This window comes from Dreissena polymorpha, chromosome 8, assembly GCF_020536995.1.
Source record: "Dreissena polymorpha isolate Duluth1 chromosome 8, UMN_Dpol_1.0, whole genome shotgun sequence".
NCBI lineage: Eukaryota > Metazoa > Mollusca > Bivalvia > Myida > Dreissenidae > Dreissena > Dreissena polymorpha.
Genome location: NC_068362.1, coordinates 35,068,950 through 35,141,038, shown reverse-complemented (window position 1 = coordinate 35,141,038; position 72,089 = coordinate 35,068,950). Strand labels below are relative to the sequence as shown.

The 72,089-nt window shown below is 34.0% G+C and overlaps 2 protein-coding genes and 1 long non-coding RNA gene across 5 annotated transcripts; all 3 read right to left on the bottom strand.

Moving 5' to 3' along the window:
• Positions 1-31,828: 31,828 nt before the first annotated feature.
• LOC127842969 (uncharacterized) lies at positions 31,829-34,231 on the bottom strand. The gene is made up of 2 exons (XR_008032011.1): positions 34,182-34,231; positions 31,829-32,388 (listed from the first exon to the last, which is right to left on the bottom strand). It is a non-coding gene; the product is annotated as an uncharacterized LOC127842969 (long non-coding RNA).
• A 463-nt stretch (positions 34,232-34,694) lies between these two features.
• Positions 34,695-56,755, bottom strand: LOC127840440 (CUB and sushi domain-containing protein 3-like). The gene is made up of 17 exons (XM_052368856.1): positions 56,702-56,755; positions 53,623-53,671; positions 52,102-52,446; positions 49,836-49,949; positions 49,367-49,480; positions 48,873-49,004; positions 47,696-47,872; positions 47,156-47,332; positions 46,643-46,819; positions 44,824-45,000; positions 41,548-41,643; positions 40,375-40,439; positions 37,689-37,889; positions 36,804-37,490; positions 36,549-36,593; positions 35,122-35,214; positions 34,695-34,790 (listed from the first exon to the last, which is right to left on the bottom strand). The coding sequence occupies exons 2-17, from the start codon at positions 53,669-53,671 to the stop codon at positions 34,695-34,697; spliced, it is 2,745 nt and encodes a 914-aa protein (XP_052224816.1). The 5' UTR covers positions 56,702-56,755.
• A 3,541-nt stretch (positions 56,756-60,296) lies between these two features.
• LOC127842793 (E3 ubiquitin-protein ligase MIB2-like) lies at positions 60,297-71,409 on the bottom strand. 3 transcript variants are annotated; one of them, XM_052372505.1, is made up of 20 exons: positions 70,882-71,409; positions 70,504-70,619; positions 69,838-69,951; positions 69,411-69,582; positions 69,240-69,325; positions 68,738-68,935; positions 68,385-68,572; positions 67,549-67,653; positions 66,967-67,069; positions 66,439-66,672; positions 66,018-66,235; positions 65,597-65,745; positions 65,256-65,412; positions 64,673-64,830; positions 64,322-64,448; positions 63,888-63,990; positions 63,390-63,481; positions 61,949-62,133; positions 61,282-61,517; positions 60,297-60,915 (listed from the first exon to the last, which is right to left on the bottom strand). In XM_052372505.1, the coding sequence occupies exons 2-20, from the start codon at positions 70,616-70,618 to the stop codon at positions 60,854-60,856; spliced, it is 2,802 nt and encodes a 933-aa protein (XP_052228465.1). In that variant the 5' UTR covers position 70,619; positions 70,882-71,409; the 3' UTR covers positions 60,297-60,853. The 3 variants fall into 3 exon arrangements, with proteins under 3 accessions (XP_052228465.1, XP_052228464.1, XP_052228466.1); XM_052372504.1 differs by lacking the exon at positions 70,882-71,409 and having other exon boundaries at positions 70,504-70,631; XM_052372506.1 differs by lacking the exons at positions 69,240-69,325; positions 70,504-70,619; positions 70,882-71,409 and having other exon boundaries at positions 69,838-69,950.
• Between the last annotated feature and the right edge of the window lie 680 nt (positions 71,410-72,089).

Genomic DNA, 72,089 nt, shown 5'->3' with positions numbered 1-72,089 from the left:
CCTCGAGAAGATTATTAAATAGTGTTTTTCTTTTAATAGCATATTTGAAACTTGTGTTCAAAGAATAAACGATACAAAACCTCTTACGAATATATTTATTAAAGAAGTCACATTAGAATTGCATTCGTAAATATCCTCCCTTGAATAGTTTTGCACATAACAAAAACAAAGCTGAGTCATTAATATGTACAAATTTGCAGTTTATCGCGTTACCATTACAATAAACACACTTAAATACATTTCAGATAACATTTTTGTTCGAATTCGATGAATGATGGAAGTTGACTGAAGCATTAAGTCATTTCACATGCTACAACTGACATTTTACCGTACCCATGTGACCTTCATCCCCCGTCCTCATATCCCTTCCTCCATTTTAGACCACTACCAACGCCGATTCCTACTTATCTACATATCCCTTATCCTATACTTGTTCTGTATATATAATAATATGGCAGATAACACTGCACAGTTATGCGAGCATTAATACGTTTGCCAATATTCTTTACACTTCCGGATAGTATACCTGTAATCAATGAGGTTGTCAACGGGTTTTAAATGTAAAGATAGTCGATTTATTTTACCAAAATAAAAGGATTGTTCAAAGATTTGCTATAGATGGGATTTTTTAAATAGAAGAATACAAAGATTAATGCGTATGCAGAAGATGACTGTGTTAAAATTTGGTTATTGGCAACTGAATGAAGCTCTGTAACGCGAACTATGTATTAGTACCTACTCAAGCAAGATTTCAAGAAAAAATACCTGCATAAAGGATTGAACATTTCAGAAAATAATTAAATTAATTATTTATTAATTATTATTTAAGTATTGTTTAGAAAAAGAATAAAGCGATATTTAACTTCGTATTGAGATTAAACATTAAATCTTAATGCAATATCCGATACATTTTGTCAAAGTATAAGTTGCATGCGCGCGCAGTCACTCGCCTTTATTGTATAATAACCAAGTTGGAAAAATGGGGAAAATATGCATAATGATATTGTAGGCCCACCCATTTTATCATTATTTTAAGTAATAAGACGTATTAAAGGCATACAATAATGGTAGTTTTGACCTGAGTATTATAAAGCAAATACTTGTTTGTACTACAAATGAACTTAAATCAACAAGGGTTTGCAATGCATAACACAAAACATACACTCAATTAATTAAACTCTTATTGGAAATTGCTCAGTAATTTAATAGCTTTTTTTCTCGTATATGATCACAACCACCCGATCCCACCCTAATCGAAAAATATGTTACTTAACTGCAGTGTTTCAGTTCGTGTTAAAGCATTATCACGATAATACAGTAAGAAGCGTGATTAAGAGAATCTGTGATATTTTACATATTTCACATAAATACTTTTGATGTTCACACTTAAAGATTAAACATAATTAATATGTATGTTACAGTGTGAATAAAATTCCGTATAAATTATCTTATTTAAATTTGTTTGATGAAAAGTTAATTGTTTCTCTATGTTTAAGCATCAAATGTATATATTTTATTGGCAATCGTTAATAAGAACATATGCATTGAAAAATATACCTGTTTGTGTGTAACTAACAGTTGTTTATGGTGTAACAAAGTACTACTTGATTATCACTCAAATCAAAAAGAAAGCTCAGTTAGTAAAAACCGTGTCGGATAAACTTACGCTGAAGCTTATATGATACAAATGTAATGGTAACTCTCTTTGAAGATTGTAAAGCGATGTGCATGACACTAAATAATTCTTAAAACTGTGCATGCCGATATTGAGTTCATTCAAGACAGATATTCCGTGTATAGCTATTTTAAATAGCTATGGTCTTTTTTTTCCAAAAAAACACAGAAAAGACGTTATTTTGTTCAGTTTCAAACACTTCACTTATACACTGTCATCCTCTGACTCCCCCCCTTCACTGGAAGTGAAACAGGTTATAACATGTCAGTAAAAAGCAGTGTGTCGTATATTTTTTAATATGCATTGCTCTTCAATGGAATACTTGCATCGCAGACATTATTTGCTTTGATTCCCTCTGTTCCCTTTGTTCGGCTTAGAAAAACAAAAGGAAGTCTTCTTTGATACTCATTGTGTTGAAATTTTACATTACAATTCCATAATTCAGTAATAATGACACAGTAAAGGCATTAATGTTTTGATATCATTATGCAACGTTTTGCAAACATTGTCAGGTAAAACTCGATTATTACACACCGCAACTTATACAGTTTTAAGTAGAATACATTATTCCTAAATTTGTGTAAGACAACATACTGAACTCTTGCACTGTGATTGATGGAAACGATAATTTGCTCTTCTGGTAATAAGAATATTTCCATTTGCATCCCTTATAAACACGTCTGCTCCATATTTAATGAGGAACATGCTGAGTCAGTTCTTTCTCGTATTTTCCCAATAGTACTGTTCAGATTTCTCACCTCTTTAGGCTGGAACAGATGGTTTCGTACATAGATGCGTTTATTGTATTTTTATAAACTAAATGGGATTAACGTTCTGAGCGATACAATTTCTATTTCAGATACATTGTAGTTTGCATTAGCAAAAAAACAACAACAAAAGCGTTGATATCTCAAAATGCCCGTATAAACAAGCTTACTGCAACGGAAAGATGTTCGTCTCAACCGCATCAACATTCAGCTGAAATAAACAAACTGAATGCATATGGACGACTGTCAAAACAACAGCATACATTAATTACTTCAAACCAGGAAAGTTTATCAATTGCGTTGATACCTGGGTAAGTAAGCGGACAACATCTGTATTATTGTTGGTAATAGCTGCTTGCAGAGCTTCGTTTGCAACGACGGGGTGTTTATGCGCTGGGCATCGACTAAGAATAACTTTAACTGTTCTGAAAGGCATTATAATTAGTGTTCTAATTTATCGCACGCGTACCAAATGCAGTTTGACCATTGAATCAAGAACGCAATTCGACACTTTAATAAATGCAGAAGGTTGTATTCCAGACATATTATTAAAGCGATGTTATCCCAATTGAACATACTGTAAAGATGCGTAAATTATTACACAATCCTACTTTATATCATTTTTTTATTGCAGCAAGTAACAACGGAGTCTGCCGGTGTTTGTTCCGAATGAGTACATTGACCCTTTAACATTGTAGCAGATCCAATATTGATGTGGTATTGCTATCTATAATTAAAACATGCAGGGTCGTGTTTCAATTTTCATCCAACAATGATACATGTGTCGAAAGTGTTTAAATGGCTTAATAGTTATAACCGATTAATGTTTTATTAGCAGAAAAAAACATCATCGTTTTTCAAGAAACTCATTATAAGCAATTAAGAGCACATTCTTTTATTTTAAACAACAAAACCTATAAACCACACACATTTGCAGTATAAACAAAGATTTCGCAGCTATTTAAAGCTATAATAAGTATTTTCTTTTTGCTTATGATCATACTTTTTAAGAACACAGATTAAAAAATAAGTAAGTACATGTTGACTAAGATATGTAAGATAAGTCCACTATTACTTGGGATGTTGTTCTTATTTTGGACTAACTTGCCTGTGCATTTGGATCGGCATTACGCGCTATCAATTCCTAAATAACGGATGTTTCTAATTTATAGGCGGTAATGATCATTGTATTTCTATCCAGCTCTGCACCTTGTTTTATTAACATAATTGCGATCTCCGAGTGACCTCTGAAATAGGAATATAAGATAAAAGAGGAATACTATAATTTATAGTTCTAAATTTGTGACACAAAATGCATAGTAGGTGTACAATAAATATTAATCGCAATTATGGGGAATCAAATACACATATCCCCATGGAAAAAACATATGTAATGTACCTATTACTTTTTCTTAACATAATTAATCTTAAATGATTCGACAGTATGTATTTACTCGATAATGGCCAACATTAGCGCTGTCATTCCATTTTCGTCCGCTATATTTGCATCAGCAAGTGCATTGAGTAGAATCTGCACAGCATCTCTGTAGCCTTTCTGGCACGCCAACATCAACGAGGTTAATGTTTGATGTATGCAATTTTTCTCATTAATGTAATATATAAATAACTTCAACGTGTTAGTATCACATCACTGTCTTAAACGGTTATGGTGACGTAATCCCTTTCGAAACTGCATTTTCACTTTCATTTAAGCACTACCGATATGTCCCAAGGAAGCGTGCCGTTTAAAACAACGTTTAAAAAAGTAGGTATTGTTCTCTTGTTTGTATTTATATGATAATACTCTGAAAGTATATTTACATAAGAAAGACTCTTTACTTGCTGTTAAGACTTTAGATACAAATATTGACACATACAACATGACACAAAATTAATGGAGAAAATAGCTAGTAGTACATTTTTTATTCCAGTGAGGAAAACTGATCGCTATAACAAACACTACCGCATAGTGATTTGAGGCAACTGCATCGATAAGAAATTTTGGCGGTACGTCTGACATCGAGGGAAACACGGTTGAAAAATGTTCAAACAATTTGTTAAGAACCTCTGCAGTTTCCGAAAATGCACTTGCCGGATGCGTGTGTGAGACCTTGATGGCAGTGTCTGCATGACGATCATACAATTATTATATAAAATATATTTAATAAATGCAGCACAATTGTGCATTAGAAAAAATCATTCAAATTGCAAGAGTATACATTAAAAATGTTCATTTTATTGTCACTGATTTCTGCAAATAAAGTAGTAATTAATTGAGTATTGAAAGATGCACACTGCATGGAATCTGAAACAACATGTACCTTTGGATTATGTCGCGCTCGTAGTAATCGATGTCGCCTGTTTCTGCTCGGTGGAAGCCTCAAAACAGGCCGGCAAAACACTCAGGCTTTATTTCCAAAACTTACCTCTAGAGAACCGTCTACGTAAAATCTACGTTTTTGATAATGTCAATATTTTATAGAATAAGTCGTAACAAACAATGGTGAACGTTATTTTTTTTTAATTTGAAACATAAGTGATTGATAAAATAAATTATTAATACGCGCACTATCCGATAAGCCGTAAAGCGACACATTATAGTTTTAATTCCTTCACTAACACACTTTAAAACTGTGTTTGGTTTGCAATTACTTGTGTTCGTTATGTTTAATTGATCATACATCTGCAGATTTTTAATTTTAAAATACGTTGTTGGGTTCCCTTATGGAAAATCTAACTGCGTATTGATCCATACTTGCTTTGCGTTGTTTTTTTTTGCGTTTCGCAATTTGACATTATTAAACAAACATTTTCAGTTTGATACCCAGACATCGATATCAATCATCTAATGCATAAAAGTTACAATAGCAATTCCATTCTGGTTAATGGCATTTTGTCACTAGTTTAACTATGTGTATGTAGAATAAACCGGTCGATGAAAATGCTGATGTTGATACATATGCAATGTTGATTCTTTTGTGTAATAGATTTTGCAAGCATAATTATATATAAAAACAAGCCATATATATGATTAATTTCATAAATGTATAATTATATCGTCGGTTTAAAATTTCAATGTCTACACGTTTAAAATAAATCTCAAACGGCACGAATCATGCCTTATAAAGTTCCATCTTATATTCAATTCATTGAAAACTCAAGCCCTCGCCCATGATTTATACTTTAAACCATACTTATCTACCTGACCATGAATATAAGTGCATCTTGTGTGCATCTTGTGATCGATCAATTTATGTACCAATCAATTCAAACATCAATTTATTCAACCATATATTATTCAATCCATATATGCATGTAAGCATTCATCAATCCATCTATCCATTCATCCATCCATCCAATCATTCATCCAACCATCTATCCATAAATATATTATTCCATCCATCCATCTCTTTATACTCGTATTCATCTATGCGTTCATTCATGCATTCATACATGACTTATTCCATCCAGCAATCAATCCATCGATTCATGCATGTATGCATACCTGCATCAATCATTCCATCCATCCGTCTATACATCCATTAACTTTTCCATCATTCAATTAATCCTTCCATCGCTACATCTATCTGATAATCCATGACTATAATCATCCATCAATCTATCGCTTAATACATTTATTCACCAATCCATCCATTATTCGATCCATCCATTCATCCTTTCATCCATCTACCAATCCACCCATCTATTCATTTATCAATCCACCAATAAATACATCCATATATCAATAAATCTTGTAATCCACGCATTGGTTTGAATGCTTGGAACCTAGCTGTGTATACCATCATGGCGCGATATTCGTAAGGTTTTCAATTTTCAATACCTTGCTCGATATTTGCAATTATTAGAATATCCAAAAATAAAGCCGGGTGCTAACACATGGCTCGCAATTCGATAAAGTTTGCATATACCATATACAGCTGGGTATAAGACCCTGCATCAATATTCACCTTGGTTCGATACCTGGCTGGGTATTCAACATTGGCTGGACATTGAATTCCCAAATATATATCAAACTAAAAAACGGACCTTAATTGAGAATCGTATTATTACCTCTTTGCAACGCTCAGAACCACTTTAAACTAACATTTTATTAAACCGCATGATTCTTCAGATAACGCATATTAATAAATTGAACTAGAAATGGCGCGGCAGAGGCCGACGCGTTTCCCCACGCCGCATGTTTGACCCATGGGCGCCGCAGGGTTGGTAACGGGGCCATGCATAGTTGAGATTGATCGTATTGTCATAAGAGAGGTTCAGTATCAATTTGAAATGAATCGGTGTTGAAATGAAGAAGTTATAGTAAAAGGCACTTTTGGGTGGGTGTGGTCTATGTGGGCGGGGCGCCCCAAGGTTGGTAATGGGGCCATGCATAGTTGAGATTGACCATATTGTCATAAGAGAGGTTCAGTATCAGTTTGAAGTGAATCAGTGTAGAAATAAAGAAATAATAGTAAAAGGCAATTTTGGGTGGGTTTGGTCTATGTGGACGGGGCGCCCCAGGGTTGGTAATGGGGCCATGCATAGTTGAGATTGACCGTATTGTCATAAGAGAGGTTCATTATCAATTTGAAGTAAATCTGTGTAGAAATGAAGAAGTTAATGTAAAATAACCTCAAAAAATGAGTGAAAATCTCTGACCCGGCCCCACCCTAACCCCCATTACTTTTGACCCAGAGGTCAGACCAAAATTCCAAAGAGTGCAGGGTCGCACATCTGCTCATAGCTACCATGTGTGTAAGTTTCAAGATTCTAGTGTAAATAGTGTAGGAGGAGATAGTGGCCAGGACGGACGGACGGACAGACGGACGGAAAGACGTCGGAGATATCCACAATATCCCCACGCTTTTCAAAAAGCGTGGGGATAATGAACATTTGTTGTTCAATTGTGTCATGATAATAGGTGGAAAAAATTACCATAACATTTATACGAGTGTATTGTTTGGTAAAGAAAAAGAGAATTAGGTTTGTATTGCCATGTCGATTTTTCGTAACGTTGGTTTTTCTTAACTGATTTTTTTAAATGTTTCGTTTTAAGACATTATATCAACGGCAAGCTCATCATGAAAACATAAAACCAATACCATTACAACCACATACGACTTTAACCCATATTTTTGCTTACCGTCTGCGTATTAACCGCTGTGAACATTGACTGCATTATGCATGTATAAATCATGAATGATTATTAACACAGTTAATTATGAATTTCTGTGTATTCTTTAACAGACTGAATGGTATTGGTTAATGTTTGTACAGGTACATAGTTCAAATAAAGCTAAATACGTACCTACAATAACTGTAAGCGATATCCGTAATGAATGAATGCATTGTTGTCACATTTGCTAGTAAACAATACAATATTTATAAAACAAAAGTTTATCTTACGAAATGCACATAATAGTTCTCCGTTAACTTATTTATACATTAAGTAATATTTTATCAATTATTCATATTTTGAAACAGAAATTACCAACTGTAATGGCAAACCACAAATGTTAACTTGTTTACATTTGTCATGTTCAAAACACTCAGCAAAATCGATAAACCCATGTCATGTGTAACTTGATATAACCTTGTAAAGAATGTATATATTGTAACTTAGTAATCATGGGATTCCAAAATATTTAGGTATCGACATTCTATTTATAAGCTATCAATAGTAGAGAAATATTGCATACAGTCAGTTAATATGATTATCATTCCAATACAGTGAGGTTATGGATTTTGTTCCGGGATTAATTTTTTTAGAATCCCTAAAACTTCATTCAGCTGAATTTTAGGAATTAATTCTTTTTCACATATTTCATCTGAATTCAACCAATTCCAGCGGTTTTTGGGGATGAATTCATCTCTTGAAGGGATTAATCTCTACGCATGCGCAGTTATAAGAGGTAAATTTGGATGAAATAAGACTAACCTCCACAAATGTGCAGTCGATGGCAAGGATGAGTTGAAATGAAAAGGCGGATTTAATTAGTGATGTCAACGAGAAGGCGAAGCGTAAACTACTGTGTTTAGATGCAGACTTTACTTTTGTCGGTGTCATGCATAATACAAATTTCAATATTATGCTACACACATAATAGTGTTCTGTAGCATTAAAAAACGTCTTTTGTGAATTCATGAAAGAAAGTTTTTTTTAATAAATAAACACCGAGGATTCCAAGAAGAAAATTTGCAGGGTTTTTAACACGATACAACTAGGATATTTTTCATGCAGCACACAAATCGTTCATTTCAATCTACAATTTATGTTCTTGGTCATGTGTCTTGATTCGCGCTGTTTGAAATCTTATTATTGCGGCAAAATTTATCCTGAAATATGTTTTCGCGATGTATGAATGTTTTGTCGTATTAATTTGCGTTTTAGATAAATCATGGGACAACATAGTTCAAATAATAGGGATAACAGAGATTGGCGACCGTCTAAAATTATAGTTTAATATTTGAACAGCCTCTATATACTTTAACTTAATTGGATGAATATAAAATCTGTTTTACCGATGCTCATCATAATTATTTTGTATAATACTATCTTCCTGTATTGAGCAGTTAAGGGAACAGGTAAAATACTTTCTGAATTAATGCAAACAATGCCGCAATAAACGATTGACCTTTGAATATTTATTTAGTTCCCGTTTAATAAATGTCAAAATTGTTTATTTACAGCGTGTTTAACCACGCAAAGCCGATAGTCCCATACAAACCTAAAAATTACATCAACTACTCGCATTGTTTACCCGAATAAAGACATCATATCTGAAAAGCAAGAGTATATGATTGTAATAGGCATAAGGCCAACACAATTTCGCAAATTCGATTCACTGAACATATTTGTACAAACTGTAACAGTAATTTAACTTTTGTATAACTTCTATTTAAAATATTTAAGAAGTTTTTTTATCGGTAAATCTTTTTAAGAGTAACATTGACACGTAAAAGTGCTCATGAATTTCATAAATAAAAAGGTTCGCAATTTGTTCAAATAAATATATGGCAAATATATGTTACTATTTAAAGATTTGATAAAATTTGCATATTTGGGCTGCTGAAGTAATTCATGTGATGTCACTCTCGCCAGAAATTTGCCGCATGACTTTGAGGTACTTTCTGTAGACTGTTAAAAATGTTTCAAATGTTTGTATATTTATAGATTTGTATTCATATGCACATTGGCATCTCATCTGGATTTCCAAGTTTATTTTTTAGACACGCTGTATATGAACAACTTCAACGAATTTATATTTTTCAAGCTTTATATTGCATTGTAGTCACAAAAAGCATTGATAGTATAATATATTCAAAGAAAATATTTACAAATATGTAAACTCAACAAAAACCAGTTTGCTCTAAATATTTGGTATTTTGTGATAATCATTTTGTCAATGGTAAATATATATAGATGATATTTGTTCATGTCAGTGCATGATCGTTTGTTATTTCAGATTGTCAATGTACCCCGGTACCTGCGACCCGAGACACGTTTTCGGGTCAACCTCGAGCCCTGAACAGTTTTGCTTGACATAAACAATGGTCCTTGTTGTTAATATTAATTCTTGATATAACTTATTCTGTTCGCGGAAAAGATAGTCTAATATGATTTTTTGTGTTTAATATTTTATAACAGAAAAGTAAGATTAAAGTCGCTGCAAATACAAAATGAAGTCTGCACAAAGACATGTCTGGAGACAAGCCATAAAACTATAGCTATACAAAGCAGCATTTTTTCCTTTTGTTTTATGACAATGAAAGCAGGACCTGATCATTAGCTGTTTTATTGCCAAAGAGGAATTGACGCCTATATAATTGTTTATTATATACCTGCTTAATGCTTTTAACAAAATACAGGTTGTATCAATCGTTGAAATAAATCCCGTATTATTCTACTTGCTGTTTTCCAATTCCGTATTACCAACTAGCCAGACTACCTTCTTCGACCCATTTAATGACGTCACATTACGCGCACCGAAAATAGGAAACCTCTATTTTATATTACGAAATTTATTACGTAGTACATCGTGTGACGTAATTTCTGTGACGAAACACAATAGTTTAATTTTAACTCTCTGGTATTTAAGGACATGTCGGACGTGGTGTTTTTAACAGAAAACTATTTGTTTAAAACATCGAACGAATGCAAAACGTATTTCGGAGAGTGTGTTTACCATGCATAAATGTAAATTTCGATAGACATACAATACAATGGTGTGGTTTAAACTAAGTTTCGATAAAGACATGGAAGAATAGAAGTGGAAGTGCATATCGTTTCAACGTTTTTGTTGTAAACATTGGATTAAAGTTGTCAACATAATTATTATAAACATTGGATGACGATGTCATTAAAGTAAGCGTGTCGGAAACCTGTGTTTTTTCCGGTTCAAATGTTTACACGTTAATTTACATAAACTGTATTCATACGCGTCTTAAATAAACTATGGCATACCGTTTTAGTCATTGTTTTGCCAGTTTTGTTAAAACAAACAAAATACAATTGCTAACTCTTTTCGCTAGTTGTTGTATATAATAAAAGAAATATTGAACTAATCAATTGTTCCAAGTGTTTGTATCAGTCTCATGACTTGTGCTCCGCATCTCGTGTGATACGTTATCACACAAGCCACTCGACTGATACAAACTATTGGAACAATTGACTAGCGTTATATGTTGTATGTATTAAAGAAACACGAAGAAAATACCATCAACAATGATTTACTTTACACAATTGAACAACACAAATGGAGAGTTAATTATTATTCTTTAATATCCCTTGTATGTTTTGCATTTGTGATTAATTGTATTACTGTTGTTCTTTTTTTACTTGTATACTGATTGTCTTATGCCATTTAGACTAAGAACTACATATGGTATAAATAACTAATATTATTATACAATCGCCCCATCAATAGGGATATTTTGTGATTTTAGGACCATACTCGTAAATATGTGTCTACAGTATACTCATAATTAAACAATTTGAATTATTTAATATGCTCAGGTATTAAATTATGATATTTTTGCCAATCAATTTAGGTCGACTTTATTTGAAAACTGGTGATCAGTTCATATTTGCTTAACACTAGAGATACTGTCATATGTTTGTAATTAAAGAAAAAGGAGCCTTTTTAGGCTAGAAATGTCATTTAATTTCTTGTTCATTTGTTTATGACTTTTTCTTTTGTTCTAATCTTACATGTGTACACTAGAGCTTGGAACTGTGGATGGGTATATGCGCGAGACGGGGCTAGAACTAGTCATTGCACTTTGTTTGCAAAACTAAGTATAATTTAAATAACATGCAAACTAATTTCATTAATGTACCAGCCACTTAAGATGCACCATTGTTTCACTAAATACAATTCAGAAAACTAGGGTCAAGTACATGTATTTATAATTGTGTAGTTATTTTAGCCCTTTAACAATCATTTTAACATAAACTGTTGACCATCGGTACTCAATCATATTGTGGTACTTTAATATTCAAGAAAATATTTGCGTTATTATATGTCACTTATTATAATCTAGTATGATAAATCCAACAAAAACCCATATTTGTCCTCTCTTTTTATCAACGTTTAGGCTTACGCCTTCATCAGGATAACACAAATAATAACAGAAAGCGGATTTTACGTCATTGACTTAACGTACATTAAATTGCGGGAAAATGTACGTCAATAAAATAAACGTGAATTAAATGAATCTTAACTTTCGGATTCAAGAATTCACAATTTCCTATCAAATTATATATAAATATACTACTAGGAAAAAACAAAAGTAAGCTAAATTAAATTACAAAGCTAGTTTTTTATGTTAAAAGGAAATTTGTTATTCATACCATTAGGGTATAATGTTTTAAGTCTATGTATCCAGTAAGTTTCTTTACACAGACTATTTATGTTGTTACTAACAACATCCATTGGCATAAATGAAAAGTCATTTGCACTGTGCTGATCTTCATTAAAATGCGATACGACCAATGTTGAAAACTCAGGGTCAGAAAAGTTTGTTACGTCAACTCGATGACTATTGATTCTCTTTGACACCGGGGGCATGGTTTTTTCAATGTAATGCTTCTTACACTGTTTACATGTAATGAGGTATATTACATCTTAAGATGCACAGATCATTTTGTTTTGGAAATTAAATTGCTCGCCTGTTACTGTACTTTTAAATTTTTCTCCAACGTGTATGGATTTCCAATGCGAGCAACGTGTTTTTCCGCAGGCACTGGACGCACGTGAACTGTTCAAATTGCTCGTAAATTGAGCACGTGTAATGTAGTCTCCTTTATTATTAGGCCTTTTAAACACCAGTATGGGCTTATAAGTTTCATACACAACTCTCACTTCTTCTTTCTGTGACATATTAAGTATGTCCCAATACTTGTTTGTTGCGGCTCCTATGTTTGGCAATGATGGATTATATTCCACTTTAAATGGGATTACTTTTTTTTATTGCAGGACTGCAATGTGTCTTCTTGAGCTAGAGCAGAAACTTTTTCAAACGCACAATCGATAACCATTTCGGGATAATCTCGCTCTTTGGAATGATGCTTGAGGTCTTGAAGTGACGATTTGAAACTGTTGTCATCCGATATAATACGTCTTTATCGCTTCGCCTGACTGTATGGTATCCCGTCCTTACACATTTTAGGGTGACATGGCAAATAGTCAAGATATTGGTGGTTATTTGTCTCCTTTATGTGTATATTTGTTTGAAGTGTTGAGTCGTCATTAATAGAAACAGACACATCGAGAAAAGAAACGATTGTCATAGAAGCTGAACACGTAAACTTTATTTAATGATTCAATAAACAACTCAAGCTTTTTTAAAGAGTGGTTCCCAAATCATAAATATATCATCTAGAAAGCGAAACCACAGCGTCGGTTTATTTTCGCATATTTCAAGGAAGTCTTTTTGAAGTTTTCCCAAATATAGCGAGGCATATGCTGGCGCAATTGGACTAGCCATAGCGGTACCAATATTTTGTAAGTAGAACTCATCATCAAATTAAGAATAGTTATTTGCAAGTACAAGTCGTAACAACTAAGAAACTATGTTGCTATTAATGTTGCCTTATGTGGAAACTCCTCACAATCATTGATTCCATCGTCGTGTGGGATGCTCGTGTAAAGCGATGACACGTCTAGAGTTACGAGGTAGGTTTCCTTACTATTGACTGTCTTATCTTTTAGCTTTTTTATGAAGTCACTTGTATCTTTGATAAAAGACGGCAATTTAAACATATATGGTTTGAGAAAAGAGTTAATATATTAAGCCCAACCCTTAGAAGAAGAGGGGGTATATTGTTTTGCACATGTCGGTCATTCCATCAGTCGGTCGTTCTATCTGTCGGTCCGTCTTTCGGTCCGTCCACAAAATGGTTTCCGGATGATAAAGAAGAACGCTTAGGCCTAGGCTCATGAAACTTCATAGGTAGATTGATCATGACTGGCAGATGACCCCTATTTTTTTCAGGTCACTAGGTCAAAGGTCACTGTCAAGGTCAAGGTCACGTTTGGGGGGGGGGGGGGCAAATGTCTCCGACCGCGAAACACTTGTTCTCCGTAGGTGAATTAGACGCTGACACTATTGGACAACCGGGGTATTTCAGCGGAAGATTGTCATTTGTTTCTTTGTGGATCTTTTGTAAAATGTAGAAAAATGGAGACCTTATATCCAGTGGTAACGCATCAAATTCGTTTATAATGATTGCATGTGATTTTTGTATATCTTTTACATTTTCTGATCGGTCGCTGGGTAGTTTTTCGTAATGAGCTTCATTTTTTAGTTTACGTAAAACTTCATTGTTGTAATCTATTTTGTTCATAATCACAATAGTGTTAGATTTGTCGGCTTTCTTGATAACAATGCTATCATCTTGGGACAGTTTTCAAAGTAAAGCTAGTTCCTCCTTAGTAATATAATATGTACTATACTGTCGTTTTTTACTAGCGGACTGTAATATTTCTTCTGTGATAGCTGCGATATAAAAGTCAAGGTACATGTCTCTACCTGCGGAAGAAGTAAACGTAGATTCGCGTTTATTGAAAAAAAGCCGTGAAAAGTCTTCATCATTGTTAAAAATAGTAGACTGGGTATCAGGATTATTTATGTCATTGAAAAATTCGTTAAGTCTTAAACGCCTACTGTATTAAAATGTTTCTTCGGCTAACTTAATTCTATCATGAGAACGTATCTTGGGCCAAAATTTTAAACCTTTGCCCAGCAGGATATACTCATTATCAGTGAGACGCTTGGATGAACGGTTTAATTTAACTGTCTTCTTTCCTTTCTGAATTTTGCGATGCCGTTTCTTTGTTTTTCGCCATGTTTGTGGTCGGAAACACGGACAAAACGTCTCTGTCGTTTCCCATTTGAGCCGTTGCTGCTACTAGTTTCGCAACGGTTTTTGTTAGGCTGTCCAACGATGTTTGAAGAGTTGAAATATTATACAGTTATACAGTTGTAGATTTTATTCAATTAAATTATTAAGTAAAGGTTGTATAAGAATTGAGTATTGACACAAACATTCCCTTATCTGCAGTGACTCATTATTTTCCTATTATTGACAGCCATATACAGAATGTTAACCTTAATAAAGAACAAGTGTTTTACCCTAAAACTGAAGTTTCCCCCGAGCAATTCTAGGGTTTAAATAAAATAAATTCGAAGTCCATTTTTTAACAAAGCACTATTGCAATGTGTAAGTTTTTTGTGTTTTTTGGGCGAACATTACATGAATTAAAAAATACAATAAGGGGTTTGTAGACTTGGCTACATAATAAAACAAGCCCTGAACTAAAAATTACCTAACATTTTGGTATCAAAAAATTGACAGTCTTGATGTATATGAAATTCAGTACATATGTGGCTGCCATATGTACAAATATTACAATGTGATCAAATGACATCTTATTGTGTTTAAATCTCTTTAATAACAAACATAAAACTTTGACTTATCACACAAAAACATTGTATCATGTCATGATTGTCAACACATAATAAACACTGCATAGAAACAGAAAAGGTATCAAATATATAAGCAAATGAAAATCAGGAGTAAACAGGATAAACAGTTTTTATACATAAATTTGATATATAAATTTACCATCTGATCAACCACAGATGGGGGTCCTAACATAATGCAGCCTCAGGCAAACTGGGACACACAGACACATCATTAACTAAAACCAAAATTAGTCAAAAGTCTTCAATTTATTAGATATCCATGTTGATGGGTTGAGTCATTCTACAAATTGGACGCGTCATTGATTTAAATGGTATTTTTCACGTTGTAAAAGACTTAGATTATACAAATGCAAATGAAATGTGTTTTATTAAAATAATCAGCAGGTGGCTATCTCAATATTCTGGACTTTAAATGTTAACAGCTTGAGTATGAAATCAAGTATCAGATAACCTCAGAGATAGTGCACCACAAGTAGTTAGTGGGCATCCTACTGTGCACTGTCTTTGGTCCCGAGCAATTAAATCACATCTGTGCATATTCAGCCTCAGCAAATATCTGTCACTTTAAAGATGGTTTTATACTCCTGGTATTTGTCAGCATTTGTATTATAATTTAATGCAATATATAAAAACATGCAATTTATGTTTGCACATTTTATGTAACGATTGTTACAGCAGCCCTAGTATAATTACTTATTTATTATGAAATTTAGAAGTTTTTTGAAGGCATAAATATTTATGTATAATATGAAGCCAATAACAGTGTATGCAAATAAGCACTTTTAATTGGACATCTGCACAACTTTCGTCCTGTCAAGTGCAATCACTGATTATAGTTCAAATAAAACATATATAACACAAAATGCATATATATAACATGACTGATTAAAAACAAATAGTGACATAAAAATATTTTCATAATCAGTTTGTTCACAGGAACAAAATAAATGGTTTTTCATCTACTGTTTAAAAATAAAAGTTTGATGGAAATATAATCACCTGTATTCAAAGATTTTTCACGCAGTTTTTGTTTTAGTGATAGCTCGTCTTTAATAACCATTTGTATTATTGCAGGCATGTTTTATAATACTCTTTATGTTGTTTTTTTTAGCTCATCTAAGCACAAAGTGAATTATTTTACAGTGACACCAAGCTACGTGAATTGCACTGTAGAAGCTCCAGTTTAATAAGACTTCATGCACAGAATAATAAGATATTTACGTAAAATGTATTTGAGGTTGAATAGTTTACTAGTCAGCATTACTTTTGAATGAAAGCGGGGATTTCCTTGTCGTTTTGGGGTAATTGGGAATTTTTATATATCAATAAATGGCGAACAACGGTAAATATCTGTCAACATATATTGACACATCAGGTCTTATCCTGGCTATTTTGTTGAAACATGTTATTTTCATTAAAAGTCCACGGAATTGGGAAAAGCTAATTTAACTCTTTATAATTCAAGTTAGGAGAACATAGAATTTATAGATATATACTTAGATAATTATGAAATTAAACTGAAGTATTATGATAATTGTATACGTCTTTCTAAACGTTTATTTGGAAATCGTTATTTTATTATAATTTTTGGTTGATAGGGACTGTTTGTTTTGTGATCGGGTACCTTTTTATTGCCGTTTTCCATAGCAGAAAAATCCCTTGAAAGATACACATTAATTACAAAAGTGTAATGTCGAACAATATATCGCAATTATATGTATTTAACAAATTATCATCTAACTATTATTAATTGAAAGACCATGAATGTTACAAGTTTGAAACGATCTACTCAACCTGATTCTTAAGGATAGAAATAACAAAACAGGTTAAAGGGGCCTATTGACAGCACGCTATTTTATTTTATGAAATAACTGTTTACATACATTGAAGAAGAAAAAATAGCCATTAATGAAATAAACTAGAGTATACCACTGCTCTTTGTCCTGTTAATTTGAGTTCGAATACTATTGGAAAAATGTTGAGGATAATATTATAACTATATTTCTTAATCATTTTTCGTAAATTTTTGAAAAATGCCTTTATATAGGGAAATCGTGTTGATATGCACCTCTAATTGAATATAAATAATAAATACAAATACATGAACATACTATTAGTATAATACAAATAAAGATGACAAGCACCTGGATCTGAATCGGTAAGAGAGAATCCAAATCATACCCTATGGAGTTGTTTGTGTGTGCAAGAGACCAATTGCCAAACAGTGTTTCACACAATATATGTACTAGGCACGACTTAAATAGGATCACCACCTTGGGCCAGACCATATACTAGTATAGAATATGTACACATTCACATAAAGATAAACTACAAATTAATTACTAAGAAAACTGTTACAATTAAAACGTAACACAATACCTGTCTACATGTTATTGGTCCCAACATTAATTGTTTTAAAACCCCCTGTATGTAACGATAGAACCCATTTCTTTGTTATTTAATGTTAAGCCTCATTTGTAAAAAACTGTATATTTGTCATTTTAAGTTTTTAGACTTTTCTGTTTGGTGGTTATAATAGGGATTGTAAGCAAGTTTGTGTTAGGCACATTATTCAGTGTGGTAGAAGATACATTTTAAGCCAAAACACGATTAAAAACGTTAAGTTTTAAGAAACTTCGATCTTCATATTTTTGTAACTTGTTATGTTTTTCTGTAAATCAAAACGTACGGGCCTCAGTAATTCACGCTGTAGTCGTACGATATCGGACCATGTGTACATGATCGATTTATGTCTATTTTGATTGGTCAGTGGTAGAAAAGTTGTTCAGTTCGAGTTCATGGAAAGCATATTTCTCGCTTTGGCGGTAAACGCTGCTGGGCGATTACACGTATACAATAGGCAGACTATTTGACATACACGGATAGTTACAGCATTGCGACTAGAGCACTAGCTGGGAAGTAAGTGTCCGCAACATACGTCATTAGGGCAAGTGATATTATTTTCTATTACATTTTTTATACTCGTTTTCGCTAGGTTGAATTTTTTTTTTGTTTTATTTAAATATTGCAATTTATGCTAACAGGTATAAAGTCAATTAGTTTTTGCATTTTTACAAGTAAACGCCGAAGTCGTGTTTCTTTTATAGAATATTTGTCAAAGCGGAAATTTGCATGAACCTGGGTAATAGTTTGTTTTTGTACATAATCCTAGGTATGCTAGGCATGTATACTAATAACTTTGTAAATGTCTATATCATTGTCTTGTGTAGACGCTTTATGTATTAGTTGATTTAACAAATCATTAGAGTTTTATTTATTAGATATCACACATAACGGTGGAGTATAACATTAAAATTCAGATGACATTTTACCACATATATTTATATGGTACGACTGTAAGACAATCGTTAATGACAAAGTATTTACTAATGTAATATATTTTAGCTATTTCAACGTGGTGAATCGTATGGCATAGTAGACGTCAGGTTGTCAACGCACCGATAGCGTTACGCCTGTGCTACATGAACATCTCAAGTCTACAGGGCGCCATACTCGTTGATAAGACCTACGACATCTCATTATTAGGCGACGATAACGGGAACCGTTTGCACCGGTATAAGACCGGTCACGTGATACGTCATCAGTACGTTCTACTTCCGGGCATAGTCTGCTCGGTGTCTGTCAACTTCTACTTCCGGGCATAGTCTGCTCGGTGTTTGACATAACACTACTTCCGGGCTTGATACAGCTCGGGTACGGCAGTTTTTTTTCCGGGCATAGTCTGCTCGGGTATCTACAGTCTTCTTCTTGGCTTGATACATATCGGTTATCTACAGTCTACTTCTGGGCTTGATACAGCTCTGTTTATCTGCACTCTGCTTTCGGGCTTAATACATCATGAACTTTGCTACTACGCAGAACACTACGACCGGTGCTCAGTTCCGGCTCTGGTCATTTACGGCTGGACATAAGTTCAGGTCGTGACACTCAATTAAGCAAGCAATTTAGAGACCACACAGACACATGTTTACCTTGCACTGTATATTTAAATCATAATACAATATTAGAATACGCATTTTCAAGTTGGTATTATCAAGCACAAACTGAACAGCATACTGTAGATGGTGGTGTAAATATTTCATATAGAACTATGTAATAAACAAAATGAATATGTATTTCAAAATGAAACAAACTCAAAATGTATTACTGTACAATAATAGAACATAGCGATAAATACAAAAAGTAAAGAGAATATATTTATAATAAAACACCCGTACAAACAAGCAGTGAAAGTGTACACAAAAGGTAATAATAATAATAATACTCAAGTACAAATAGATATGGCACGTGTACATATATTTTCAATGTTAATATTTTCCGTGTCAGCTTGTTTGATTGTTTAATTCACTTCTATTTGGTTGTAATTCCAATCATTGTCTTGTTCAGTCCGAATAAGACCTTCAAATCGATCCTGTTCCGACATTATGCCACTATATGAGAATAACATAATTGAAATTACATATTAATTATCGATAAACATTAAATTAAAAATATTGGCATGCATTCCATGTGGTCTAATTTTTTTTTAAATGTGTCAACTATGTATTGTATTAAAATGGTGAAGAAATATTGATATATAGTGATAATAGTATTCACTTAATAGTGGCTCTTTCGTGTTGATCCAGATGGCACATCAAACAAATATACTGTATTTAAAATTATACCGATACCATACTTACGTGTCAGTATATGACGGTTGGGCTGCCTCTGAAGCTAAATTTGAATAATATTATCACGCATGTAACAAAAACGGATTGGTAAGTTAATCTGATATTTATCAAGTTTATTTTCATTAGGTTAAAAGATCCCCGAGAGCAATGTAAATACACACATCTATGACAGTAATGTCATGTAGCGAATATGTTAACACACTTACAAAGCGACTGGGTTGCACTGATTTATATTATTGCATTCACAAACACATTTACCTTCATTAAAGAACACGTCTGCTATAGGTATTGGTGGCGACGGCGGAGTAATATCGTAATAAATATCACTTTCTTCTCTTCTGTTTCCATCTGTCACTTCTAATAGCTGAACGCTGGCAGGAGCGTCACTGACATTCGTTAAGTAAAACACTTGGTGACTATCGTTTGCTACATTTATGAAATGTAAAATCAATACAAATAAAATGAATCATATACGTCAAAAAGTGTAACATTTATGTAACCTGACCTCTAAAGTCTTCTCGGAATAAGTATGTAAGTTGTGCACAAACAATTTATTATACACTTACATGTGTCAGCTTCCTGTCTGCAGTGTTTAAATACGCATGTGATAACCACACACATAATTATTATGATAATGCTACTGGCAGATGCAGCAATTATGGTGATATCATTATTGTTTGTATGCGATGCTGAAATGTTTTAAATGTTATTTTAAATGTTACAATAACTCACAATACATATTCAGAGTAGATTCGACAAAGCTACATAAAGATTTTGCACTAGCAAAAACATCAAAATAATAATTAAGTCCCATTAGTACGGCCTTAAAACGACGTTACCATTTATTCACAATTGTATTGATGGTACTAAAATTAAACATGATATATTTTCAGGATGCATTGATTGTCCATGTTACAAGATTGCGTGTTTCTAAGGTGGTTTACGTTTTATACAATACATTTGTCAGTACAGAGTCATGTTAAAACAGCCCAAATTGCGTTGACTTACCGACTTGCTTAATATAGTAAATTTCCGTATGAAGTTTACCGACACCATTGCTGACATGCAAAATATACATGCCATAATCTGCTTCAGTAACGTTAGTTATTGTAAGGTTTGAATGTGTGCCATTTGTGTCTATAATGACACGTTCTCCAGGAGAAAGCGGAAAACATTCGCTAGATTCAGAGCATTTGCTCCAGGTGAAGTCGGTTCTGTTAGGAGGTGGATTGGCCTTTCCAAAGAAGGTAAATGTTGCTTTACTGTATAGTTGAGCATGTTCAACGTTTCCTGTGTACGATTCTGAGTAGAGTTCTTTATCTTTCCTGACTGAACCTTTAAAAAACAGCATGTAAACGCCATTCTAAAAATCATGGATCAAGAAAAGAGAGCAAACTTCAGAAGATAAATACGAATTAAGTGTGTAAATACATGGTTTCTGAAACAAGATGAAATGTATGTATCTATACGTACACAACACATTTAAATACAAATCTTTCCCGTTTATTCCGTTTGTGTTAGATGCCAAACAAGTAAACTTTCCACGATGTTCACAAACAACTCGAGAAATGGTATGCTTGATACTTATATAAGTGCTTCTGGTAGAAATGTCAGAATAAGAAGCCAAAACAGTGTTGTCTTTGCTGAGCTTCAAATCAGGTGGAGGATAGCCGTCACCGTCGCATTTCAATGTAACACTCTCCTGTTCCATAACGGTTACGTTTGACAACAATTCAAATGTTTGGATCGAAAATCGTTGAATAGTTGCTGTGACTGAAACATTTACAACATTATGTTGATTGACAATAAATACGCTCTTTCTGAGGATCAATTGATAATACTATGAACTAATAATATAAAATATTAATAATACAAAACATAATAGCTCGAAGTATGTTTACTAGTTATTACATATCACATTCAAGTTAAACTTCTCGTAGCTGAGTCCGGTAAAGTTTGAAATCCCCGTTTTATCGCGGTTCTTAGCCTCGCAAGTGTACACTCCTGCATCTGATCGGTTCACACGTGCCATGAATAATGGATCCAGTAGAAATTGTTTAGGTTCATTTTCTTTTATCCATCGTATGTCTGTATTGGCAGGAGTTCCGTGTTGATATATACACGTTTTGTTTATAATATCTCCTTCATTTATAAATATGTCATCCATTTTAGAAACAGTTGGTGGACCTTACAGATGTGTGAAGAAATATGTTGTGTGTGAACATATGTACTCATATAGCAACAGCTAAACTCGACTTGAGTATATCTTACAATTTTCTGATATATCATTTGCATACATAAATTTAATTTAAAGTCTCTATAACGCTCAAAATCAACGAATATTTCGTAAAGTATTTCGTAAAATAAAGTTAACATCTAAATAATCAGTTTTCCTTATGTAAATAGCAACAATTTCAACGCTAGATGTGGTATGATTACATAGATTTGTGTAGATACAAAATGTTCGTTTTTATTTATTTGTGACAGAATAAATTTCATTTTAATTCCCCGCGAGTTTATCTATTCATACGACACACGAACACCATGTTAGTGTTCATGTACATCGTTGCGGGAAATTTAAATGGAATTAAATATGAAAACAATAATAAAACGAGCATTTTCTATCTACAAACATCTATTTTACCAGACCTAATTAGGCGTTAAAAGTTCGGCTATTGCCATACGGAACACTGAATTTTAGTTGGTTAAGTTTATTTTACTAAAAAAAACGAAATTGTTGTTGATGTTGAGTAGTAATGTTACTTTAATACTTGGAAACGTCTAAATTAAAATACATAAAAAGCATAACAACATTCAGTTTTAATTACATACGTATGCGCAAGCATCCAAAATTGATAACTACGCTACATTTGTTTTCGTATTAAAGGTATTACATATTTGTTCGCCTAATACATTATTTAGGGAAGTCAGTAAAATATTATTATGTCATTCTAAAATCTTGCTTCGTTTCTCAAAACGCATTTGAGCAAAACAAATGCTAATTAACGTGAACTTTGTACTCACGAGCTGGTTTCAGCGTAAACGTTTTCTTAAATGGTAACCCGATACCATTGCTTGTGTGGAACTCATAAAGCCCGTAATCTGTTTCGATAGTATCATGAAGCTTTAGCTGGCACATTACCCGATTCGTTTCTAGAACAGTTTTGGTTCCAGCTAGTATTGATTTACATGTGTTATTTTCAGTGCATGTGTGCCAAGACATGTTTTCTGCATCTGGTAGAGGATTTGCTTCTATTGTGATAATGAGAGTAACGTTCCCATGTAAAGGCACAAAGGCTTCGATGTCTGGATGTCTTATTTCATACTGGACGTAGACTTGTCTTACAGGATCTAATAGAGAACAGACATCACTTGCTCTTTTATATTGCTCGATAATTTTACCAACGTTTAAAACTTAAAGCATTCATTTTATTAGAAACGTAGTAAACTGATGAGTAAGTAAATTAATTAGTAACATACACAAGACGTTCAAATACAGGTATTGTGTTGCATTTGATCCGCCTTCACTGGTCGCGGTACACGTGTAACTGCCCGTGTTATGAATAGCAAGTTGCCCAATCGTGTATTGTAGATGAGCGTTACTGTCATTGGCCATGTACGCGTGAACCAGTACTGTGTTATTATGCATAATCCACATCCCAATTCCTGCATGTTGGGAGCTTCGGCAGTACATTGTAACTGTGTTATTTTCTGTTAAAGTTACATTGGCGATGTCTTCAAAATTTTCTACGTAAAATGATGTAATTATTGCGGTATCTGAAATAGTTCGGAGAAGGAAATGAACGACTACACACATTTAGCATGGTTTCCTCATAACTAAGTGCATCGGTCAATAAAAAACACAGCCTGACATTGCATTAAACTAACCCGATATTTACACAGTGTTATTATGTTTGGTTTTGATAGTTAATCGGATTTAATTCACGAGTGATCCAAATATGTCAGACAGTCAAAACTCAATAAATATTATCAGTAGATATAGTCTTTTTAACACCCGCAAGTCAGTCATTAAATGCAAATGACCAATTGCATATACAATAGATGGCATCATATACATGATATAAAACATAACAGTACTTTTAAAAATGGCTTCTTCGCTTCGGAACGGTAAAGCATTAGGGATTCAAACCGCTTTGGAGGCACACCGTAACTGATACGTAGCTCAGCATTAAAGACGTTAGAGACACTTCACACAATTAACCGTACAGATTTTACAACAATACACCAAATGCACCAACATCATTCCGTTTTATATTACCGCCTTGGAAAGGACAATCCACAACTATATTGGGGGCTTAAACCTCTGTTGAATGGCGCATTACACCTCATATTAGGCCAATAATGAATCACTTTCAAACACAAGTAATAAAAAGGACGTTCATACAAGACAAACGTCAAATCAATAAAAGGTAATTTGATTTCAATGTAATTGAACTTGTATTACTTAGTGGTAAACAAGTACTACAGCAAGGTAATCACAACATTTTGGCGCAAATGTGAAACGACAAAATAATTTGCGAAACAATCCTATTTTCACGAATGACGCATACACAAGTAACAATAACCTTGTCCAACTGTTTAAGTGAATAAATATAAGTGACCTACTGAGACCATGAATTTTCTTTTTATTGAATAATTGTTGCATTTTTTTATTTTCATTTTATAAAATGTATATGACTACCATTAAAAGGTAAATTTGGAGGATTGTCTCTAATTTTAATTGTTATGTTTTACTGTTTTAAACAATGAATTTATATTTTAAAAAACTTATATTTAATTTGATTTCACAGTAAATCATAAAGAAATTAGCATAAATATTATAGGCGAAGACGACTAATAGATCTTAAATATCATCACGTCATGTCTATAAAAAATTATTAATCTGTATTACCACTATTATTCGTAGTTGCCGTTTCTGTATATTCAGCAATTGAACATGTGTATGTACCAGCAACTAAAAACATAGTTTCAGGGACCAATGGTGCATCTTTTCTTGCCGGATTAATGTCTTTGCGATAGATACACGTATTGTTCATTTGTTCATCCACTGTGCTGCCTTTAATTATAACAAAGATAAATCCATCTTTATTGAACAGTTTATACGTTCAGCCAACATAAGTTCTTGAAAATGTCAAACCAAGGCAAAGCCCGTTCAGAATGTGTAAAAAACAATGACTTGTTTTCACATTTTCTATTTGAATTCTTCTGTAGACAAACCTTATACATAATGCAGTATTTATCGTTATTATTTAGTAACAAATCCCATGTATACATGCGTATGAAGCGTTTGTTATAATAGATAATGTTTAATAATTTGGTATACTTGTTAATGTTTTCACTACATAAAGTTTGCTTACTCACTGTTATACGCTGCGGATAAGGTGTTGCTAAACATGATTTTTCCGCTGACTGGAATTCCACACTTCCATTGATGAAGCTCATTACTCTCTGTCATTGCAGTAATATTGCACCCGGCAATATTATTTTCAAAACATGAACAATGAACACTATTTTCGTCGAGCGAAGTTTTAAAAATACATTTCTGTCCTAAGTTAATTATCTGTATGACGTTCTCAAAAATGTATTCCGATTGGTTAATTGTACTGTTCAACGAAGTTACGGTGGTAATATTCCGGTAAAATGTAAGTGGCATCTTCATATCATAGTATGATTGACATATAACTTCCAATAGTGTGGGCGGCTTTAAATTTCTTAAAATATCTATTTCAAAAGTCCCTACATATAAAATTTAAGATCTTAGATAACAAATAAAGATACACAATAACAATTAAACATGGCATAATTATGGAATGTTGAATCATTTTTTTGTTAAGCATAATTTTAAGAAAGTATATGTATATTATAAACACTTATTTTCTATTATTCATCTTTGTGAAACTACGCGTGCAAGACACAAGCGATAGTAAATTCCAAACTCAAGGCACTGCTAAAACTAATTTTTTATGGTTGTTGTAATTGCAAATGAAAATACAAACAAATACGCACACAAATTGACAGGTAAGCAAACCATCCACAAAAGGAAAGAAGTTGGTAAATGCATCTTTTCGGTTAAATAAACGTCAACACACGCTTAATTAAACAAAATTCGGTGAAAATTTAATCCGCTCGCATGAAAACGTCTTATTAAAATATGTTTATACTTTTGACATAATTTCATTATAAACCTGCTAACAATATTTAACAGGAAAATAAGTTTTCATTAGTGATTGTTAGTCCAAAGTACTCTTGAGAAACCGGATTCTATGAATGTGTGTATCTAATTGCATTCATCCATTCAACGTATACTTTGTTCAGTTTCATAACTGTTTATCCATTTTCTGATGACTCTTTTCATCAAATAATAACTATCATTTGATGTGGTTTGTGCTAAATACATAACCGTTTATACGGACGATTGTGTTAAGATGGCGTTTAAAGAACAACGGGAGCTAGTATTATTTAAACAGGTTATTTTGAATGAATATGTCGCATGTCTGTGGTGTAGTCTTACTGCCAGCCTAAAAAATTATAAAACTTTTATATGTTTAGATATGATAAAGCGAATCATTTAGCGTCTCATTATAACACAACTTGTAGCCATGTGCAAACAGCTAATTTGATTAAGTCGATGATTGATAATTCAATATAATGTTTACCTTGTTTTGCGTTCGAATACAAAATGAATATATGTTTATGTTTGTCGCTTTAGTTTCCACTTAGTTTAATTTAAAAACTGCTTTATTTACAAATATTCTATTGCGAAACCTGCCCATTTTATAATAAGTATATTGATTGTCTTATAAAATCAACGAAACATACGTAATCATAACATCGCAAAATGTAATTGATCCGTATTCATGACATGAAACTTGTAATTAACAAGAAGTATTAAAACCACGGCATGAAATGTGAGATTCTTCGTTTTGGAAATTCATAAACATATGTTGTCTTTCACCCGATTTTATATGAATATTTTTTTCATTTATAAACCGTGTACGTTTGACATCGAACACATCTGTTTATAGGCTTATGAAATATGAGATTGATTTAAATAATTCAAAGATAATTATGTTAATATATGTTTACTGTTTTTTAACTAATTGTATTGTAAATTTATTCAAAAGCAAAATGTATACGAATATTATATGTGGATTAAATATATTAAGATACCTGTAATATTCATATATGTCAAACAGTTTGTATATGCCATGAATTATTCCCTATTCGTACTGACATGTAGGTTTTTACGCAACGGTATTTATCATTTATCAATCAATAGCGTATTTTGCAATAGATAATACAGTTGTTTTAGCTTATTTGTTGCACAAATTGGTGTATAGAACATACCAAGTTAAATTGTAATACATCATGTGACTTGTCCGTTTTACATTTTCATGAACACATCGCACGACAAATTTAAATATCGCAAGGATAATTATATAATGATCCACTCGGGTAGAGCTTAAGATCGAATAGGATTTTGTCCCCATCAAAGGTAAAGGTGGCAATTGTGTCTAAAAAAGGACTCATATTTGGTAAATGCTCTTTCAAATTGTGTGATCAAACGCTCGCATCATTTAACAAACAACAGAGCGGGTAGAGCTTAAGATAGAATAGGATTTTGTTCCCATCAAAGGTAAAGGTGGCAATTGTGTCTAAAAAAAGGACTCATATTTGGTAAATGCTCTTTCAAATTGTGTGATCAAACGCTCGCACCATTTAACAAACAACAGTAAATGTTTTCACGCAAACGACATTAGCTAACACAGCTATTATGGAACACAAATCATTCTAGAGAAGCGTTTTGCTCTCTTTTTTATATATGAAAATGAACAGATAATTAAGGTTACGATTTAGAGAGAGAGAGAGAGAGAGAGAGAGAGAGAGAAAGAGAGAGAGAGAGAGAGAGAGAGAGAGAGAGAGAGAGAGAGATAGAGAGAGAGAGAGAGAGAGGTGTTTTGTTTGACTGTTTCGACCAATTAGTTCTTTATGTAGAATCAATATTAAGAGGCTTTAGTTGTTCCAAAACCATGACTTTAGCTTTTGAATAATTGATGATCTTTAATGTCCAAGCCTTTGGTCTTTACATAAGTGACCTTTCATAATGGTTAGGTTATTAATCGTGCATATGCTTAGTAATTTATGTTCCGTTGTATTGGTTTTATTACATGGTGAATAACGTTGGAGTGGAATACGTAGTTGGAGTATTATTTGTGATGTGATACCATTGTTCATCGAGTCTTCATCGAGTGTTGAGATTAGATATTATCGAGGTGAGTGCAATCGGGCAAGTTTGATGTGTAACCATTAAAGTCGCAAAATAAAAGGATATCATCTAATTGTGTGCATGTATTGGTGATTTAATTTTCTAGTAGAAATAATTCATCATCATCGTGGAATCTTGATTGTTCTTTGGATATGTACACATTACTTATAATGAAATGTTCTTGCCAATTACTTATTTTTACCCAAAACAATTTAGAGTATAATGTTCTTACAGTTAAGTTGTGCATAATTTCATTTGTAATAAAATATCGCAAGCCGCCTGTTTTTATTTTCTTATAATGTTCTAGCTCTGTCTTGGAGAAAAAGTGTTATTAATAATGTCAATTATGTCATATTTATCAAGTTTTGTCTTGGGTGCACAAAATATCATATTTTAAAGTTAATTCTTGGAATTCTGGATAATTCAATTGTGTTTTAAAGTCACGTACATTTAATGATCCTATCGTAAAATTAAAATGTTTATCAGACATGTAAGAACACGCATTCAAATTATGTTTTTGTATGTACAGAAAGTGGCTCGTGTTCAGCAGAGTATGTAGGAAGAAAGTGGAAGTGATTGATCAACATGTTCGTAACGGGTTTTGGCCGAGGAGCACGGTAAAAAATCACAATTGTCACCAAATGCCACGTTCTCGGTGTGCTCCTGGACAATAGTCGTAGTAAGGTTTTCAATCACCGTGTTTCCGGTCGCTGGACGATAGATGTTGCCGGTGTCGCTTGTGATATAACTGAGTGGACCTGCGTCAGGTATCCGGACGCTTTTGAAGACAATTTGGTGGGTGAGAGTGACGCTTTCCAGTTGCGCGCTTTGGATGTTGCTTTAACATTTCCTTTAGGACGACGTGGTGTTTCGGTTCGGTGCTCCCGTTTCTTGACAGCTGTGTCCGATTCATCGTCCGAGGCTGATTGTACCTCATGAATAGAAGTTGGTTCTTTTGGGAGTTCCGTGCTATGTCTTGGTGGTCGAGTGTGAGCACTGTTGATTTAGTCTGCAATGATTTCTGGAAACGTTTATAAATGCGGGAGGCAACGTCAAAGTTTCTGGAACCGCGCAATACACTATGTCATTTAGGGAAAAAGTTCTTGATTACCTCGCCGTGAACATCAAGTCCCTGCCGTAGTATTTATCATTAGCCGCCTTAAAATCAGGCCACATTTTCGTGCATGCTTTGCTTATCTCACGTGGAAAGGCCCGCATCATTCCGATGCAAGTCTTTTCTCAACTATTTTTCGCTGTCAGTGTTTTCATTGCCACAACGGAGATCACATTTTACAAGTTTCGCCCGATCGCGTGTGGTGCCTTGTTAACGGGCAACGATGGCTTCAACTCGCATGGCTTCAACTAATATGTGTAGTCCAAGAGTGCAAAGGAACTCTCGGATCGTTTGAATACAATCATCGGTACATCAGACTCGGGAAATCCACTGAAAATAAGGTTAATACGGAGGGAATGTGCTTCAATGTAAAGACATTTGTACTAAAGGAGTCGTAGACGGGCTTCTGTAACGTCATGGATAGCGTGTGACTGATAATTTGCCTTTTTGCTGTTTTTTTTTAATTCAATATAAGACATACAATGTATACATGTATATGATCATAAAACAAAGTGATACCATGTAGCAGCAATAATGTCTGTACATGTTATACAAGATATGCTAATATATCGTTTTTTGATATTGTTGTTTCCTTTAGATTAAAAAAAGGGTTAATATGTATGTTTTGTTGTTGTTCGTGATAGGTGTTTAAAAAAAGAAAGAAAAAGGAAAGATAACAGAATAGTCATGAATAAGGATGAGTTGCATAAAGAGGGTAGAAACCATACTGGACTTGTTTATGAAAGTTTAATGTGTTTCCATTTTTGTTCAAATATATGAAGTGTATCATTGTTTAGGGCTATTTCTTTTTCAATTTGAATCTTAAGTTTTATATAATTGATAAAACAGTTCATTGTGGGTATTTGTTTTCTGTATTTCATGCTGAATATAAAATATTTCATTCATATAATGATATAATTCACAACGTTATTAACCTCTTGTATTGTGAAGGCATTTATCGCTAAACTGATGTCTACGAGAGATAGTTTAACATTTAATTGTTGTTTTTCTAGAAAGGTTGTCAATTGATTCCATAGAAATTGAATATGTTTACACTCCCAGAAAAGGTGTTCTATTGTTTCAATATGTTCACTACACATATCGCATAGATTTGTGTTGGATATGAAAAGATATTTATCGGTAGCTATGATTCTATGGATGCATTTATAATGAAAATTTATTAGTGTGCAATCGGTAGCTGATTTATATGGCATGGCAAATATTTGTTTCCAATTAAATTCTTTTTCTCCAAAAAGGTTTTGCCATTTAGTTTGAGCTTTCGAGATTTCGGTAGGAGTATTTATTTAAAGTTTGTTAAATATTTTGTTCGTTTTGTTTTGTTTTGCAATTATGTTTTCTACGAATGCTTTTTGAGTACATGGTGTGTTATTTGTATTGGTAGCGACTGATAATGACCGTGATTTAAACAATCAAGTTTGTAGTCAGAATCAGAAAGATATTTTAACTTATGCTCCATGTTCATATTTTTTGAGCTGCGCACGTGATGTAGCGGAAAACTGTAAGTCACCCTGGTGTAGTCACGGCATCGACGAGCCACTGGTAGCATATTTCTTTCACTTTGGATCTTAGTCACTTGAGCTTGACAGATGTGCATATTTACCTTTGTAGTTCGATAAAGCAAGGTTTAATTAATGACAAAGCTGTCCTTTGAGACTTGCGATGTAAACAACGTCCGCCATTAACCCAATGGAGCTAACTAAACAAAAAACAATAACGCATTCTTAAAACGGTCTAAAACACAGTGAGTATATAGTTTTATTAATTTACAATATACCTTAGACAAACATAAAACAATACAAACAAGCAAATGGGGACAAATTAAGTCCGCTTATGAATATAGTATGAACTGGACTGGACACGTGCTTATTTTTAATAATTTTAAGCCAACATTGATACAAATTTACACAATTTGCAATACAAGGTTGTGCTGTGAATATGTAATTCCAACAAATTTCTATTTGCGTTAATGTAATTTAATAGCTTAAATTGTAATGTTAATATAATTCCAAACAATTGAAACACTGGAATACATATATTTCTATGTACTTGAGATTTGGAATTTTATACTTCACCTACAATTACAATACAATATAAACAGAAAACACCAGAAAACCAATAAACACACACGCATGCGCACGCGCGCGCACACACGCACACACACACACGCGCGCACACACACACGCACGCGCACGCGCGTTCACACACACACACACACAATATATATAAAAAACAGGCAATACAAAACAAAATGTTAGGTGCAGGAAAGAAAAAAGTCGGTGCTTAGTGTTTAATATTCATTTTCATCATAGTATCGAAATGTGTTTTGGAGATTGTAGCTTGAGAGGAACGGAAATAAAGGAATAAAACGAAAGGGACACTGCAATCCTCCACACATTGTTGTTTGATTCAAAGTTGTAGTAAATGAACAACAGTAGCCTTTAAGTAAAGGACATAAATACAGCACTATTTGTTTTCATATTATGTCGTATATGTTAATAGTAATTCAAACAAAGTATAAAAAAGCGAAACAGTTACCCAAACTGCCGTGTGCAATTTACATTTCTCACAATTTCTTAACTGTTAAGTAATTACAGTCTCTGATAATCCGCGGAATGTACATTTGATGTTCTGAAAGTTCGCAAAGTGTGTGTTCAAAGTGTGTTCGAATGTGGTTGAGAAAGATCAGGGATTCAGAGCAGTGAGTCTAGATTGAATTATCTCCAGAAAACGTATCTAGGAATTTTCAGTTATGCTTTTTATTGTGTGGCCTCTTTGTTTGTCCCTGTTCCTTGGAACAGGAATGTTTGGTAGTTGCCGGCGCTATTTTTTGTAAATTGGATCTGAAACAATACAATAAAGTGTTTAACATTACAATTATATTTTCCGTTTAAAAATTAATACGGTTACATTGTTAACAACGAAAAACAATTGTATACCGCGTGAAATTATACTACAAAATTTTTCCTTAATGTATTTGACATATTTAAGCGTTTTAATGCAATAATACACAATTTGATGTATGAAACTAAATACTAAAGGAATCTCGTTTTTATAACTATGTGAATTAATGTCATTTTGTTCGTGTATGAATGGATCATGTTTTATAATTAATAAACCCTAAAGCAAGCGTTTTCTGAACGTTTGTGTTGCTACATGTGCTTGCGGTTTAAATTTGTTTAAACGTCTTCTATATGTTTCATTGCTAATGTGACTGTTGATTTAAGTTCATGGTACATTCATTCTGGCAATCGTTATTCGCAAAAGTATGTCAATCAAAACTTATGCAGTTATGAAAGGCTGCCGACAGTGAATCCCAAACACGATATAATAAATGTGCAACAGTATCAATGATGTGTTCCGACACTGTACCGATATTACTCGGAATGTTGAAACTTTAGTGAGCAACACTCTGTTATCATTATTGTTGTAACGAGCGCATACGTTTATGAATAATGAAGTCACGAAAATACAATAGGAACACAATCGACGCACACTATTTAATATATGTTAGTGTCAATAATGGTCATGTCCAAAAGAGAACAAAATACCAAATTATGCAGATGCGTCTGTTTACATGGGAGTATCTATGGTAGTGAAGTTTCGTCTCTCTGTGGAGAAGATACTTTTCTAACGTAATAATTCCGATAAGTTCGTATAAAAGAATCAAAATCTAGCAGCAGTAGCATCAACATGTTACCCTCAAAATGTTACTCCAAAAGGACGGAGGGATGCACGGAAAGGCAAGAGGACAAACTCACATATATAGTAAGTATCTTTTTAGGTACCGTAGACTGTAATGTTACTTAAAAGACCACTTAAAATTATGTTTAGTCATATAACCTACTACATTTTAAATTGTAAATTAACTTTGGTTTAATAAGCTGGGGCGTATAGTAGGACGAAAGGACAGACAAGAGAAAAATGTATATACCATCAGTTTGGGTATACTATCACAGAAAATAAGTAGGTCATGTTGAATTGTACACGTTTTTTATTGATGTTGATACATTTAGATTATTACACATTTATGCGTTATGTATCCGCTTTTCCCATGAGAGTAAAGTTCAATTTATATTCTGAATGGGCACACCAACAGCATCATCAAGGATTGAACCATTCAACAGTATATAACTCCACCATTTTATATAACTTTTAATTGAGAACTCCATTTAGTCTCCGAGTATGGTGTATTCTAAGGAGGCAGCCTAGCAGGCTCCTTTTAACCGTTTTATATATAGGCTTGATTGTGACTCGACAAAACAAGTTTAAAATAACGGATACACTTTATTCTTGCAAACCAAAATAAACAAAAATAAGAGGATAACTGATTGATAGTTTTAACGAAACCGTATGCTTGTCAGACCAAGTATCAAAAACGAATGCTTAAAAAAACACTAATAAGTATGTGATGGGCGGTCTCGTTTTGACCATATTGACAATAAACACAATGTAGTTATTGCCAAATGTCAATGTCCTTAGGTGGTTCAATCTATAGGAATGACAATCAAACATTAATTTGAACAATAACACGTTGCCATGCGAAAAATAATTGTCTGTTCACTGTATCTTTTTATACCGATACGTTTTTATTTAACAGAACAACGAAATATAAAAAAAATATATTGACACTTACCTGTCTTAAACATCCTTCGGCATTTTGATACATAAAACCACTGATATCTGCAATTGATTATATCTACTGGTAAATACAATATAATATAAATGCATAACATACTATTCAAGGAGTGAACAACAAACAGTTGTCGAGTAGTATATTCGAGCACAAACGCTTCAGTCTTCATCGAAATAATTTGTTGTACAGGTAGAATCTCAACTATGTCAAAGCCACTTTATTCGGAATTCGACGATATAGTCGTATCAACTAAAAAAAAATTATTTAATTTCTTCTGGAAATGAATGACAAACTTAATATTAAGTTTTAATTAAATTTAAATATTTCGTTAACGAGAACAATCTACACTGTAAACTTGATTTTCTACAGATGTTGGTACTAGCATTCGCGAATCGTTAAAGCATTTCATAGTGCACTCATATTACATTCAAGATGGGATACATATTATTGAATCAGGTAGAACGATACATATGTTAATGTGTTGTTACATAACAAAGGTCCTTTAACCACTGATTATGTGTGAACACTCATATATTTCTGCCTGACTCGAAATACTCGTACCTGTTCTATGAGGGTGGTTAATCTCGAGTCCATTCTAGTTTCTGGTTTCTGAATTTAATTGTTTTTGCGATTATTCAAATAACAATAAGTTCTAAAAAGTTGATGAAATAAAACTAGTGCTACAGACTTAATGCAAGTAACAAAATGTAAGAAGCATTATTTCCAGTTTAGTTCAGTTATAAGTCACTTATGAAAACACTACAATTCATTACTTTCGCATGTCAAGTAATATTTAGCAAATATAAGGCGCCGACTTTAATGGTTTCAGAATAATTGTATTAACTGCTTCCTCTAGCGAAAGCAAAACGATTTTTCATGTTGGATAATTAGCATGTTGCTTCTTATAAACATGTACTATATGTGTGTAATATTAACAAACCATTTGCATTATGCTGGCCACCTCTTGTTGAATCGCTGGAAAGGATGATCTTAGTCGATCAAGATCATCTGCTTTTTGCATGACTTTGGTAAGCTGTTAAATACGTTAACATGACAATAGTATGTACATGTATAAACATAAAGTATTTATATCATGAACACGTGTTATTAATAAGCAAATACGTATGGTTCATTGCGTTTGTTATTGGCCAGTGCTACAATTTCCTCTCTTCTTTGCTGTTTTATGAATAACATCGAGCGTATCGAGCATTTATACACACATTTTATATATTTATTAAATGTTGATCAAACAAAACAATGGTAAGTCGAATAAATATTTTTTGCTGTGCATTTTAAAGCGTTATTTTTTGTTCAGGATTGAAAAAAATACAAGTTTTCCACGAACATGGATGGCCATGTACAAAAAACACGAATGGTGCATGTATAATTAATTATATTAAAATTATTACATATAACACCGTAAGCAAAATTATAACTGTTCTTCGTAAAAACTAAAAGTAATATTCTTATCATCTTATAGTTTGAATATTGCATACGTATTTACGGCTCAATCATCATCGATGAAATCCAAAATGGTGCGATTCGAAACATTTTTTGGAAATGTTTTCTTTTGAATGGTGACTAGTCGCTTTATTTTTAAAAATGGATTATTAAGCGCTTGAGCATTACATAGGGCAGAATAAGGTTATACATAATTATTACTCTTTTGATAGAAGAATGTTTATTAATACTATCAGTGTTATACTTCTAATCATAATTATAAAACAATAAAGCTTTTAAGAAAATGTTAGGTATCATTGTATTGTTGTTGTTGTTTTTTCTTTGATGCTTTTATTTGCAATAGATCAATTACATATTCCAGTTCGGATACATCCTCAACTGTCTGGCACATTCTTTTGAATACGTTGTACTGACAAGGTATTATTTCCTGTGATGATGACAAATATAAGTTACTTATAAGAAATTATTCAACGATTATAGGATTTGAGGCAAGTGTTTTATTGTATTTTATTAACACTGCCTGTGGACCACTTTCTCAATTTCTCAAAACCTATATATGATAAAACACCAACAGAGGAAAATAAGTCCTGAATATTAGCTATTTATTTATGATTTCGGTGCATTATTTTTTTTGAAATAACACAAATTTAGTAGTGTTGGAAATTATATACTTAATCATTGATAATTCTCTATATTTATACTATAACATGTTTTGTATAATAAAGAGTTACGGGCATATTTTACGGAGACTATAATTTACTATGTGTACTTAAATAAATGCCATCGTTAATTATAATAGTGTATGGCATTCGATTTTATTAGTTGTGTTATTTATATGCATATCTTGATTATGATGTAAGAACTGCACAATCAAATTATAGAATTAAATAAACTGAAACACCGTACCTGTATATACGTTTCCCTACTGATATCCAAGCTTAGTCTCCCATACTGTAAAAAATGTTTACTCATTATTTCATTATATTTGCCTTTCAACAATACAATGACGTTTTTGAAGTTATGTATGCATAATGGCAATCTATAAGCATGCACATTTTGTATAAATATATTGTGCTTTTTTTTCATCGTTGATACATTTTAAGTAAATTTTTTAACTTATTAAACTAAAGTAATATCGTATTAACGTTGATGAAACCATACCTCTGATGGAATTTGGGCTTCATGAGGTGTATTGCGGGCAATTATGATGGCGGTCTGACGGTCTGGTAAATTGACAGTTGCATCATTTCGTTCCGCTAACGAAGGTGGAATGAAACAAACGACATGCCTCATTTTTTCCAATAACTCCCATAAAATGGTAAAATAATGTTTATCTTCATTACGCAATAATGCGAAGTCATTTGCATGCACAATTTGTCCACTTAAGGAGGAACCACGTGTAATAACAGATTTATCTATTAGTGGCATAATTGTACTGTCATAAATCTTGTTAACATCGACATCTGAATTTGCTGGATTATTCTGTCCACATATTGTGGAAATCTGAACTTTTGTGGGATTGTCATTGTTTTGCTCAGAAATCTCAATTGAGGATAGATCTGCATCGTTAGTTTGGTAAATAGAGGAGGTTTCTGGAATACCGGTATCGACATCTTCGCGTTCACCATTATTTTGTTCAATTCTTTCTATTTCCAGCGTTTGATGTGACGCGGCGCTTGGAAAGTCATGTCCGATTTGCTCAGTTTCGCACATTTCGGAGATGCTGGCACCACGCACTGTTCTGTTCGACTTAACGAAAATTGCATCATCATCTTCATTTTCACTTTGCTCACTTACGTCCATCGCAAAGGTGGGTACATCACTATCGCTATTTAGCAAACGCCTACCCTAAAACGTTTACTTAACACATTTGTTATTCAAATCTTTTATAAGCATTTTATATAAATAAATATGAGTTTTTCATGAATAACACATATAAACATAAACGAAATCCAATATTTTAATAGTTTACTGGGAAATTTAGCTTACTGCGTGGTGTGAGTTTTAATTGTCATTTTCTATTTTTAAATGAAATTGTAACCATACCTCTGATGGAATTTGGGCTTCATGAGGTGCAATGCGGGCATGTCCGATTTGCTCAGTTTCGCACATTTCGGAGATGCTGGCACCACGCACTGTTCTGTTCGACTTAACGAAAATTGTATCATCAACTTCATTTTCACTTTGCTCACTTGCGTCCATCGCAAAGGTGGGTACATCACCATCGCTATTTAGCAAACGCCAACCCTAAAACGTTTACGTAACACATTTGTTATTCAAATCTATTATAAGCATTTTATATAAATGAATATGAGTTTTTCATCAATTACAAATATAAACATAAACGAAATCCAATATTTTAATAGTTTAATGGAAAATTTCGCTTACTGCGTGGTGTGATTTTTAATTGTCATTTACTTTTATTTAAATGAAATTGTAATGTACACATATTTGGGATTCTTGCTCCAACATTAAAGATTTAACGAATAAAAATAAGGAATTAGCTACGCTTGACATAAACAAAGTCAAATAGTTGTTAACTTGTATTATTATAATACATTCAGTTTGTATTGCCACTTTACGGGCTCGTCAAATTATAGAGAAAATGTGCATGTTACAAATACTTAAACTGGGTATAAATCGAAGCCAAAGTGTATTAAATATGTTTGAGATGAATATTATGACTGCTTAGCTCTAACCAAATGAAGTTTTGTGATTAATACGATCCCTCAATAAGGTAAATGTGAAATATTTAATGCATATAAACATTGAAATTCACTAACCATTCATAATGATTATTAAATTACAGTTATTATCCTTGGTTACTTACATTTGGAGTAAGATGCTTAATATAAGGAACACCAGATGTATGAACAGTCTAAGATTTAATCTTTCTGTAAAGTTTACCCAACGATAACAGTTTAAGTGAAATAATTTCATTCTACTCTTGAAATTTGCGTTCAATTAGATGGTTTTAAGATTGACTGTCCAACAACGGTTATTTTTACCAAGGAAATAATTAAATCAAATTGTTTTGCAAAATGTAACTTTGATGTTACTCTAATGCTTAACATTGACTAAACTGTGCACGTGAGTACAATGACAGACAACAAAAATACAAGCCAGATGTGTAAATGTACTCAATCTTGGGAAAATACATGGTTTGTTTTTAATATTTAAATTTCTGTTGTGATTTTGATTGCGCCATGAGATATGTTTTTAACGGGAAATTCGTTATCTATTTTGACTCCTACGCTCTTTGTATATCGTTATAACTTTTACCAACATATTTTAAATTACATCCAAACCCCATCTGGAAAAAGGTTTATTAAGCCTACATTTCTATATTGGAACTTGAACTGCTATTTAGCTGACATGTTTAGTTAATGGATTTTTAGTCGATGCGCTTTAACTATTTGAATTATGTTAAGTTTTTATTATCAAAGAATCGTATCTGTAAATGGTACGATTTATTGTTCAAATTAGGTGAAGATGATTACATCGATGCTCGATACGGATTGACTGTTAACTGCTATAAGCAACAACGATTGAGGTATTTAGAGACTTTAAATCAAAAGTTCATATATAACGAAACGGTAAAAATAAGTAAACTTCTGTCAAAAAGGAGAAGAAGGAATGATAAACGAAAGGATGGACAGTCAGGATAATCACTAAAAATAAATGTCGGTTTGCAAAATACGTTGATGACATCGTTCAAGATTTCGTTTATCTACACAAAGATTAATATATTGCGACCCATTGTCACAGTTATTCATACTATAAGAGTATGTGCTCAATATCTCACTATTCTATTAGATAGCTTCATATTAAATCTGTGAGGTATGTATATTAATGTACACACGTTCGCTTGCTAACATATCATGTCAATGTCAATAAGAATGGTGTTGTTAGTTATTCATATTCACTCTTTTACAGAACAAATCAAATAGGATGTTTACTTTTTAGTGTTTATTTTATTAAAATTCTTAAAACGAACAATTTATGACTTTGCTTTCATATGCCACATATTATAATTTGATTTTTTTCTTTTCTACTTTTTACGGAGCACTACTTGCATTTTAAATGCCCTTTTTCATTAATATGCAGAAAAAACGAACAAGTAGGAATAAATTGCAGATTGTGCACTACGGATTAAAAATAACAGACATCAATTCACTATAAAATATGCAAGTGTTGCTTTACTTGTGTAGCTATTTTGTGAAGTATGATACTAACGTTGCTTATACCACGTGGCTTTTTCGGATCCGTATTGGGAGAATTAAGCGCGACCCAGTTAACATTTGTAAGGATCTCTTTATAAATATTTCACCATTTTAATGGGATAAAGTGGAGAGCCCGCTCATTCGTAACAGTTGTCTATAGGTATCATGATATTTTTAAACAAATAAGTATTTTTAAGTTAAGTGCAACCGCGCGTTTGAACGGTTAGACAAATGTCGGGTCAGTGGGGGACTTCATATTACAAATGCGCGGTTGCACTTTACTGAAAAAATACTTATTTGTTTTCAAAGATCATGATACGTATGGAAAACTCTCACGAATTAGCAGGCTCACCACTTCATCCCATTAAATATGATCAAATATTTAAAAAGACATTAAACATGTTAACTGGGTCGCGCTTTATTCTCCCAACGCAGATCTTAAAAAGTCACGTGGTATAGGCACCGTGATACTGCTAAGTGAATAACAAAATCATAAAACTATACCATACCATACTATGTTCTGTACGATGGGATTTATATCCGGGGGATAACACTTTGTCTTGAATTTTGTAACCTAAAAACAATATTTAAACAACTATGAAACATTTACGTTCAACATATGCAGTTGCTACACGCAATAATTAAAGTTTATATCATATGCATGTACATTTAACAAATGTAATACTTGTGTAATAGTTGTAGCAGTAATGGCTATAGTAGCAGCAGTTGTAGAAGTAGCAGTAGAAGTAGTACTTGTAGTACTAGTAGTAGTAGTAGTAGTAATAGTAGTAGTAGTAGTAGTAGTAGTAGTAGTAGTAGTAGTAGTAGTAGTAGTAGTAGTAGTAGTAGTAGTAGTAGTAGTAATAGTAGTAGTAGTAGTAGTAGTAGTAGTAGTAGTAGTAGTAGTAGTAGTAGTAGTAGAAGTAGTAGAAGTAGTAGTAGTAGTAGTAGTAGTAGTAGTAGTAGTAGTAGTAGTAGTAGTAGTAGTAGAAGTAGTAGTTGTTGTTGTTGTTGTTGTAGTAGTAGTAGTAGTAGTAGTAGTAGCAATAGTAGTAGTAGTAGTAGTAGTAGTAGTAGTAGTAGTAGTAGTAGTAGTAGTAGTAGTAGTAGAAGTAGTAGTAGTAGTAGTAGTAGTAGTAGTAGTAGAAGTAGTAGTAGTAGTAGTAGTAGTAGTAGTTGTAGTAGTTGTAGTAGTAGTAGTAGTAGTAGTAGTAGTAGGAGTAGTAGTAGTAGTAGTAGTAGTAGAGGTAGTAGTAGTAGTAGTAGTAGTAGAAGTAGCAGCAGCAGTAGTAGTAGTAGTAGTAGTGTTTTTAGTAGGAGTAGTAGTAATAGTAGTGCTACTAGAAGTAGTAATATTGGTAGTTGTTGCGGTTGTAGCAGTAGTAGTAGTAGTAGAATTAGCAGTAGTAGTATTATAAGTAGTAGTAGTAGTAGTAGTAGTAGTAGTAGTAGTAGTAGTAGTACTAGTTGTTGTTGTAGTAGTAGTAGTAGTAGTAGTAGCAGTAATAGTAGTAGTAGTAGTAGTAGTAGTAGTAGTAGTAGTGGTAGTAGTAGTAGTCGTCGTAGTAGTTGTAGTAGTCGTAGTAGTAGTCGTAGAAGTAGTAGTAAAGGGAATGGTAGTAATAGTTGTAACAGACGAAAAAGAAGTAATGCGATTGAAATGTTTTTTTTTATAAACATACCAACTATTATGATTCCTATCGATACTTCTATCGCTGTTATGGCAGTTGTAATTACACAAATCCATTCGGGTATCGGACACGTGTATCGTCTTAAATCTGAAATACATATAAATCATTTACATTTAAAAATATATGTCTCTGTAAAATACCCAATTTAATGTCTTTCAGTTACTACTCAGTGTTTTAAACACAACTGTAAGCAAGTAAAATTGGAATATGATTTTCTGGTAATTAAAAAAGTACACTAAATGTTCATCAGATTTGAGATAGCAATCTCTTTAAGTGTACTTTCTCAATATTTTGGGCATTTTATATTTATATCCCAATCAAAGCAAGCTCTGAACAGTTATGAAGCAATACGTTTAAATTTGAAAGGAGACGCAGACCCTATATGTTTAAGTGTTATTATACCCTCATCCGATAACACTTTGTAACACCGCCCATTTCCAACATTAGCATAACCTCATCCGATAACCATGTTTTTACTCCGCCCACACTTTAGATTATATTAGATTATCGTAGACATTTGCCGCTTTAAAGTTTGTTTAGTCAGTTTAATTCACGTGCCCGGAAGAATGTTTGTTTGTAACGTGGTCTCAATACAGGACAAGGGGGTGTCCTCTGGGTGCTCCGCCTCCACCCACCAATAAAAGACCACACCAAAAATACAAACCTTTAAATAAGAACTCATTAGCTGTAAATCGCAATTCCAATTAGACCCTTCTAAAAAATTACAAAAGAGCCACTGGCACAGATCGTTGAATCATACGCATGAGAATAAGTGTAAAATACAGTAGACATTATGAAACATATGTGCATGTATGCAGGTATAACGCGGAAACTTATCAACAACAGAACAGTGGCCACAAGAACGGTAAAAATATCATAAACTAAAGCAACACATCTGTCAGAGTATGTCATAAGGAATTCGAACTTCAAACAGCACTTAATCCAGCATTTCATCCAGTTAGTTTCAAAACACTATTTACAATCAAAACATCTTCATTTCAACATCGTTTCCTTACATATGACGGGCAGCGTCTCTGCATCTCGCACAAAATCGGCTTCCTCAGAAAGTTTCAGCAACTGTCGCGATATAACGTATTGTTTGTGTTAAATTAGGTTCGTTTAATTGTTAATGAATGTTGTGTATATATGCACAATGTTTATGTGCAAATATGCACAGACGCTTGCGGATGCAATCATGTCGGCTCTCATTTGCATATTATACTACCGTATATTATAAAAAATGTCGCGTTGATTCGTTTTTCTTGTTTGTTATGGATTTGTTTTTCATTAAATGGGGCACAATACATTTAATTTAGTATAATTGCCTTTGATATCATTTGATATCAGCCTCGTCCGATATTGCGTGTGAAAAAGCTCGGCAAGCCTCGCCTGTTCATACGTAATATCAGCATGCCTGATATCACATTATATCAAAGGTCGCCAACCATATACTCACATCATACCTAGTCGTATAAAAAAACCAGGTAATATTCTTTTAAAACACGAGCTTCCCTAAGCATGTAGATAAACATAAGATCTTTCTATTTTCATCACTTTGAGATTATGTAACACATGCAATTCCATAAGACACAGAAATAATCCTTTGGCAACAGTGACACAAATGGAATCAGAGCTTGCTCGATTTTCGCCCCAGCTCGATATTCGGGACTTTTGCCAAATGTCGATGTCAGAGCTGGCTCGACATTCGCCCCAGCTCGATACTCGGGACTAGTGCCGAATGTCGATGTCAGAGCTGGTACGGCATTCGCCAAAGCTTGATATTCGGGACTTTTGCCGAATGTCGATGTCAGAGCTGGCTCGACATTCGTCCCAATTCGATATTCGGGACTTTTTCCGAATGTCGATGTCAGATATGGCTCGACATTCGCACCAATTCGATGTTCGAATGTAGAATGTCGATGGTCGATGTCAGTGCCAATTTCTCGCACCTTTATATAGCGCCTTTTCACATACTGCATGTATGCGTTGCATGCAAACGTTATGTTTTAATAGAATTAGCGCGTTTATTATCAAAGCTAAGTCTACTGTACGAAAGCAGTAAAAAAAAAACATCGAAATAATGTTCTTGCGACAATCACTGCATCCTGTATGGACGGAAACCAGAGAGATATCCCTGTTTGCAGAAATGTAATTAACATGCATGGCCTATGACTTACAGAAATAAGTTTGACTTTTATCATACAAGGAACATATTCTGCGAAAACTGATAGATATTCTGTCAAACGCATACATTTTTCTTAATATGAAAATAGTGTTCTTATAATCATTTTGCGTTTGCGGCTAACAGAAACAGTCGCAGCATACGACAAAAAAGAGTAAATGTTATGCCGATTCCACTGGGCAAAGCTAAATCGGTTAACAAAGAGAACCAAAGCGCTGAAGGCACTGAGGTTGTTCGCTATTGCATAATCTTAGAAGCAACTCAGTTTTCAAAATGTTGTAATAGCTTTTTATATCGCAAGTTTGAAATGAACACAACCCATTCACATTTATAAAGAGTATGTCTTAAAGCACATGTCGAGATGTGTGTGCATTGTTTATCCTCATATTTATGTTATAGAGATAACTAAGACAAAATAACAACAATATGTCTCTTTTTTACAATTGGTTCTGCACTGGCAACCATCTTTAGAATTTTGGTTGCCTTGCTAAAGAATAACAAGCCTATAATCATGTACATTTTGTGTTATGTGTATCTAATACTTTATCAATTTTCTTTAAATTATTGAGCAATAATTTTGCCGACATGACAGACTTTAAATGCAGCACTAAACCCCGTTTACACTGAAAGCAGCCAATATGTACAGATTTCAATGATAAACTGGCCAATACCGTCGCACAAGCTGTTATTAACACTAGACTGGCCAATATCGTCCCACAAGCTCTTAAACCTATTGATTACATACAGGCTGTCTGCTGCAGTATACCAGTGGTGGAGTATAAACAGGCAGTTGTTATCGCTCCTAGCGTAGCTAACAGCAGAGTGACTTGCAGTTATCGTTCCTAGCTTAGCTAACTGCAGACTGACTTGAAAAACTGCCTCTCTACATTAGTCGTGAGCTAACGCTCACAACTAAACACAAATGCTTCAAACCGCACGCCTTTTGACATTTAATACAAGCGGTTTATTTAAAATATAATCAATGTATACATACGCTTCTTTTTCGAGAGAAGCCTTCACACGCTAGAGATAAAACAGTTACTCAACACCGCAAACCTCACGGACATCTGGTAGATGAAACATACCGTTTATTTGACACACAGGCGCTGCTGCGCTCCAAGTTCCGGCTGAAGTGCATGTCGGCGAAGGTTGCCCCACGAGCGTGTAGCCGGTCTTACACGTAAAGGATGCCTTGGCCCCGTACTTGGTCCCCTGCGCGAGATCTACCTCTCCGTTCATTAGTGCCGACAACGTATCGCAGTCTGAACGGTGAAAATGGTTATTGCGTTGCATATTTAAGGATAATAACTATACAATTGAAATACTGTTCAAGGAATTCCAGTTACCCTCTCAAAACGTCCATGTTTTACAACACTTTGATTGGGAATCCTGTCTTTGTATGCATAGTTATATTCATGAAACAAACCAGAACAATGCTTGTTATTTTTCTTATACAATTTAACTGCATTTTACACAAATTTTTGTAATAGGTTTCTTAAAAGTAATTTATAATTTTAACAATTAACCCTAAATAAGCTAAAATTCCAATTGTATAACCATGCAATAGATAAATAAGTAGTCTATAATTTTAAGCGCTAGCTAAAAGATTCAATCGCCTTTGGCAACTTTGGCGATCGGAAACGTTAACATAGAAATGTTGGCGCTAATGAAAAAAGTATGAGCAAGATGTTATCGTTACGATGACGATCCGCATCATACGATAATTTGCTCAATATTTGATTGAGCGCACCATTCGCTTTGTGTGTGAGACTAACAAAGTATTAATAACAAGATAATTACAATCATCAATTTATTGCGTATAAGCACTAAAACTTCTAGAATTGAAATGTATTTGTCGTAAATTGACGTAGGTTTCTTAAATTTCACTGGGCAATACATTCTCACTGGGTGTATTTATTATAATGTAAAATGTTCAGTCTAAAATACTGCATGAACTGAGTTTGCACGTCTACATTTAGTTACAGCGCATGGCCTGTTGCAACACGCACGTTTTCTATGCGTGGAACTTGACAATACTAAAGACAGCAACAATTTCGCGCTCTTATCAAACATCGGGTATTATATGACATGCATGTATAGTGAAATTAAATGGGGTCCGTTTAAGATGATAACAAATAGACTTCTAGCTACAAGTATAATGACGTGACTGCAAAAAACGCAATTTATCAGTTCCATAAATGGACATGATGAAAAAAAACATATATACATATACTGGAATTAAATTGTTACCGGACATTTATGTTCACAACTTACTCGCCATAAGTAATGAATAGCCCATTGTTATCAAAATCTCAATAAGTAGCTGTTTACAATAAAAAGGTAAGATGATGATGATGCCCGAAACCGTCTTAATTTACCGGTGGTTTATTACGTAAATGGTACAACTGTGATTCATGGCGATAAACGCTAACTTCATGACCGACGTCAATTTAAACTATTAGTCGCCAGTTAACCCCGCCTTTTACTCCACCCTCATTGACATTTTCGTAACAGGTTGCTATCACAGTTGGGCTATTGGAAAGTTACATGAGCTTTTCCCCTGATGCATATGTATTAGCACACATGACTGTGGATTGAATATTCGATCAACATCATGCTATCTTTTATCAGTTGATTATCCAGTACCCCATGTGGCATTTATGTGGCAGTTACATGTAGAGGTAGGTTCCACGTGGTCTTTTTAAGTAGGAAAGCGAAATACACTTATAGAAAAACCTTAATTATTTGTTACACTCACCACTTTCTTTAACATTTTCATATTCAATCGCCAGCTGAAAGATTCAATCGTAATATGCGATTATGGCGGTCGGATATTCTAACTTAAAAAATTAATAATTAATTAAGATCATTAATGGTTTTAAAATTAATATTCCCTTTTTACACCTTTGATTTCGCACACAGGAGTCGGGTTATCCCAGTTTCCCGCGCTCGTGCACGTGGTCGAAAGGGCCCCTACGAGCGTATATCCGGTAATGCACGTGAAATAGCTCGTGCTTCCATAGGTGGTTCCGGTCCCCTGGTCGATTGCACCGCTGGATGGGGCCGTGATAGCCTTACAATCTGAAGAATGTGTTTTTATTAGATACCTTTTTTTAAAGTGTTTGTTCATGCATAATATTAAGTGAAAGTGTTGAAAACAGATAGATATATTTATCGTGGCGTGTAGATAAAAATACAGATTTTTAAGTATTTCATAAACTTATCAATTTTACAGAATTATACATTCATATGAGCCAACTGGATTGATGTCATACTCTTGACATCTTCGCACGCTCATGTCACTTTCCCACATACCATGGGCCTGACAATTCCAAAACCCATTAGGGTCTCAAAAATACTTCACAAGAAGTCCGTCTTTGTTTGGACGTATTACGTTTACAGGAAAAAAAAGTTTACCTTTAATAACACACGTTGGACTGGACCCATCCCACGCTCCGGTTGCCGTACACGTTCTAGTTGAAATACCAGTTAGGGTGTAGCCCACACTGCACGAGAACACTGCCTTGCATAGATAGTCCTTGCTTGGGATGAAAACCACTGCTCCGTAGATAGGCGCCGTCATATCGGGACAATCTATCAAACCAGAAGCGTACTGGACATGTCAAAGATTATTAACGTTATAGACCCATGTGTTCAGTGGCTAAGCAAACGGATATTGAGAACATTAAATATTCATAGATTTTTTTTCAGAATCTAGAAAGATCCATTGGAAAAAATAACTGTTCAATGGTCAAATGCACTTATATCACACGTATAATCGTATATTGACGGAACAATTGAGGCTGCTTTAGTTTAAACAACAATACATACATTAATGGATTTCGTTTATATTATTTGAAGCCCCATGTAAATTAGCAGAAAAACACAGATTTCCTTGAGTTTCGAATAACAGCTATTTCCTGTCTGCATGATGTGGAGAAGTGCAATCCATCTTACAGTTTATTGTGCATGTAGGTTTCGCCCCGCTCCATGCGGCATCCGATTGACACGTGACAGACGAAGGTCCGTTCCTCGTGTAACCGGTGTTGCATGTGAAGGTCGCAACGGCCTGGTATAACGTGCCACCGGAGTATTCGACGATGCCGTTGTCAACCAGTCCTAAGCTCTTACAGTCTGCGTACAATAAGCAAAACTATTTTTCAAAATATTTATTGAGAATTTGAATATAACTTGTGATGATGGTCCACTATAAATAAAAATTGTGTAATGTCATTACCCAATGAAGGTGTTACCCTAACCGTCAGGTAATTATGCTCGGTGCTGGCACTTTTAGTACATCTGTTTGGAAACGTATCTTGTAACAGAAATTTGGGTGGAGAATAACTCATTGGTACTCAGCTACCGACGGTAATCATCATTTGTTCAGAATCATATTTCATTGATTGTCTGGCCAAAACGTGCAAAAATTGACCAGATTTGAGGTAAATGCAGTGAAATATAGACAATCATTAGTGATTAGTATCTGAATACATGTACATTCATCGCGTGTGTGTTACTATTTTAAACGGAAATCCATTTTGTGATATATATAAGCGTTCAAGACTAAAATATAAGATTTCAAGACTGTTATATATTTGTTTAATACTGTTATATAAGTGTTCCAAACTGGCATATTATTTCTCAAGACTGTTATACAAGGTGTCGAGAATGTTATATAAGTTTTTTAGACTGTTATGTAAGTTTTCAAGACTGTTATCCGATTCATGATCAATTTTACTCGTTGACGCAACACAGTAGGCATGGTTCTTTTAAATAAATACTGGTCAAATCAAATGCACATCCTGATTTAATTGGTCTCTAGACAAACGGAATCCGGGCAATTGACGACCAGCGATTTTTGCCTTTCCGGGCAATAGCCTTCTCGTAAATTTGTCGACAATTGCCAAAAGATTAAATCGTCCACATAAACAATAGGCTCCCGATTAATATGTAACACCAGACAATCTTGACCCAATTTCCTCCTTTTTCGCTTTTTCACCATACATTTTCGAATACAATCCCCTAATACAAGCACGCGCATATACGAATACTCCTTCGATAACCAGTTATTACAGAACGGGTTATCGCACAGAAAACAAACAAAAAACCTCAAAACATGCGTCCAAATACGGACCTTTCATGCTGCACGTTGCCTCGCCTGTCTTCTCGTATCCCGTTAAACACTGGCACGAGCCTCCCGAGCACTGCGAGTTCAGGATGTTCGAGCACACTACCGGTCGGACGTTGCAGTCATCGCCCAGCACAGCTGTTCAGTACAACAGTAAATACATTTACATGCATAATACCCACATTATTTTCGCTGGTTTTTAAATATATGTAGAGGTGTGTATGAAATTGTATACGTTTGCCATGCGGAGACTAGCACGGATTTTAATTTATTCACGCGCAACCAAACATTATTCATTTTTTCCAAATTGGGGACAAGTGATACCTACAAAGAACTTTTCTTCGACTCGAGTAGAGAAAATGATTTTTTAAAGTATTAAATTCTAGATTTTTGAATTTGTACAGCTCTTTTTTACTTCATTATTATTTGTTTCTTATTCAGTATTACTGTATTGGATTATATGGTACGTGCCTTCATAAAACTCCATATCAAATACATACCTGGCCTGCAGTTGATACCAGTGTACCCGGAAGTGCAGGTACATGTGTACTTGTTGATTTCATTTGAGCAGAGGCCGCCATTGAGACATGGGCTAGGTGAACACTCATAGATTTCTGACAAGATAAAATGTGCATCTGCTGTGTTTAGGTCATTAAAACAACTTACGAACGTATATGCTTACTATATAAAATGAGCAATATATGTGCATTTTAAACTGCCGTGCACGTTTTAGTTTTATCAAAATTCTTTGTTGAATAGGATATGCCACATTATTTAAGGAAGAAAAAACTACATTACAAGGATTTTACTACAAGTTTTATTATTATACTATGAACAACCTTATGTACAATACGTCGACATACACGAGGAGCGCGACGGCAACTTTTGTTTTCTGTCTCAACAGAAATGAGCGAGCAATAAACACCTGATTTGTACATTTCATAGCAAGTTTGATAAATTAACACTTACCTGTTTGACAGTTTCTTCCGGTGTAGCCCGCTACACACGTGCACGTGTAGTTGTTGATACTATGTGCGCACGTGGCTCCGTTCTGACACGGGTTGGGAGAACATTCATTGATGTCTATAAATAAACAACAGATGTGAAAAGTAATTAAAACAATATTATGACACTAAAGTAATAACGGCTAATGTCGTTTATAAAACATGACTAATTTGTAAGAAACAAGTTTACAGAGCTCAATATTTGGAACTTTTGCCGAATGTCGATGTCAGAGCTGGCTCCATATTCGCCCCTGCTCGATATTCGGGACTTTTGCTCGACATTCGCTCCAGCTCGATATTCGGGACTAGTGCCGAAATTCGATGTCAGAGCTGGCTCGACATTCGCCCCAGCTCGATATTCGGGACTTTTGCCGAATGTCGATGTCAGAGCTGGCTAGACATTCGTCCCAGCCCGATAGTCGGTACTTTTGCCGAATGTCGATGTCAGAGCTGGCTTGACATTTGCCCCAGCTCGATATTCGGGACTCTTGCCGAATGTAGATGTCAGAGCTGGCACGACGTTCGCTCCAGCTCGATATTCGGGACTAGTGCCGAATGTTGATGTCAGAGCTGGCTCGACATTCGCCCCTGCTGGATATTCGGGACTTTTGCCGAATGTCGATGTCAGAGCAGGCTCAACATTTGCCCCAGCTCGATATTCGGGACTAGTGCCGATGTCAGATATGGCTCGACCTTCTTTCCAGCTCGATATTCGGGACTTCTGCCGAATGTCGATGTCAGAGCAGGCTCAACATTTGCCCCAGCTCGATATTCGGGACTGGTGCCGAATGTCGATGTCAGAGATAGCTCGACATTCGCCCGTACTCGATATTCGGGATTAGTGCCGAATGTCGATGTCAGACCTGGCTCGACATTCGCCCCAGCTCGAGATTCGGGACCCGTGTCGAATGTCGATGTCAGAGCTGGCTCGACTTTCGCTCCAGCTCGATATTCGGAACTTTTGCCGAATGTCGATGTCAGAGCTGGCTCGACATTCGTCCCAGCTCAATATTCGGGACTTTTTCCGAATGTCGATGTCAGAGCTAGCTCGACATTCGCCCAGCTCTATATTCGGGACTTTTGCCGAATGTCGATGTCAGAGCTGGCTCGACAGTCACACCAGATCGATATTCGCGACTTTTGCCGAATGTCGATGTCAGAGAATGCTCGACATTCGCCCCAGCTCGATATTCGAGACTTTTGCAGAATGCCGATGTCAGAGCTGGCTTGACATATGCCCACGCTGGATATTCGGGATTTTTGCCGAATGTCGATGTCAGAGCTGGCTCGACATTCGCCCCAGTTCGATATTTGAATGTCGAATATCGATTGTCGATGTCAGTGCGAACTTCACACACCTCTGTAACATTATGTTACTAATTATTCGGCAGGCGCAAACATTTCGCACAACCTTGTAGTGGAAATATTGTGGTGTCAAAATAACATAAATGTTTATGAACGTTCGTCACAGTTTCTCAATTCGTACTTAAATTAATTTGAGAATCAAAAAAGTTAGAAAGGAGCTTTTACAACGAAATCAATCATGCTGTTTTAGATCATTTTCCATTTAAGCTCGAACAGAGATTTTGCATTTGTGACTGCCGGCTGCCGTTTCAATTTAGGTCGCCGTGGTGAAATGGATAAGGTGTCCACCAATCGATCGGGAGGTCACGGGTTCGATCCCCATTCGGAGAGCGTTCTCTAGATTTTCCCTAAAGTAACCAAGTACTGGTTAAAGGCCCAGGAAACGGACTCGAGAGCGTTTCTATAAGCCTGAGGCTTTCGATGTTATCGAGCTAAAATACATAGGTTGAAAGTAAACTAACCACCCCTCCAACCTACCTCAAAACACGACTACATTAATAGTGAATATATTTAAGTACCAGTTCGAGTTTCGTAAGTATAACACGAAGATTGGGTATATGTGCTCAATCACACCAGGGGTCCTTACATTAACTCGAGCCTGAGGCATGTTTAGACACTAAGAACTTCGAGAAACGGCATATGCGTGTGTCAACATACTAATTATTCATAATATAATCACCGTCGTCATTGTATGTTTGACTGTTTTAATCGCTGTACTTGCACAATTCCTTTTATCGTTTAACGTATTTTTGTTAAGATAATAACCGATAACATCATGATTGCATCATTGTATGTTATATAAGTAACTTTGTATGATAAAATGAGATTCAATTATTAATAAAAGTACTTTTTAAATTGTTCAATACCTTTTGGAGAATCTTCATTAACGGCAGTTACATCTAAACTGGCTTTGTAATCAAGAGAATATGTCTCAAAACATGTATACGTTCCTGTTGTCTCATGGGTAAGGTTTCGAATAATTAGCAGTACACCTGTGTGTGTATATGCTAAATCGTAATTTTCTTCCAAAAAGGCAGTATTATGTTCTCGAAAAGCACACTCACGAATGACCCCATAACAATCTGCAATAACATATCTTTGCGTGGAGTTGACGTGTGTAAATGTTAAAGTGACATCATGTTTCGATGCAGAGCACACAAATCCCACATCGTACTGTTTAAGAGATATTCGATCTGCATCCTCTACTTTATCTGCAAAAATAACAAAACCAATTTTTCATTGTTTGCGAGATGAATTAATTTATCGCAATATTTATACAATTTAAGTTTAACACCTCATAATTATATCGCCGGTTGATGTTTTGTTACAAAATAATTAGACCAATACAAACACATCCACAACAAATAACAGTTGTATGGGCTTATCATATTTGCAAAAGTGTTTCTCTCGAAAAATACACAATCATATTTAATAAAGCATCAGAGGTATATTTTTCAAATTGCGAAACTTCAGGGCGAATGTATTGAAACTTCGAAAAATGGTAATGCGCTATTGCTCAGCATAAATCCATTTAAATGAAGACAGAACATAAAATAATATATACTTTTTTTTTGTTTTTATTATTAAAAAACCCAAATACAAAATTTACATTAGGAATCCCACTCAATATGTTCTTTTTCTTGTTACGTTAATAAAAATAATGTAGAACAAAATAAAATAAAAAATCGTTTAAAGGCAAGTGTGCATAAAAGTGCTTAATATATTTACATTCACACGCCACTTATATACTTTGTTTTAAACAAAACAGTACCATTTGCAAATTGAAACAATACAACCAGTTAAATACAAAAGTCTTTGATAATCAAAACTGTGTTGTGAATGGTGTCAGCAGACATTTAAGGTCTTTGATGTGAATGCGAATTAGGGAAAGTTTCTATGACGTTAACACTGTAAATTTGTAACACAACAGCAAGTGGCCATTTTTAAAGGCATTAATGAATACTACACTACTGAAAGCATGTTTAGAGTGTTCGATAAAGCATTAATGCGTAGCTCCATAGAGGATGGGATGTGAGAAAACTATAAGACAATTTAGAAACATTGCTGCATTTCATTAATTGGATTTAAAATACAGGTGTGGGGAAATAAATTGTGTTGGGGTGAGTTTAAATAGGAGGTCGCTTTACAGGTTTAGTTTGTTGATTGATTGACTTCAAAAACCCAAATGCAAAAAGGTGCCTCATGGGGACTCTCATTTGGTTTCCAAGAAGCGCCATTTCTCAGATATTTGCGTAAACATACGCTTGATTAAGCGTTATCGAGAGCCCTGAATGTATTATGTTGCAGTGCGACAACCTTCTCCATTACAACTGAACAAATTGCATTTGCTTCTGTAGCATCCAATAACGTATACAGATGGTAAGTACCTGATAGTAAATTCGTTGTCGAAGTCAAGAGCAAAAGGTGCCAAAGCATCTGGAAAGAAATAAGACGTTTTAATGTGCTATTATATTTAACCAAAACCTAAACCATAAGGTGTATGTGATAGTCACCAACACCACATGCAACTTTACATCAAATAAATAACGCGAAAAGTCCACATAGCGATTGGAATGTTACTTGTTTTTACCGCAACGTGAGAGCGATTTTTCTCATAGACTCCAACTACTGGACCTACCCAAGAAAAGGATTTGAAAGCATTTCAATCAATAATCCTTTGTAACGTAATGTACATATAATATATATAATAATAGAATTTATCTCATAGAACCTTCGGGTAGGGTATACATATAATATATATAATAATAGAAAAAATCATTTGAAAGAGTGAGTTGTGTAACGTCATAGAACTTTCGGGTAGGGTATACATATAATATATATAATCATAGAATTTATCTCATTGTACATTATTGTGTTGTTATTGTCGTGTTATTGTTGTATAAACAAACTAATTTAGGAAATAGAACCTTCGGGTAGGGTGTAATGAAATTTGAAATTGATTATGTAGATGTGTAATGTAATGGGTTATAATGAATATGTTACTTTATGAAAAGTCAATAGAAATATTTCAGCGAGATGTAACTAACAGAAAACATGGGGGTCGTGACTCGCAAAATGCATATAGGCAATTAGTAAATCCATTAAGCAAGATTCGTGACTCGTAAAATGCATATAAATGGTTGGTAAATACGTTAAGCGAGAGGACTGACGTTCCGATGCGTGTTCCAGGTGTGAATACACCTGTGAACACAAATTGGCTTGTCAAATTACATAGGGGCCCGCGATTACAGGCGGTGTAAAATCTGTAGGGATCATACATCATCTGTCTATATACGTCAAGATACACACATTGACGTCCATTACTTGTTGACAGGCGTGGGTCACGAATTAAGCGAATACACAACGGGATCAGTATAAATAATCCTCAAAATAGGCAGACGGGGCCTCGCTTTCTCTTAGGAATTATTCACGTTATGTTATTTACTTTGACTTTGAAATTATTATAGTACAATTTTGGTGTTAGAGAATAGAGCAAAATAAAAGAAATATTTTAGACATCAGAGACTTGTTTTATCTTCACTAAAGTACATCCGATTACGTGACACCTTTGGCAGTTGATGCAATCGAGCTGAAATGAATATGTTTAAATTAACACGAAAAGGTACGGAAGTGAATGTGCTTGTATTTAACTTCAAACTTCTAATCGATTCAACCATAGTTTCGGCTTTTTCGTGCACACATACGTTTATTATTGACGAAGCACGTGTCATTGGGCGCTTTTAAATACCGGACTGCTACGGGGAACATCACTGCAACTGGCGTGATTTGTGTATGGATCACGCCGATTTATCAGAGCTGCGTGTCCGTCGTGTTGTTAATTACAAGTAAAGTTTATAAATGGTTTCATTGCTACACTTTTGTATATACCAAACAGATAACAGCGTAAACGCATGTACTTAAAAGAAATTTATGCAAGGCGGATAACAGGAATTCAATTATGAGATTAAACTGCATATGCTTCAAAAGAATTTAGCAAGTACCTGAATGTACAATAGATTGTAAAGAGGTTTGACAACTGCTGCGGATTCCATGCATTTTCGTACGGTTCTCTAAACCCTAACCTTTTAACTAAAAAAACTGTAAATGTATACCTTTCGATGATGAGCATTTTTTCTTCGCCACTCTTTGTTTTTTGCAATCAAACAAAGTTTATAGTTCATTACAATTATGCAAGTAGAGTTTTCAAACTCATTCGCAGTGTTTGTGAAGCAATATTTCGCAATTTTAATTGGGTGAGCAAGAATGACGCACGTTGGAGCAATTGATTTGGTAGGTAGTAATAAGAACATGTTACTGTTAAGTTTGTTGAATGTAAGTTTTTTCATCTTTAAAAAGTTTCATTATAAAGTCATTTTGCAAATATTGCTTCTGAAACAAAATAAGAGGGTCCGTTAAATGTACGTAACGTACACGACAACATATTTAACAAACCAAGTATATTACTGTATTATTAGCATTGTAACCTAATGGCAATGATTCCAAACTGTCTATTATAAGTATTAACGTAATACACCTATTTAAAACTCAATGTATATTTTTGTATTAATAACATTGCAACCTCATCGCAAGGATCCCATATTGCATATTATAAGTTTAATCGTAATAATCAGTATTTGAAATTCTAGATACAAACAACATTTTACTGGTATGCACTTATGCAACATAAATATTTTCATGTCATCAACAAATACACTAGGTCTCATTAAGCCATATATGTAGATGCAATATTAATTGCGTATGATTTCTTTATTTGAATATATGCAACACGTAAATGTAATTTAAACAATATTAGGCACGCAGTTTTTGAAACCTAAAGAAGGATTTGCCGTATGTTTAAAGACCTTAGCCATTAACCTCATGTATGAGCCGTCTATATTGGCTGCTTTAAGGTATTCATGTATTATGTTCACTTTCTGTTTTTAAAGTAGACGTGGAATTTATCAGTGTATCTAACTGTCCAAAATTCTGTATAAACTTCATATAAATGGAGTTAGATAATCTCGTAAACATACACTCGAAAGGCTTGTTTGTGTTTTTGTAAAGTAATTCAAACAACCAAACGTTTTATGCAAGTCAAAACAAAAATATGTGCAACTCTTTCTTTTAAACATTTTATAACTCTCATACATCTTAAACATCGCTTCCTTTAAAACGCTGTATAAATATCATAAATTAACATTTCACTCCTTTAATGGCATACGTTTTAAAATAAATTTGTAAAGGCGTAACCAATATTCACGGGATAATAAAAAACATCGCATATTAAATTGGAAGAAAGCCAGTTTGTCAACGGACTATATCCAATGAAAACTTTTAATGAGAAAATAAACGTTTGTAAGATATATATAGATAATTGGGTATAACTTAATGCGACCTACCTTAAGCTAGTGATAAATCCCTATCATTTATGGTAACAATCAACAGGTATATAAGACGATAGTTTACCTTATAAATCTATGTTTTAACAATGGTATCTGGCTAACTGATCGAATCATGTCCTGCGCTTATGAGTAAAATTAGACTTTCGCAATGCGTAAGACTTTTGCACGGTCGATTGGCTCTTGAGATATAGTCCGTATAACTATTCGCATATCGTCAAATATCTTTTAATGCCAAATTGCAAATTGTATAATATTAGACAAGCGTCGTCAAAGCAATCAAATAATCGACAGTTCAAAATCACCGTTTTACAAAATAAAGTTTAAAGACAAAGAAAGTTATTCTGTATGTGTAACATATTACTTGAATGACCGGATATATCATTTAGCAGGAATTTCTATGTAAAGAATCGTTAACTTAAGATTTAGCGTTTTTACAAAATAGGCTAGGGGATTCTCATCGAATACATGCAGTATGCAATCATAGCATATGTATTTCAAGCACAGATAAATGCAAATCTGCAGCCTTTAAAATTGTAGATAATGATATCGACACCATAACACACGACGTCAAGGATATCCTACTCTAATTGGCCAAATAAGCGTTTGGAAGAGTGACAAGGAAGAATAAGCCTAAGGTGACGGCCAAAATCATTTACCTATGTTACAAAAAAAGAGAGCTTAGGAATGAGAAATACTCTAGGGAAAATTACTGGAAAGCGACCAGGTATGTGAGGAAGAATGAATGAAGACCAAACGGATGGATTGAGGAGCAGTTTATCAACATCGACAAAGAGATGACCACAGGATGCAGTAAGAAGGCCTACAGCAAGACCCTCACTAAGACCAGTGAGCCTAAGGCCAGTGTTTTAGCAGACGCTGACGTGAATCTCCTGACCGAGAGTGCCGCAGTTTTAAAGAGGTGGACATAATACTACAGAGACCTCAAAAGCTACCAGCTTCAACCAGACTCCAGTGGAATAAAACTATTTAATCAATGTAATTATATGCCTTTATTGAAGATTTGACACCCAAAGATTCGCCTATTGTGATCCCGTGGACTTGCTCTGAATAAATATGGCAAAGGAATATAATATGATATAGAATACTAGACATGATTCACCTTGAGCAGTGTATTGAGCCCGGGAAATGACTGCAGCAACAGGTGTAAATAACCACAATTTGTTGCTGTGTAACATAAACAAAGGTTCGGATTCATGTGGTATCAGACTAGAAGAGTTTTAAAGCTATATACTCATTAAAAGCCGATGTGACCAGTTCAGTCCGCCTCCATAGACACACGCAAGTGCCTACGAACGAATGCTGACACACGCACACATACCTTAGCACGCACAACACACATTATCACACATACACACATGCACGCGTACGCACCCGCACACAAACACCTCAATAATACTATAATGGCATTAACTTTAACTTTTTTTCGGCGTAGCAGTCTTAGATAAAAAAAGTTAACGTTGAATGCGAAAATTATATGCAGCGGGAACATTTACCTAAAATATTGTTGCGCAAATTTAGGGAATGTAATGTTTCACAGACAGTTAATATATTACACTATTTTAAAATATAGAGGCTATTTTACATAAGCAGTTAAATAAACTTAAAAACGTGTCATAAATATGTATTCTAAATCTTAACATATAAATCAACAATTTTGTTGATGTATGTTATTATCCGATTGTTATTTTCATTGAAGGAAACACATTTTGATTTACATTACAAAAGTAGCACTATGTAACAGTAATTTTAATGCAGCAGAGCAATGTTTCGGAATAATTTAACATAAATAATCGTGTGTACTTTTTAACGTTACATTTCGGTCGCGTTTAGTTTTTTATTCAATCTCGCCTTCTACAGCTGATGTAGAAGGTGAGACTTAAGTCTTATGCACATATTTTGTACGAATGATGGCTATAACATATTATTCAGCCTACCCAAATCTTATTACACGTATATGATATAAAATGTGTTTCATTAAATCTCGCCGTTTTTTCCAGATGTGTTAATGTGTTAAATTGTGTTGTCAATTTTTTAATGTCAACGGGTAAGTTTATTTTCACTGATGAAAACATAGGATGGTATATGATCCCATTGTTTGTGGTACAGCTTATTTACAATGATTTAATTAGTCTCGCTTTAATTTTTTATATAGTTTTCGAGAAGTCTCGTTTATAGCTGTGGATAATAAAGAACCCATTCGTGGTTACCTGTAACTAATCGTATTTGCCGTTCTATTATTTATTTAGGACAACATTGAATCAGTGTTTGTTTCAACGCCGATTGTCTTGTTTAAAGACATTTATTGTTTCAGCTGTTAAAACGTCATCTGACTTAATCGACATGAACGATTTTATTTAATGTACTATTGACAAATGAACATTCCTAAGAAGTTTTCAAACAATTTGCGGAAGCAGTTGAGTAACATTTGTAAAATGAAAAGTTAACGAAAGACACTTATTGTTTGCAGACGATTTGCTTTAATAGAGAGTATTCTGCCACTGAACATGTTAAAAGCAGTTTAGTAACAGCAGTATACTTTAAACATAACCGAAAGTCTTAATCAGTAACACAACTCATATTAAGAAGTAACATGCACACGCATTGATGATTTTGTTAATAAGACTTAATTTAATGAAAAATCTCGCGCAATATATCAAATGCTACATCGAACATTTCTTCAATACAGTTGTCCCCAAGTAACGTCGCTGATCGATAAGGCAAGTGTATTTAGGCTCACAAGAACCGATCGATACTGTGTAACATGCTTTCAAAATAAAAGACGGGTTAATCTCTGGGATACTTATTTCTCTATACTTAGCGTCTACGTAACTTACAAAAATAAATTGAACAATAATTGCAAACATCTAAGAGTATATAACATCGTTAAACATATTATTAATTTCATGTTTTGTTCAACAAAGTTTTTCAACTATGTATTTTCTGTTCTAAATGTATTGGTAATAGTCCAGTACAATATTTGCAATATAACATACTCTAAACGATCGCATGCAATTACATAGTTACATTGATTGTGAATAGCGTACTTCTTCGTTTAACGACATACCGAAGCGAAATAACATTCAAATGTATAGTAACATGTGGTTCATATGCTGTAAATATTCCATCATATAGTTTGTTAAAAAATTGTGGACATCTATTTTCGAAAAGCTCCAGTTTAAGATAAAATACAGATATTTAATACAAAAGTACGTCATTATTTTTTACGTGTAAATACTATATAATATACTAAGGTTCAAATGGTGTTGCAGTATCCGGAACATTTGTGTTGCTTGTAATAATTGGAAAGATTTGCGTTTGCCCGCAATTCAAAAACGGTAAAACAAAAAAGTAAAAAAAATAGGTAAACATCCAAATGCATATTGTTACTATGCAATTATGCGTGAAGACGTGAACTAATTTAAATAGTTTCCTTAAACGCTGTACATTCAATCCCGCGCTTATTGTTAACAATGACCTGCCTTTTAATAGATTTTTACCCCACGTTTGTGTCATTTACTTCTTCAAAGCGGTGACATATTTTTTATCATCTTAGAAGTGAGAGTTGAATCATTTGTTCCTTTGACATCTTATAATTCACGATTAAGTTCAATAACGTATTATTACAATAAAAGCCCCTCTGAAAATGTGTTCGAGTTTTATTATTTATAAGAGTAATAGTCGTTAAAATATGACGTTAACACAGCTGTGATAAAGATTAAATCGAAGTCTGTAAAACATACACGTGTAATGTTTGTTTCATGATAATAAATAAATAAGTGGGGATATTTTTCATTAATTCCTACAGTTTACATCTAGTCCATCATTGATGTAAATTACGTTAATCGTCTTAAAAATATTTGAAAAACAAACACAACAAATTTCAACAATATACAAATATTAAATCATTGTAAGAGAGTTTTTATCAACTAAGAAACAAACCTCATTTTCACAATCACAGTAAAATTTGATGTTCAAGGTTTGAGTAATTCTCTTATTGCAATAGTAATGGCAGTGCCAGTATTTTCTGAAACAGTTCTGAATCGTAAACTTAACCTAATTTTGTGGGCAATTATATATGATGTACTGTCATTAAAAGATATCCTCGCATTGACGCCAAATGCCATTGATCAACACTGAAAGCCAATCGTGATACATTTGTCATGAACTGCATATGCCAAATTTGTTCCAATGTGTATCAGCAAATGTTGCATGCATTCTTTTCCGAAGTGGTATTATGCCCGGTCACCTTGTTCCCATCTTAAAGATACAATGTTGATGGTACAGCATACACATGTAATGCAATCACGTGTAACTTACCTGCTTGACACTACTGTAAGTAGTAGTTATGCCATTGATTCATTGTATTTAAACATGATGTTTAATATATTATATTAGCAGAAAAGAACACAATTAAACAATTTAAATAATTTCGTTCAATATATACTTTACAAAGGTATCGTAAGTCTGAAATAATCTGTGATCGTGACAAAACAATCAAATATGTTTAATAAAGACATGTTTGCCACTTTAACTTCATTATTTTTGATTCTACTCGTATCAAAACGGTTGCATATATAATGTACTGAAACATATGTATATTTTAAGATATAAATACAAAATTACCTCGATCAAAGTCCGCAACGATTTTATCACCGCACACAGGACATATGGATAAACTGCAAGCGCAAGCGCCACAAACAGCAAGGTGATTACATGGCTGGAGTAGTAAGTCAACTATTCTTTCCTTACAGTTAGCACAATGCGTCGATATCCTTGTGGATACTCTAACAAAAAGGTTTGTTTCTTTTCTTCGAGACGGAATTTCAATATTCGGACTAAATCGTTGAATATTGGCAGATCTGTATATAAAATATCTTTATGTGATGTGAGCACACTATGCAACTTGTATGTTCGTCAATATATGATGAGCACATTTAACTACTATATGCCCATCATTGTTTCTAAATTTATTTATGATAATGATACAATTAGAATTATGTAAAATCTCAATTTAGTGAAGAGTTAGTTGAATGTGGTATATGCCATAGTCGTTGTCGATTGTCAGTTTCTAATTATTCAGAACACATATTTTAACTTAAGAATTAATGTATTTCTATGATCATTATTTTGTGCAATGTATATGATCACAAAATATAATCTATTAATTTTAAGTTGAAATTAGAAGATACAACTTGCTCTACCGTGTTCATAAAAATCGTATATTCGTATATAAGTGTTAATATCGTATAATTCAATGATATTAATATATTATTTTAATGTTAAAACCTACTGCATTTCTGAACAAGTAAGCAGGACATTCTTCATATGATCGTGTCTGCACGCTTGTAAAGGTTTGAGGCCGGCTTTATTTGTGACATGGATGCTCGCGCCATGGTTGATAAGAAGACATCCCAACTCGATGCGTTCTTTTATCTCCTTTGTTAATTTATCTCCACGTCTTAGCAGCATATGCATCTATAACGTCAAGATACCACAACTGACAGTAAATGATTTACATAAAGGATATGGTACAGTAGTAACCATGGAATAAATGTATGTACTAGTCGTGCTGTATAAACAATAAACGAACATTAACATGTCCAAATAACGCATTGGTACAAGGAAATCAGCGAAATTAGAGTTGTTTACAGTTACAAATAATTTTCGGTTTTACATTGGAAAACACAGCCTCGTACAAAACGTATACATTTATATTTTGGGGAAATTCTAACTCTACTTTGCAGGTTTTTTAATACGACCCATCAACAAAAGATGTGGTTATGGAATGAACTTCATTAGAATCAAAATACAATTATAAGACAATTACAATGGTTTCGTATCATTTCCTCGTTCATATTCTGGTATTCGTTAAAGATTGAGAAAATACAATATTTACAATAAAATCGCATGTATTAGCTTTCATTTCATAGATGTGGACTCAATTAGCAGTCTTTAAACACTCAGGTCGCCACTTTTATTCTTAATTATTTGAGTGCATGAACTTGCATCGAGATAGGTGATCATAATAGTAAGTTTTATTACTGCAATATGTGGAAAACTCGACATTATGAACATAACACCCTGCTAAACGCTTGAAAGCTCGATATAATAGATACCATCACAATGCTAAATGATGAACAACTGGACATTAGTTATTTCACCACACTGCTAAACGCTAGATATCTTGAAATTGGTGATAACACCAAACTGCCTAACTTACAAAAACATCGATACTTATGTTAACACAAATGAAATGACCCTAGTGTTTGACGTAAAAAACTCGACACTTGGTAACACGACAAAACACTGACAACTCGATACTTCTAAAAAGTGATATCACAAAACCCCTACACGTCGAACAACTCAACAAGCATACATCACTACACTGTCTGCTTAACGTTGGAAAACTTTATACAAGCAAGTATTACTAAACTCCACATTAAATAGTTCTCTTTTTCAATTGGTATCTGTTTTGTCATACTCGCTGTACATTATTAGTAAAAGTTTAATATGTAAATTTAGACTGAAAATTAATACTTAAAACTGATATGTCAATTAGATACCGCTTTATCGCCGACATGATGTCAAAACAAACAGTGTCGTAGTAACGGAATAAGCAGGAAGGTGAGCGGAGTGAATATTTGGCGACTGGCTACTTGGTATGAGATTACCTTTGTCGACACGTTCAGCGATAATAATTACTCTGTATTCTGATGGCGAGTAGCTCTTACCATAGACATAGGGGATCCTGTTGTTCTCATTTGCGACACACACAGATGCAGTGGCGTATCTCCTTCTTTGTCCTCTGCATTTACTTGAGATCCTTTATTAGGAAAATTGACAACATTCATAACCAAATGTAATTGATTTAGCTTAAACAGTCTTTGCCAATGATATGATTTTTAACCTGTCATCAATATGTCCAGTGAGTTCAATCAGACACTGTATGAATATTTAATATACTCCTTGTGGTAAGTTTGTATATGCCCAAATAAAATTAATACCATTTAAGTTAATTTTATAAATTAGTTACGCAGAAGGAAGATAATTAATGTTCACGACTATTAACAGTAAGTATAGAATTATTAAAGCAATTTTAACGAAATCATGTTTGACTCTGTCCGCTATAAAATTAACTGTTTCGTTGGGTTAGCATAGCACTACTATATAATGCAGACAAATACAAACATACGACGGTATAGTCGTGAAAATTTATATATTGTGTTTACCTGCTTCTATAAGTAGTTTTGCACTTTTGAAGTAGCCTTCCTTGCAGGAAAGATGTAATGGAATAAAATCCTGTTTACTAAGTTTGTTAACATTAGCATTTGCCTGGAAAAATGAAATGCAGTTAAGCAAAAACGAGAGCTTTGATGACCCCATGGTCCGTAAAAAATCATCAAGATCATCAACAAACATATTTTCCAGCAACAACAACACCAAACAGCTGCAGTTAACAAAACGACTACTATTTCTGCTAACTCGACTGGACTGTGACCTCAAATAAAACAAAAGTATTTATACTTTAATAATTAACGGGACTTCATCTATAACTACCACCAGAAGTAAACACCCGAACGACAATATTAAATTGGAACATTTGCATAAATAAGTTATTTTTTACAGGTATTTTCAAGTTATTCCATATTTACGTCGAAGTTACCTGTAGTAGTATCTTTATAACCTCAGAATGATCGTTCGCTGCAGCAACATGCAAAACATTATATCCACCGACAGGACTGTGTAATATCACCAGGTCAGGGGATCTTTCAACAATGGCTTTAACGATTCTACAAGAACGACATCACTCACAGTTTGCTCACAACCTTAACAGATACTTGTTACTCCTTTAATGAACGATGTCAGAGAAAGTTACGAAACGCTAAACCAACTTTACGATGAAATTATTTTTTTGAAAAGACAATTCAGCATTCGGAAGAAAATCCGTATCGATACCGAACATCCATTCGCTTACCGTTTATTCCCCCTCGATACCGAACATCCATTCACTTACCGTTCATTTCCCCTCATTACTGCTAGCGTAAAAGCGGTATGGCCTGTCTTATTAGGAATGTCTAACTGAATTGTTTGTTCTGCTAGAAGCATTAAAGCTCCGTCAGTGTTTTCTGCTAATATTGCAATATTAAGTGGTGTGTCACCTCGGATATCATCCTGTAATGGAAGTTATATCAGCAGTTCCAACATTTTAACTTAAATTTATAGCAATTTTAATTAACAATGTACCCACCCAAATGAAACCAAATGCACAAAATATGTAAACTAGTATTGCTTTGGGCATTTTTTATCGAACGCATTATATACGCATATAAATGCATATGAAGGACGCCGACGTATAAAACAAGTTATTTGACAAATAAATGTTATTTCTTTTCATATGAGCTATGATTACGTAAGGATAACATGCATACATTTGCATCAATATATCGACTGAATCTTTTACATTAAACACTGACATGGTATATTAACATATATTAGTGTGCATATTGCGTATATGCTATCTATAATTTGTACGCGTTCAACCATTGACAAATTAAATTTATTCAGTAGAGTCAACGAAAAAACACTTTAAACATGACCTGCACGTTAAGATCCGGCGTTTGCTGCAGTAGAACTTCCAACACTTTATTTGCTTGACCACTAGCACATAAATGAAGAGTGCTGCTTCCGGTTTTATTCCGCATATTGATGTCCGCACCGAATCGAATTAGAAGCAATGCTATGTCCTCCTTACTTCTATTAAATATGAACAATCCTTTGTATCATCTATTAATTTAACCGTCAATGTGATTTTGTTTTCTTTAATTTCGTTAGCTTACTAGATGTTGGGAGAGAACTACAGCACAGGTATAAAAGTCAAAAACAAACATATACTGATACAAAGCGTTTTCTTGCAATAACCATTCATGTTTGTATTCACCTCGAAAGAGCAGTCATTAACGCCGTGTGACCTTTATCGTCGGCGAGATTAACATCAGCACCGGCTGCAAGAAGCAGCTCAGCTACACGTGTGTGTCCCTCATGACTCGCAATTGTAAGTGCGGTCAGACCTTGATGTTTGGCATTCACCTTAATATCATGATACAGTGCGTATGCTTTAATCAATATTAATAACACTTAGCACAATTAGAGTATTAAAACGGCACAAGAACGAAATGTTCAATTGATAAAGCGGTAAAAGAGCGTATGTGATGTCAATTAAATATATTTGAACGAATCGCACCTTATAAGACTTAAATACCCATAACACATATAAAGTGTACGTACAATACTGCTAGCATGTTAAGCGTGCGTAACGTTACCTATTCTTTACTATGAACACGTTTACTTAAAAGTCGTACCAATTCTTGATGGTTTTGAAGAATATGGGTTAACATGGCAATATCGTTTGCGGCCGCCGAATGCATCAACAGCATTATGCCCATGTTTGCTGGCGATGGGTTTAACATGTCATGCATTAACCCTTGAGACAAACTGGCCAGGTTCTGTAATAACTCCTGCATACCTCGTAGGCTTTCTTCTAACACAGACGCCAGAGGATCATGTCTTGCAAGTTCTCCTGAAAAGATACAAGTGAGTTGTCGTGCAGGTTTATCAGCTTCATCATACAGATATGATTTTTATGCAAACATGTTTTTTTCTAATAGCGTCGATTAAGTACACTCGATAAAAGTAATAAAATACATTTGTTATAAAGCGGTAAATCCATTTGATTTACAATATTGTACATTAAATACAGATACTTTATCAAATACACTGTACCTCCTCGTGTATTAAGACTCGTATTTATCCCATTCTCCCTTCTCAGGTTTCTATCAGAGTTGTTTCGTTCTGGTTGACTGGTAATGCTATTATTAACATCAATTCGATCAATCATTGGTTTTGTTACCGGTTCACAGCATGCGGCGTTGAATACAAAGGCAGTATCGCCGAATTCAACCGCCACATCGCCATCTGTATCTATTTTAACAACTTTATCAATTTTTCCAAGGGTCTAAAAAGGTTCACACACATAAATAAAAACAAGGTAAATAATTTTCTGGAATTATCACTAAAATGTTTTTAACGTATATTCATTGTTTTCGTTCAATATAAAATACACATATTCATCTCAGTAGTGCACCGCTTGATAAAATAGGCGATGATGATAGCGCGTAAGTGCTATGTGAACTGAAATTACTCATCGAAACTTGTTCTATAAGCTGAGTTATAAGAGGTAAGGCCAATTTAATTCGGCAATGTCGACTGTGTTGTTTCTCTAGTTATTATTATTGTCGTTTGAATGTTCCTCCCCGTATTCAGTTGTCCACCCACCATGGGCCTGTTGAAGCATTTGTGCCTTTTGTGCATCTTCAATAAGTTTCACTGTGTCTCCAAATTTCAGACTTGGAACCTTGATATATGCAAAATAGAATATTTTGTTAAATTGTGTTAAATACCAATCAAAATGCTTCAATCTGACTGACGTTTTATTCATGATAACATGTCTTTACAACACGCAAAATACTAATATATTAATTAAGTGTATATACGAAGAAGTACCATCTGTTTGCTAAAACAACTCACAAACGCGTTCAGATTTATGTGTACCGACTTGATACCAGTTTTAAAATCAAAGTAACGCATAGACATTGGCATATGCATATCACATGACAATTTTAGCCCGTACATTGGGTGATCAGACAACAAGTCACAGTCAAATTCAATGCAATGAAACATGTTCATATTCAAGAGTCATTCTGAGAAAATATTGCATTCATACAAATGGTTTGTATTTAAAAAAATATATATTTTTTGTACACATGATTGACTCACCTAGTATGAAGCAATGTTATAGTATGTCATTGTGTTTGTTATAACACTTCAACAAACCTTTCTGATAGCCTCCGGATTAAACCGAAACTTCGTGCCACTGTAGTCGATTACATAGTCGCCATTTTTCTCAATATGATTCACCTTTCCATACTTCCCAATGTACTTAAATACATAATGACGTTAATTAATCTAAGCGTAAGCGTTATGATATTATTATCCCAAAACATTTGTCCTTGACCTGTTCATGTATTGATACTTTATTTAACAACTTATGAAATTCAATACTGATCACATGCCATGACTGTATATGTTACTAGGTTTTGATCATGTATACTCATTGACCGTATGTTTATTGTCTATATTGAATATACTAATTTTAAAGTTAGATTATATAATCACTATTATTATACTGTGTATATTATATTAATATTATAAGCTGCATTATTTTGAACATAATTATTCATAGTTTATTTCATATAACAGATGCAATCTTTATTTTTAACAGATATTATTATATCAGTGGTGTCATGCAAAAAATCGGGCCTTATGCAATATAGTCACATATAGTCCCAGTAGCTTAAGACTAGACTTTGAATATACACAGTCTAGTCAAGAGCTAACCTGTTGACTATATTGTCCGTAACAACGGGTTCGTTTTGCTCATTAGCGGAAAGAGTAGCTCCTGACAGGTCTGCGCAAATATTAACTTAATAGTTTACTCGTAATTAAAACGAATGGTTACACTTTATACTTAGGTACATACAGCCCTGTTATATTTTTATCAAATAAGTAGATTTGTTTATCGTAAACGTTTTCGATTTTTCACCATGTATCATTTTAATGTAAAACAAGAGCTATAGTATTTTAACATATGATTATCAGTAATATCATACATGATTCATTTCTTTGTTCCAGCCACCATGACCCCACTGCAGTTCTCTTATTGTCGTTTCTTGAACATCAACACACACTGTGTCTCCGGGTTTCGGTTTAGGTTTTGGATCAATCGGCTTAGATTCGGGTTCCACGTCCTCTGCCCGAGATCCTGCTTTTGATGATGCTTCGGACGACGAACTAGTGTCTACAATACACACAAATGAAACAAAATATCTAATTATGCTACATTCTAGTTATATAATACATCGCTACCACAACTGGCATGTTGGTTGTATCAGTATGTTACGTCAACTGCTAGTTTTAAATGTTTAATGAAATAACTACTGTCAATACTTATGTAAAACAATACCTAATACAGCCATATGTTCTCTATAGTACTCAAGTCCAGGCATCTCTTCCACGCACACCAGATCAATCTTGCCTTGGAACCCCACCATGCATGTGCTTGTACTGCCATCTTGCCACGTGACGTTCACAGCGTCCCTTTTATCGCCATCTTCCAACGAGATAACTTCCGTCACTGTCCCAAATTCTGCAGCTGATCTTACTTTAAAATATTGTTTTTATATGTCTTTATCATTTTTGGAAGAGAGGCCATTCAAAAAGTATTGCTATTGAAAACAAATTATATCATTCGTGGGTTTTATTATACAAAATTGAGGTTCATAGAAGCCCAATAATTACTGTGTATGTCACTTGAATCACTCATGCATCAAATGTTTACGTTTAGAGCACATATCGTCAGAATCAAAAATACAATAGCATTTCGTTATGGAAGTATGGTTGCATAAACATGTCATTTTATTGCACACAGAAATCTGCAGAGATGACACCTATCTACAAGTGTTTACCATCGTCTCTTCTCCTAACCACTGCTCCCACAAATATGCCCATTGATCGTATCTTAATGCTTGTTGACCTCTTATCAACTGCGACCCTAAAACAAAGTTCAAGCCAATAGCAAGTGTAACAAGTTCCAATACACATGGTCCTTTCCAAATGAACACGTAAATTCAACCTACCCGTCACATGTAGGTCTATCGACTCGTTTACAAGGATGTGTGATATCGTGATGATCAAAGCTGTAACAGCTGTTGCACATGTAACAACTGTTACATTCTTGGCACAGCCAGAGCGTTCCATATATAACCGATGCCTCGCACGCAACACAGGGCCTGTCCTCGTGTTTTATTCCTGTTTTCAAATATACACACACTCACTTTAAATAAAACGCGTATATAAACCAACACATCTAGTCGTTAAGTTGTATTCAAAACTACGCACCGAGCTTTTTGTTAAAGGACAAATCGATACATAAAGTAGATGCCAAATTGACACAAATGATAAATAATAAATGATCAAATACGTGTATACACATATTGACTCATTTAACACGGTTTGTATTGTACCATATACATTAAAAATATTGTGTCAAGTTAACAATATTACCAGCTGGAGCACTGTCTAGAACTATAAGTTCGTATTTCCTGTCGGCGCCCGTAAAATACGTGCCCGTGTTTCCCATGTCCCATTGCACTGTCACAGTGCCATTGTAGTTATCGACTGAAATATACAGAACAAGAAAAAAAACTCAACATGTGTGTATCCTGTTTGTTAATCAGTCAGTTACACTATTTGATCAATTATATCATTTATCAAATTATTCAATCATATCCATATATGAATAATAAGTTCACCCTAAATTAGGGTTTTTATTTTTACGTTTATAAATTACATTGCACAAATACTCCTCTAGTTTCGCCAATGCTGGGCATGCTTATCATTAATTTATTTGATAATTAAACCGGCTAAATTGTTCGAGGCTTCAAAAACCACTTCATGGTGTTGGTAAAAATTATTGATAATATTCTCTATGGATGGAAAATAAAACCTACTTATCATCAAAGTAGATATTTAAAAATAGTTATTTTCGCACTGTTTGTTAAATGTACAAAATATTGAACAACATTTCTATTGCGTGAACACTGAAATGACATTATACCATAAGATCAAACCAAGAATTTGACCATACTCGTTAAATCGATTTAATCTTATATTAGAACAAAACACTAGCAAATACATTCGAAATTACGAGATAAATGTTTTATGACTGACCTTCGACTGAACCCACGTGACCTTCACCTCCGTCCTCTTCCCCTTTATTCCAGTCTGGACCTCTTACCACGCGAAATCCCTCGACATTGATTGCAGTGAAGGAAGATTCATCCATTCTTGAACATTTTACAAATATTAGAACAGTGTTAATTAAATAGAACAATAAAAGTACTTACAATGAAGATTCTTGTGAAAGAAGAAAATGCATCTACCTATTAGTCATACATATTTGGTGTATTCGGTTCTCCCCTTATATACTCGTGTATCGAATATAGAGCAATATAATTGAAGCTCAATACACCGACATGGACAACACAAATTTTCATCTACTTCAAATCCATACTATAAAAATATACTTAATTAAAAATGTAAACTTACGAATACAGGTACGTAAACGTCACACATAACACTTTCTGTGATATTTAATAAATCACTTTTATTCAACGCAGCTCGCAGCAATTGTATTGGGAAAATCAAAACTGGTAATATAATAATTTCACTTTCGATTCGCCGTTGCTACAACAGTGTACAGTATTTTTAAAGAACTGTGTGCTCTTGTTACATTAGTGCATTGTTACACAATTTTTTTATCAATAGCTTCACTGTAATTATGGAAAAATATTTTTTTTGAAATTGAAAATGTGTGTTCGTTAATATATCTACCCGCTTATATAGAATACGTCGTTACTTAAAGTGAACGTTATCTTCAAGAACTGGAAACACAACTGATTGAAATATTGATTAATTGAAGCACAAATTAGCCCAGAATCCTTTAAAGCGAACACATTCTAGTTTTACATCCCACATTAAGCATATTTCACTTGATTTTACATGTATTTATTATGTTAACTTTAAAATAAATATTCGCAAGGTCTTTGTTCTAAAAAACGCAGTTTGGGATCCCTTCAAAACAATTCCTAACTAGGTATAGATCCATTATCAAAAATTAGCGCAATTCGAAACTATTAGACAGGTATCAGTTTACTTTTGTTTACAATAACATGAAGTGAACCATCTAATGTACACAATTTACAATTGGGATATCATTCTTAATATTTGCCACGGTTAGCAACATAATTTACAAAACTAGTTAAACTATACATATGTAGAATGAACCGATCGATGCAAACCGGTTTATAAATATGATTTAGTTTGTTTGAGGATTGGCATATCGAATATCCGTGACATGTGTCTACATTTATTTAAAAGTAGGTCACCACAATCATTATGTAAACAAGAAGGCTATACTGATTGTGCTCAGGCTTTATACGACAATAACCTGAAAACCTTATTTCGTATTGTAATTGCAAAGAAACGGTGCATTATGCAATCATATTGTAAACAATATCATATATGCTTATTTCATATATGTTATGTATATCATCCATTTTTAAACCCTTGACTTAAAGTTTAAACCTTAATCTCAAGTTTAATATTTCGCGGTTTGCAAAATCAACAAATGAAGCTCTCCCACTTGATTATACGATGTAACTAGATCGATCTTACCATGAATATAGGTACTTTGTCTAATTAAATAATTTTTCTATAATAACATGAATAATTAAACTCATCCAATAATATACGTC

Excerpts from the sequence above, each read along its gene's own strand:
- LOC127840440 (XM_052368856.1), bottom strand. The coding sequence starts at position 53,671 with ATGCTTTGGCACCTTTTGCTCTTGACTTCGACAACGAATTTACTATCA. Across the intron at positions 49,481-49,835 it reads CGGAAGAAACTGTCAAACAG|AAATCTATGAGTGTTCACCT; the intron begins GTAAGTGTTAAT and ends TTATCTTGTCAG. Across the intron at positions 45,001-46,642 it reads TCCTGTGTGCGAAATCAAAG|ACTGCGATACGTTGTCGGCA; the intron begins GTGTAAAAAGGG and ends TTCACCGTTCAG.
- LOC127842793 (XM_052372505.1), bottom strand. The coding sequence starts at position 70,618 with ATGGATGAATCTTCCTTCACTGCAATCAATGTCGAGGGATTTCGCGTG. Across the intron at positions 67,070-67,548 it reads ATCCGGAGGCTATCAGAAAG|GTTCCAAGTCTGAAATTTGG; the intron begins GTTTGTTGAAGT and ends GCATATATCAAG. Across the intron at positions 65,746-66,017 it reads TTCAAAACCATCAAGAATTG|GTGAATGCCAAACATCAAGG; the intron begins GTACGACTTTTA and ends CATGATATTAAG.